Consider the following 72,089-nt stretch of genomic DNA (forward strand, 5'->3'; position numbering starts at 1 on the left):
TTGTTAATATTAGTCAAGACAATCTACAGAATGTATTCCAGCAATTTTTGAGGTAGTATTCTTTCAAATTTTCTTACAGAGGATAATTGTTTCCTGTGAACTTCTGCCCTAAACCTTTCTAAGAAGTTTCAGAGTTCAATAAATATAAAATTTATAATTAATATCTTTAAAATACATATTATGCCAATGTGGCAACCATTGCAAGTTGCTAGCCCAATAGCCAGTCTCCTCATTGTCTTTACTCACAGAATCCAATTTTGTTCTGGCCACAGTGTGGCCAATCAAAATACTGAAGCCAGGCACCTAAAGTCACAAGTACTTGGGAGGCAAAGAGAAGAGGATCTCATGAGCCCAGGAATTCAAATCCAGCCTGGGCAACATAGTGAGTCCTCATCTCAAGAGTAACCAAACAGTCTGCTTGGTGTAGTCATGGCGGAAAGAAAAGGAACAGCCAAAGCAGACTTTTTAAGGAAGGCTGAGAAAGAAATCCAACAGAAATGGGAAACCGAGAAAGTGTTTAGGTCAATGCATCTGACCTGGAGAAGCAGCCCAGCAAGGACAAGTACTTTGTAACCTTCCCATATCTGAATATGAATGGGTGCTTTCGTTTGGGGCACACGTTTTCTCTATCCAAGTGTGAGTTTGCAGTAGGATACCAGAGATTGAAAGGAAAACGTGATCTGTTTCCTTTTGGCTTACACTACACTGGGATGCCTATTAAGGCATGTGCTGATGTGCTGATAAATTGAAGAGAGAAATTGAACTGTATGTTTGCCCCCCTGATTTTCCAGATGAAGAAGAAGAGGAAGAAATCAGTGTTAAAGCAGAAAATATAGTAGTTAAGGATAAAGCTAAAGGAAAAAAGAGTAAAGCTGCTGCTAAAGCTGGATCTTCTAAATACCAGTGGGGCATTATCCAGTCCCTCGGACTGCCTGATGAAGAGATAGTAAAGTTTTCTGAAGCAGAATACTGACTTGATTATTTCCCACCACTGGCTATTCAGGATCTAAAGAGAATAGGTTTGAAGGTAGACTGGCATGGTTCCTTCATTACCACTGATGTTAATCCTTATTATGATTCATTTGTCAGGTGGCAATTTTTAACTTTAAGAGAAAGAAACAAAATTAAATTTGGAAAGTGGTATACTATTTATTCTCCAAATGATGGACAGCCTTGCATGGATCATGACAGACAAACTGAGAGGGTGTTGGACCTTAGGAATATACTTTACTGAAATTAAAAATGCTTGAGCCATATCCATCTAAATTGAGTAGCCTCAAAGGTAAAAATATCTTCTTAGTAGCTGCTACTCTCAGACCTGAGACTATGTTTGGACAGACAAACTGCTGGGTTCGTCCTGATATGAAGTACATTGGATTTGAGATAGTGAATGGTGATATTTTCATCTGCACCCAAAGAGCAGCCAGGAATATGTCATACCAAGGCTTCAACAAAGATAATGGAGTGCTGCCTGTTGTTAAGGAATTAATGGGGGAGGAAATTCTAGGTGCATCCCTTTCTGCGCCTTTAACTTCCTATGATGTGATCTATGTTCTCCCACTGCTCACCATTAAGGAGGATAAAGGCACTGGTGTGGTCACAAACGTTCCTTCTGATGCCCCTGATGATATTGCTGCCCTCAGAGACTTGAAGAAAAAGCAAGCCCTTCAAGCAAAATATGGAATTAGAGATGACATGGTCTTGCCATTTGAGCTGGTGTCAGTCATTGAAATCCCAGGTCTTAGAAGTCTTTCTGCTATAACCATTTGTGATTAGTTGAAAATTTAGAGCCAGAATGACTGAGAAAAACTTGCATAAGCAAAGGAGAAATTATATCTAAAAGGATTTTATGAAGGTGTAATGTTGGTGGATGGATTTAAAGGACAGAAAGTCCAAGATGTAAAGAAGACTATCCAGAAAAAGATGATTGATGCTGGAGATGCATATATTTACATGGAACCAGAGAAACAAGTAATGTCCAGGTCTTCAGATGAATGTGTGGTGGCTCTGTGTGACCAATGGTACTTGGATTATGGAGAAGAGAACTGGAAAAAACAGACATCCCAGTGCTTCAAGAATGGGAGCCATTCTGTGAGGAGACCAGGAGGAATTTTGAAGCTTCCTTAGATTGGATACAAGAACATGCTTGCTCCAGAACTTATGGCTTAGGATGAGCAATATCTCTTGGACTCTATGATTTACATGGCTTTTTACACGGTTGCACACCTGTTACAGGGGGGTGACTTGTGTGGATAGGCAGAGTCCCCACTGGGGATAAGATCACAACAGATGACTAAGGAAGTTTGAGACTATATTTTCTTCAAGGATGCTCCATTTCCTAAGACTCAGATCTCAAAGGAAAAATTAGATCAGTTAAAGCAGGAGTTTGAATTCTGGTATCCAGTGGATCTTCTAGTCTTGGCAAGGATCTTATTCCAAATCATCTTTCATATTATCTTCATAATCTTGTGGCTATGTGGACAAAGTGACAAATGGCCCAAAGCTGTGAGAGCAAATGGACATCTCCTCCTCAACTCTGAGAAGATGTCAAAATCTACAGGCAACTTCCTCACTTTGACCAAGCTGTCGACAAATTTTCAGCCGATGGAATGAGCCTGGCTCTGTGGAAGCCATGGCAGATGCAGGTATTCTCTGTCTGTACACCTGAGTGGAATGGGTGAAAGAAATGGTTGCCAACTGGAACAGCCTAAGAAGTGGTCCTGCCAGCACTTTCAATGATAGAGTTTTTGCCAGTGAAATGAATGCAGGAATTATAAAAACATAGCAAATCTATGAAAAAATGATGTTTAAAGAAGCTTTGAAAACAGGGTTTTTTGAGTTTCAGGCCGTGAAAGATAAGTACCGTGAACTGGCAATAGAAGGGATGCACAGAGAACTCGTGTTTCAATTTATTGAAGTTCAGACCCTTCTCTTGGCTCCATTCTGTCCACACTTATGTGAGCACATCTGGACACTCCTGGGGAAGTCTGACTCAATTATGAATGCTTCATGGCCTGTGGCAGGTCCTGTGGATGAAATCTTGATTTGTTCCTCACAGTACCTCATGGAAGTAGCACATGACCTTAGATTACGACTCAAGAATTATATGATGCCAGATAAAGGGAAGAAGACTGACAAGCAGCCACCTCAGAGGCCCTCACACTGCACCATCTACGTGTCAAAGACTACCCTCCTTGGCAGCACACTACTATGTCAGTTCTGTGTAACCACTTTGAGGCCAACAGTGGAAGATTGCCTGATAACAGTCATTGCTAGTGAACTAGGTAATATGCCAGAATTGAAGAAATGTATGAAGAAAGTGATGCCATTTGTTGCTATGGTTAAGGAAAATGTGGAGAAGATGGGGCCTCGTGTTCTGGATTTGCAATTAGAATTTGATGAACAGGCAATGCTTATGGAAAATATAGTCGACCTGACTAATTCCCTTGAGCTAGAACACATAGAAGTCAAGTTTGCCTCCGAAGCAGAAGATAAAGTCAGGGAAGACTGTTGTCCTGGGAAACCACTTGATGTTTTTAGAATGGAACCTGGTGTGCCAGTTTTCTAGTAAATCCCCAGCCATCCAGTGGTCACTTCTCAACCAAAATTGAAATCAGGCAAGGGGATAACTGTGATTCTATAATCAGGTGTTTAATGAAAGCAAAGTGAGGAATCAAAGACCTTTCCGAAGTGAAACTGATGAGATTTGATGATCCACTGTTGGGGCCTTGGTGAGTTCCTGTCCAGGGAAGAGCACACTGAGAAGACTCCCATTTCTGAACATGCTGTTTTCCACATAGATCTCATGAGCAAGAAAATTCATCTCACAGAAAATGGGCTATGGGCAGACACCACCAATTATCTATCTGGTTCATTAAATCCATGGAAACTGGAGATTTGCAAAGGTCTAAGATATTATTACTCTAAGAACCTACATAGATTTTATTTCTAACCATCAAATTCTGCATGTAATCAAAACCATACCAAGTAATCTTTGATTCTTAGACTTAGTAAAAATTTCCCCCATCTTTAAAATTAAAAAAAGAATAAATAAAGAAGAATTGCACTCCCAGTCTCTCTTAGTTGGGGACCCATATAATATGGTTTTGGCCAATTCTTGACTCTATAAACAGTGGCTTGGGGAGCTTCTGGAAACATGTTCATTATCCTTTTCCTCTTTCTGCCTCCTCATGGACATGATGCTAGACAGTGGAGGATTCACCTTGTACCAGGAAGATGAAAGCAAACAACCTAGCAAAGGTAGAAGAAGCTCAGAGGAATGTGGGTCCCTTGAGCAGCTGCAGCAGCCTGGTTCTCACCTTCGAATGGTTACATGTGGAAGAAAAAAAAATCTCTACTTGGTAAAGATGTTGTGTGGTTAGCTTTCCGTTTACATGCATCCAAATGCAATGTCTATTGATGTATTCAGTATTTCCACTTTTATGTATTTCTTAAAGTGCCAATAAGAAGATAGAGTTAACAGGATCATTCCTGCACAATATCCTCATAGCAAGGAAGCAAAAGAGAAGGATAGGAAGAAGAAGGACTCGAGTCCCACTATCCCTTTAAAGGACGGGAAGCCCTCCCTCTAGGCCCCACCTCCTAAAGTTGCATCACATCCCAATAGTGCCATGAACTAGTGACCAGGCCTTTAATCCATGGGTCTTTGCAGGACAGTCCAGATCCAAGCTATAGCAATGCCAATCATTTAGACCCAGAAGCCTTTGTTTCCTCAGTGAAGATGATCTCTACTCCTCTCATAATATCATCTCAAAAGAGGCAGCATGTGCCAGAGGCTCTGAGGCTGCTAAGACTGACCAGCTGTGAAGGTGGGTGCAGATGCAATGTAGATTCAAAGTGCTAATTTAAAAAATAAGAATCATTATTGTCTGTATTAGTTCTCTTCTTACAGCACTGCATAGAATTTGAGCGGCTTGCTCTAGACCTATTTCCCCAAAATTCAGTTTTTAGTCTGATTTTGCAAAATCCAGGTTTTTTGTGTTTTTTTTTTTAAAGAATGCATATGTTTGTTGAAACAGGATTTCTGATTCTTAAAAACAGATATTAGCCCTTTCCAGGACTGTCATTAATAGACTACGTAGGTCAAAGAATCATCTTACTGGAACTTTGAAAAAATACACTGAGTAATGAAAATAACACTATAACATGAATGGCCTGGCCACAAAGAAAAATCTTGGGCATATGAGTGTTCTTTACATAAAGGTAGTCACTTTTGCAAGAAATCATGTATTCTATTTACTAGTAATTTTGGAAATAAATCCCACAGGGCAAGTATTGTCTAGTTCCCATCAATCTAGCAATCTCTAAACCAAGTGGCTACACAATGGGTTGAGCACTTCCATCAAGATGCAGCAATATTACTCATCTAAAGGCAATGATAGGGCCAGGGATTTAGCTCAGTGGTTTTGCCACCTGCCTTGCAAGTGCAAGGTCCCAAGTTTGATCCCTGGTACCAAAAACCACCCCCCAAACATAAATACATAAAGGCAATGACATTAACAGATTTTGTAAGTCCAATCTCACCTCCTACAAAAAGACAACCTAAAACCACCATTCACATAGAATCAAATATTAGAACATACTAAAAAATTAGAGTTCAAAAGAAAAAGATGAAAAAAGGTAGAAACTAGGTATGGTGGCACACACATGTAATCCCAGCACTCTGGGAGGCTGAGGCAGGAGGATGGCAAATTCAAGCCAAGCCTGGGCATCTTAGTGAGACCCTGTTTCAAAAAGAAAGTAAGAAACAAACAAACAGAAAGAAAAAGAAAGGAAGGGAGGGAGGAAGAAAAGAAAAGAAAGGCAGATTTAAAAAAACCAAAAAGGGGCCGGGGATTTAGCTCAGTGGTTCCGCCGCCTGCCTTGCAAGCACAAGAACCCAAGTTAGACCCCCAGTACCAAAAAAAAACCAACAAAAAACCCAAAAGGACTGGGGATGTGGCTCAGTGTGAAGACCCTGGCTTCAATCCCCAGTTGTTATGGTTTATACTTGGATGACCCCCAAAGCCTCATGTGGTCATGAGGGTGGTGATTGGATCATAGAGGCATGATACTCATCAGTAGATTAGTTCATAGCTAAACGTGATATGGGAGGCAGAGCGTGGTTGGAGGAGGTGAGTATGGCCTGGAAGGGTACCTCTCCTTCCTTTCTCCCTTAATCACCCTCTGCTTCCTGCCTGCCGGGCTCAGGTGGTTTCCATTGGGAACAAGACTGCATTGGGAGTTAGGTGCCAGGCCATGTGTATTATACTTTGCATTTTGCTCATGTCCAAAGACTTTGCAGGACACTGAGATTGAAGGTGGCAGACAATTAATCTAGCAGAGGAAATTTCAAGGCACCCAAACATTCAGGCTGTGGTTGGGTACTGTTGGGGGCTTTTAGTCAGCTCAATATTGTGAATCAAGAGCAAACAGCCCAAGAAAGACTTTTAAAGTTTTGAGTTTGGCCAGAGAAGATGCTGTAGTAAAGTTGGGGCCTGAAAAGATGGAGCAGAGGAGAACTTGGTTGCTGAAAAGATTAGTATTAAAAAGAAGCGGGGGGGGTGGGGGGGGGTGGGGGGGTGGAGGAAGGAAGAAGAAGAAGCCAAGTACTTTGAAATAGGACCATAGGAAAAATACCTTGAGGGAAAGTGAGGAACCAACAAGGCTCTGCTTTGAGAAAAGAGCCCAACAGGGCCATGCTCTAGAATGGCAGCACCCTAGAGAATATGAATTGATTCCCCAGGACACAGTTCACTGTACTCAGCCATCTGGGCACGCAGAGGCTTCTACAACCACCAGCAAGAAACAAAAGGGCTCAGCTACTGTTCCAGCAGTGATGGTTTAAGGTGCACACAGAATGTAAGAGTAGTGGAGTCAAGGAAGCTTACACCCAGATTTCAGAAGGCCTGGGAGGCCAAACAATGTGAGTAAAGCTGTATGGGGGAAGTCAAAGTGCAGTAGAGACCTCAGGATGTTGGAGAGGACAGGAATGGGGAATGTCTACATGTAGAAAGCCACAAGGAGTGAGCAAAGCCAGCCCAAGAGAGGGGCCATGAGGGCTATAACCACGGGCAGTCCCATAGGAGCAGGGCCACCTAAGCCCTTTGGAGTTCACATCTCACTACAATTTGCCCAAGGTGCTGGACATGGAACTATAGGATTTAATGCTTTCCCTGCTATGTTTCAGTCTTTCTTTGGTCCCATTCCTTTCTATCCCTTTATTTCTCCTTTTTGTATTTTAAAAAATTGATGAATTTATTTTTATTATTATTTTTGGTTTGAGACACAGTCTTGCTATGTAGTCCAGGTTGGCTTTGAACTCACTATGTAGCCCAAGCTGGCCTCGAACTCACAGTGATCCTCCTGCCTCATCCTCCCCAAGTGCTGGGATTACAGGTGTGCACCACCAAGCCCGGCTTCCTTTTTGGAATGGAAATGTTTGCCTTGTGCCTTTGCATATTCTAGTGTTCAACTTCTGATTTTTATAGGGGATCACAGTTAAGAGTTTGCTTTAAATCTCAGAAGAGACTCTGTGACAGCCCTCCACCAGGTCAGACCTCCACCCAAGCAGACCAGCTACCCACATCCATGGGACCACAGAGATAACAAGAAGGTAGCAGCCGCCCTGCTGCTCTCACCCTGCACTGTTTACCAGCCAGTCCAGGCCCATCACTCATGGGACTCTAAAATTTTCCACCCTCTTGACCAGTGTCCCTTCCCCTACCTAAAATGCCCCATGTCAACCACAAGCACCCTCCTCTTAATGCCAATGGCCTTCTTGCCCTTGGCCTATCTGTACCCAGATGGCAATAAACTCATCGCATGTTGCTTAGACTTTGCCTGCCTCGGTGGTCTCAATTGTGCCTCACTCTGACTTTTCACTCTGGACTTGAACTTTTCAGCAATGTTGAAATTATTAGGACTTTGGAAATTCTTAGAGATGGACTAAATGCATTTTGCATAAACAGCATGAGTCTTTTGCAGGGCTAGGATGGCACATTATAGTTTCTATCTGTATGCTCCCCTAAAGCCTCAAGCATTCATAAGTGGGGCTTTGGGGAGGTGATTTTTTAAAAATAAGGTAACATTTACAGGTTTCAAGGATATCTTTAGGGGCTATCAATCAGCCCACTTCACTAATGTTCTTATAGCTAGAGGAAAGTTTCTATCAGCAGAATACCAACAGGCATAGTTTATTTTCTGCTTTTGTTTTTTCCCATCCTCAGAAAACATGTTCATTTCTGGGAAACTTAGACAGGAATGCCTTACTCTGTTTGGATTGTTGGAGCAAAAATAATAGACTGGGTGACTTAAACAACAAATTTATTTTCCACAGTTCTGAAGGCTGAGGAGTACAACATCAAGGCACTGGCAGATTTGGTGTCTGAGAGTCCACTTCCTGGTTCATATACAATTTTCTTCTTGTTATGTCCTCAAGAGGAAGAAAGCTCTGTGGACACAAATATCACTCATGAGAACCCTATCCACAGGACCTGATGATTGCCCAACATATTGGAGGGTTAGGATTTCAACCTATGACTTTGGCACAGGGGTTAATGCAGTCTATTGTAAGCAATGGCTCTTATATAACAAAAAATTACATTTTCTATGAAGTTAGTGTAATAGCATTTGTGACTCATTCATAAAAATGTTTGATTGTCTTCCATCAAGAAACACCTACAAAATTAAGTTAATGAGTAGTGGAGGTGGCAAAGCAATACTTGAGAACACATTGCTTTATATCTTGTACCATTAGATTTCATCATAATTTGCAGATAGAATATAAAAATTGTTAGCATTCACCACTTTGAGTCATCACCACCTTACAAAATCAGGCTGTGGCCTTGGGACCTTGCCAAATGCCAGTGAACATAGTGGTATCTACCTTCATAACCCGGCAGCTTTGGTGTGGTTGAGAGGCCCTAGGATGAAGGGACAAATACACCATTAACAGTAAGATCGTTGGGGCACTAGGAAGCCTTTTTGAAATTTGATTCGAAGGTCCAGAATTTAAACTTGCTCTGCTTTTTACCTTCTTAAAAAGAAAAATAAGCATCCTACATTTTATTCAAAAATATTTTTACATCTTCTTTAGTGGAAAGGAATATCATGGATTATTTAAATATGGCCACATTAATCAGTGTAAACTTATGCTTTTAATATTAGTATTTTAGTCTTGGTAAAAAAAAAATCTCATTCTCAAGTAATATATTCTATTTAGGAAATCAGGTCATAGAAAAGAAAAAGTTGAGTAATTCTTATGAATCTTACTTCATTTAAAGTAGACTTGAGGGAATATTTTTATTTTATTTCTCACATTAATAATTTTTTAAAAATCAAATTGGAGTAAAGGGATGCAATGCAGGTGCACAATAAGCATGGAAAGGTCATAGAACCCACTTTTCTCCGGGCCACACCACGCATCACTCCAGTTGCCTCACCTGGAGCAGTTAGGGCGCTTCTTTGAGAGTGATTTGATTTCTTTCCAAAGCTTCGAGGAGGAACAGGTTTGATCTGGCAGCAAGCGTTCAACTGCACTTCTTTTCTTCTCCAGCAGGTGGCAATGAGTAAGCGCCAAAACGCCAGAGAACTATTCATAGCCAAGGCCAGAGGGGCAGGAATATTTATTTAACATTCTTAATTAAGTGCTACCCTTTAAAATATTTAAATTTTGTTTAGACTGGCATAAATGAAAAGCCTACAAAAGGCCCTAGAAATTTCAAACAATTATGACAGAAGCAGGCATTTAAAAAATTTAATAAAAAATAGAACCTTCAATTTAATGACTTTTTAAAAAGACTTAGATAGTGCCCCTGGCCAGGGCCAGTGTGACACAGACAACATTGTCTGCAGATGATGCCAGGAGATAACTCTGGGCTGCCAGGACAACGGACCAGCTGAAATCAGGGCCTTTCTGTTTCTCTTAAATTCAGCTTCCCACGGCACAAGTGGCTTTCTCCCTCACAGTAGGAGTGGCTGCGACTTCCTATGGACATGCGGGGATTCCAGGTTTGGGGCAGCTGGGTTTCTCAAATAACTCCTAACAGCTGGCATTTAAACCCAGACAACCTGATACCAAGTCGTGTGTGTGGAGTCACTGACAAGGATGTTCAAGCTTGAGACTTTGTTCTCTAACAAGAGGGGAGAGGTATCCCTTTGCTGCAATGCTCACTGAAGACATGTCTGACAGGGCCAGCATGTCCCCTGTGCCTTCTCTTGCAGATCGTTGGCTTGTAAGTTTCCCAGCAAAGCCTATCCTTTCTGATGCTGTGAATTTCCTTGAGCCTTGCTGCGCAACAAATGCAAGCTTTGAATCCTTTCTAGACAATGAGTGTTCCTTATGCCTTCCGTGGTCTCTCCACTGTCACCTTTTGGGGGCCAACAAGGTATAGAACGACGCAGCAAGCCTTGTAATTAAGAGAAGACAAAGAAAAACCGTCTGTTTTTCAGTGGAATTTCTTTCAAGAATTTAAAAGGTGACATTTGAATTTGGTATGAAACTTTAAAAATTTATACTGTTTATTTCTCTAGCAATTTGTTTTGTTTTCAAGACAGGGTCTTTCTCTGTTGCCCAGGTTGATCTCAAACTTGATATCCTCCTGCCTTAACCTCCTCAGTAGCTGGGACTACCGGCACATGCTGCCCTCCCTGGTCTCATTTTTCTGTTCTTATCCACATCATCATCATCAGTGTGGTTGGTTGTAAAACTGAATTTGGCATTTTCTGCCCCACATGTTTATGGCAACCTCTAGGATTGCTGAATGCCTCCCCACTAGAGGGAGGCATGGAAACCACTAAAAGAAAAGCAGTCCTCCATTCTGATATCCACTGAGTCTCCCACGCTTCAAAATAAATAAATAAAGACCTTATCAATCATACAACAACAACAGAGTATGATTTCATAACTCCTCCTAATATGCTTATATAAATAAAATCTTTTGGGGCTTTTTTTTTTTTTTTGGTACCAGGGATCAAACTCAGGACCTCATGCTTGCCAGGCAGGCACTATGCTGTGGAGCTAAACCCCCAGCCCCAAACAAAATCTTTTTATCTTTAGCCCACCCAACTGATGACAAAAAAATGAAAAGACAACAGGTCTGCAAGGCTAAATTACAGAAATCCTTGTTATACCATCATGCAAAAATTATTCTCTCTCATAATTTTATATATACATATCTATACATAGATATATGTTGCTGTTAAAACCAAAACATTTAATAAATATGTTGATAAAATGAGCAAAAAAAATAATATGAGTTTATTAGTTTACATTTAAATTACAAAGTAGACAAACTACTGTAGCACAGGTCCATTCACCTAGTATTAGGCTTACAGCTGCTTTGGTTACTGAACAAGAAAGACACAGAAAGCAGGGGAGGGGGTGGTTTTGGGGAAGGGGTTGCCACATGTTAGTTCCCTTAGTGCAGATGCCCTCAGCAATAAGAAAAGAGCCAAGAAGAAAGGAGATACAAAACAAGCCAAGTGTCCTTATGTACAAATCAGTGCTTCTTGTACCCAGCCACCTCCACAGTGAACACAGAGAAAGGACCATTCATCTGGAAGCCAGCCTGTCAGCACATTATGCTCCCACATGATTGAGATAGTGTGTTTGTGAGTAACCTTGGGAGCTTAACTTAGTTTCTAGTTGCACATGTGACTAAATTTCATAAATTGACACTGATAATCTTCCTAGTATATAAAATTATGCAGCGCTTTTATATGTTATTTTTTAACTTTTCAAAACCCATCATATTATATGCTTAGACACTTTTTCAAAATAAGAAATTAGATTTTCAGATGGTACAGTTGTAGAAAACCTGAAAGTATTTCCACAGGTAATTTTCTATTTTAAAAAGATTAATATAATCTTATACTTTAAAAAAAGATCACGTCAGTCTGTCATAGTGGTACACACCCGCAATCCCAGCACTCTGGGGAGATGAGGAAGGATGATTGCAAATTTGAGTTCAGTTGGGGCAATTTAGTGAGACCTTGTCCCAAAATACAATAAAAATGGGTTCGGATGTAGCTCAGTGGAAAGGCGCTGAGTCCAGTCCCCAATTCTATCAGCAAAAAAGAAAAGAAAAAACACCGGTTTTTGTTTGTTTGGTTTTTTTTTTTGGTACCAGGGATCGAACTCAGGCCCTTGGGCTTGCCAGGCAGGTGGCAGAACCACTGAGCTAAATCCCTGCCCCCCCCCCAAATATGCAAACTAAAACAAGTAAACCTGAGAACTTTAGTAATAATTTTAAGAAGTTATCTATATTCATTTTTTCACTTATTAACTTACTATTTGACTTACAAGTGGAATCATACTGTTTTAATTACATACATTAAAAAAAAAATTTAAACATTCACTGTATATTTTGATCATCCTTGGATCACTGCAGTCACTCTATCCAGTGGTTTAGTAGTTCCAATATTTTTCTTTATAGTTTTTTTTTTCTGGTACCAGGGATTGAACTCAGAATCTTGTACTTGCAAGGCAGGCACAGAGCCACTCAGCTAAATCCCTGGCTTTTTCCTTATAGTTTTGTCAGACTTTAACAGGTTTCTCTTTTCCAGGGAAACAAGGAATGGAGACTACCAGGAAAAAATATATGAATGTTCATTAAGGCTACAAGCCATTTGTATCAATAATCTTCAGAAACACAGTAGATTCCCCTTCTAGAACCCACATTCTGGTACTGTGTCAGTGAGATTCCTGAGGCCTCTAGATGTTCTAGGAGAATGCCAGGCTCTGGTCTCTCTCTTTCAGTCTGTCTCTCTCAGTCTCTCACTCTCTCTCTCTCTCTCTCTCTCCCTTACCAGTTTTATTTTATTTTATTGTCAGATTGAAAAGAAATCATACAAAGTTTATTTCAGGATTGCTTCACATAATTAGACTCATTATTTTTAGCCAACCAGGTATTGGCCCTCTTTTGATAATTGCATAATTCTTCTTAGAAGCATCCAGAGATTCTGGCTTTTAAAGACAAGAATGGAACACATTTGACTTAGCCTCAATCAGATGCTTACTGTGAAGGAAAAAAAAAAAAAAGCTGGTAGAAGAACACATGCAAAATGCTAGAATGATTTTATATATTGATTCAGCAGATTATAAATTCCTATAAAGCAATGTGCTTGCTGCTAATGAGGTACAAAATGTATAAATCATGGTCAACACCTTAGTTTATGATCTCACTGGGGAACCTAGGCATACCTACTACATGATAATATAAGACTGCTTATGAATAAAATGTGACAAGTGTTATACAGATTATAGTTGCCACAGAAGTTCCACTCTTTCATATCCTTTGTTCACTAACCCCTTAGTAGTTTCAAATGCCCCACTGCCCTGTGCACACCCAGCAACCACCTTTATATCAGCATCTTAAAATCCTTTGCCTACTTGATCTTTTACATCTGCCTTGTCAATTGTGTCTAGATGTTCCCCCAAAGCCTCATGCAGTTATAGGTGAGAAGTTTCCAAGGTGGCTGGATTAGGGTGTGTGATGTTGGGACTAAGAATGTGATGCTGGGATTAAGAGTGCCCCACCCTGGGTGTGGGTGGGACCACCCAAAAAGTGGGTAGCCTGGAAGGGATAAAGGGGATGGAAAAAAGGCAAGCCTGTTGCTGCTGTTGCTTTCTGGTTTGCTATCTACCGTTTGCTTGCCATGGACTCTTTCTCCTCTGTGATGCCTCTCTGCCATGCCACCCTGCCGTGGAGCCAGCCAACTATATGGACTGAAACCTCTCCATACAGTGAGTTACAATAAATCTTTCCTCCTTTAACTTTGGGTGTTGGATATTTTGTCTCAGTAATGAGAAAAGTAACTAAGATAATTACAGTGGTATCTCAGTTCACAAATGCTTTTGTTTACAAACAATTTGGTTAGCAAACAGAAGTGTTTGGTAAAATTTTGTTTTTGTTTGCAAACTCTGCATCAGGGGACAAACACAACCATGGCCATCTTTCCCATACAAACACAAACGTGGGCATCTTTTCCAAAACTGTAGAACAAATTAAGTTCATGAACCAAGGTACCACTGTACATTCTTTGCTTTACTTGATTATGCAGTCTCTCACAGTAGCTCTTCTATTTTTTCCTACTCTCTGGGGCACCTGATCTCAGCTGATGACTGAATCTCGTCCTTTGCTGGGAAATCAAGAATATCTGACTTGGTTTTACTTTTCATCTTTTCAATCTGAACATTTTTCTAATCCTCACTCTTCCTTTCCAAAAATAACTTCTCCATCCCTTCCCAATGATCCAATCTCCTATAAACTTCTTCCAGAATTTGGCTAACTGTGGTTTCCCCTCTCTGTGGGATCATCACTCTCTTGGTCTCTATTGATTCCTTTTCAACCCATGGATATGCCTAAGATCTTCCTATTCTAAACCACCTGCATTAGTTATCTATTACTACATAACAAGCTGCACCAAAGTTAGGAGATTAAAACAGCAAACACTTATTATTTCAGTCTCTGGAAGTTAGGAATATGAGATCAGGCTCTCTGGTGGTGGTGCTGGCTCTGAGTCTCTGACAAGGCTGCAACTAAGATGCAGTCAGAGCTGTAACCACCAGAAGGGTTGACTGGGGCTGGAGAGTCCACATTTAAGCCTAAGTGTCCTCACAATATGTCCCTAGCAAGTGACCTCAGGAAGCAAGCAAGAAGGAAGCCCCATAGCCTGCCATGACTTTGTCTCAGAAGGGGCTCACCATTACAGCTGCCTTATTCTGTTTGCTAGAAGCAAGCACTATATGCAGCTCACACTGAAAGAAACAGAATTAAAGAAAAGAATTCCTTAAAGAAAGGAATTTCAAAAACTTTGTGGGGAAATTTTAAAACCACTATTTATTTTATTTTATTTTTGAGACAGGGTCTCTCTACGTAGTTCAGGCTGACCTTGAACTCATCGTGTACCCAGGCTGGCCTCAAACTCGGGGCAATACTACTGCTGAGTGCTGGGATTACAGGTGGGTACCACCATGCCCAGTTGAAACCGCCACATTTCTTAAACAAAACATTTTTCAAAGCTGCTGTTCATTCAAGATACTTCTCTGCCTCTTCTCAAAATAGTGATCTACCCCCTTCCCTACTTTCTCATTGCTCAACATTCTACAATTGACAGTTCAAATTATGACCCCTAACTGCACACTACTACTGTTGAACATAGTATCCCAGCTAATGCAGCTCTCAAGACCCTATAAAAACCTAGCCACAGCTACCTTTCATCTTGGCTCCCAGTTTCTGCCAGTTGCTCTTCTCACCATTCCCCGAACATGCCTTCAGCTTTCTCAACTCTGTGCCTTTGCTCCAGGAAAGTCCCTCCTCCTACTTCTTCATTTCTCAAGAAGTTCAAATCCAAGATTCTTTTGATTTCTCACTCTCTGTTTGGCATCCCCAGGGCACACTGACTGCTGACTTTCCTAGAGCCATCCCATCTTTTACCATTATAGCATGGACATAGATCTCTGTGTTCTTTTCAGCACCCCACCTTGCTCAGACTGAGTCCTTAATCTTTTGTGAATGAATGCATTTACCTAAATCATTAAAATTTAATTTTACTCACATCAAAAGGCAAAGTAGAGTCCCTATAATCTCCAGCTATATTAGGTTAACATACTGAACAAGGGAAATTGTGGAATGGCCTCTGCTTAGAGAAAAATACAGCTTTCTTTTCTATTGTTTGAACAATTTTAATAGAATGGCCCAAATTAAATCATGATTATTCACCAAAAAGGTTTGCTTCAAAGATATGTTTGCATATAGTATTTTTACAGTTCCTGGTCAACATGAAATTTCCATGGAAACAGATCACACACACTGGAGAAGAAAGGAATTGAATTATGTTTGAGCTTCATTTTGTCATCTCCATGGAGCTATTTGTGCTCAATATTTGAGTGTTCAGGGGAACTGTAATTTAAAATCACCTAAGTAAAGACGTATTTCATGCTTTTAAAGTAGAAACATCTGCCATCATTTAAAACATTTTATATATGTGGAGATACTATAAAAATAAGTTTTAATATTTCTTGACTTATACTCTAATTTCAGCAAATAAATGCTCCTTTTCCCTCTCTGCTAGTGCAGAAAAGAGAAAGAAATTAAAAGCTCAGCATGGAAAAGGTGGTGTTGCTATTTTTAGTCTACAGATAAAATAATTTGTTCTGTTTACACTAAAAAAGCCTCTAGGGTATGTTTGTTTGTCTCATGAAAAGCTATCTAACAATCTTGATTCCAAATATGACTAATAAAATAAGGACAGTTTAAAATAACATGTCCAGAAACTATACAATGAAAATGTTTTTCAATTACTAAACGGTGCTGTAAATCTTCATGAGTAATGTGCTCTTTTCTTAAGCATTGTAAAAATTTAAGAACTTAAAATGATTATTGTATTGTATTGTATTATGAAAATTATCCTTCTCTGATATGTCTGTGGACTATTTATCTTTGTAAACTGAAATTTGTAGACATCTACTCAAATAGCTCAAAATGGTCAAGACCCATCAGAAACACTAGATATTCTTTAGACTTTCATGTACTTACAGCAATTACGATCTTTCATTTTTACATTTCCATAAATATAATCAGAACCAACATAATGGAGAAAAGGAAAAGAATCACAAAAGCTACTTTACACAAAAGCTAAATATACTTTTCATTTAAAATATGCACATAGAGACTGGGGATTTAGCTCAGTGGTTCCCCTGCCTGCCTCAAAAGCACAAGGTCCCAAGTTTGATCCCTGGTACCTCCCCCCTCAAAAAATGCACATAGCCTAAAAATATAAACAGGGTATATATCTCACTTATATTGCGTTTTACAATCATTAACAACTGTTGAATTTTTTGTTGTTTTTGTTTGAAACAAGGTCTCACTATGTTGTCTAAACTACACTTGATCTTAGCCAAAAGGCTGAGAACCAATTTGTGTTGTCTAAACTATCCTCAAACTCCTACTCCTCCTCTTTCAGCCTCCCAAGGGCTGGGATTACAGGCATGTGCCACCATGCTGGGCTGGAGGTGGGTCCTTTGAAGACAAGTTAGGTTGGATGAGATCATGAGGGAGGGCTCAGTGATAGGATTAGTGGCTTTATAAAGTGCAGGGAAAACTTGACCCCACAGGCTTGCTCTCTCACAGTGTGATGCCTCTTTCCATGTCACGATGCAACAGAAGGCTCTGACCAGTTGCCAGCTCCTTGATATTGGACTTTCCAGCCTCAAGAACAGTAATAAATAAATCTTTGATCTTTATAAATTATTCAATCTGTGGTATTCTGTTATAGTAACAGAAAAACTAAGATGAATACATTCATAGAAGTTTTTTTTTTTGGATAGAACTAGGGACCTTGCACTTGCAAGGCAGGCAGCAGAACCGCTGAGCTAAATCCCCAGCCCTCATAGAAGATAAATGTATCAGGAGAACACTTAGCTTCTTTATAGGCCAACTCACTACGCCAAAATTAATTTTGTACAAAAGAATCACATCACATTTTGCACAAAAGAATTACTCTGCTAGGGGCAAAAACTGCTAAAAAGAAAGAAGGTAAAAATTTTTTTAAAAAGTACCAGAAAACTGCCAATGGAGTGTCCCTCCCGCTTGGTGGATTTTAATCATTTCCTGATGGTTATGCTCAGTGAAAGTTTGAATGAAGCCTTTACTTAGCTCTGCAGAATAAACCAGGTGACAATAACTCCCACATAGTGTCTCAGTCTGCTTTATGCTTCTGGAAAAGAGTACCAGAGACTGGTTAATTTATAATGAACAGAATTTTATTTGGCTTAGGGTTCAGGAAGCTGGGAAGTCCAAGAGTATGGTGCTCTGGTAGGTGATGAGAACCTTCTTGCTGTGTTGTAACATGGCAGAGGCGTACATGAATGACAGTGTATAGACAGCAAGAGAGGGCTGAGCTCACTGTTTTTTTACAAACCCACTCTCTCAATAATGAGCCTACTCCTGAGGTAAGTATATTAATCTGTTCATGAGGGACCTAATTACATTTAAAGGTATTTTTCAACACTGTTTCATTGGTTTCCAACACATGAATATTGGAGGGACCCATTCAACCCAAGGCAGATTTGTTTCATCTTCAGCCACTCTCCCTAGTTGGGGAAGGGCTGCCTCCTATGGCTATGATTTTTCTTGCTGATAGAATATTTTGGACTGCCTAGATCTTCCACTAACTGGCAGCCATGCTTAAAGAGATAAGAACTTCACTTGTATGTTTTGTCCCATGTATACGTTTTTTTTGTCCCAGCTTTCCTTGTGTCTGGCTTTGATTGGAGTAAACAGCTCAGAGATAATTAAACTTTGACCCTCTCAAGTGCGGTGTGACTTGGGGATAGGGGAGCTGTAAAGGGTACCCAGGGCCTTGTTCTTCCTAAGCAGGTGTTCTACCATGAGCTACACCCTCAGACTGCACGTGTGATTTAATAGACAGTAAGCCACAGGCCCAAGAGAAGGTGAGCCTAAAATCCAAGATGTGTAACATAGGCAAAAAATGGGAGAAAAAGCCAAAATATTCAGGACTGGATATTGTTTTTAGCTCACAGTTTTGTTTTGTTTGTTTTTTTGGCACCAGGGATCGAACTCGGGACCTTGTGCTTGCGAGGCAGGCAACAGAACCACTGAGCTAAAACCCCGGCTGGATATTGTTTTTAAAGTTAACGAGAGTACACACACCATTCATATCATCTATCTTTCTTTCAGATTCTTTCTCCAGCCTTCTCTGTCCTTCTCTGGGCCCTAAGTTTAGATCCATATGAACTGCAACCTGGGCTCCCTCTCCCTCTGGTTTCTAGTTGGGTGCAGCAAATGTGGGCCAGTAGTAGTAGTAGGAAACTGGTAAGAGAGTGGGGAGGGGCATTTATTCCTCTGGCTCCCTCTCTGCAACTTACCCTAGGTCAGCTGTTCTTCTCTGTCAAAAGCTAGAGCTTCGGTCAGGTGGTTCTCACAACACATTTCTCCCTCAAGGGCTTAGCTAATATCCCCTCCTTGTGCCCTTTCAAGGTGAAGAGTGTGAATGGCTCCCTCCTTACTGTTACTAGCCCAGAGTTACTACAGTATCCTCATTTTGTGCAAACCTTGCCTTTATGAATAGTAAACTCTCTTCTTCTTTAGGTTGATGGTGCTGTCTTTTCCGAGAGCCTGACTGATATAAATGGTATTGATTTGACACAAGCAATCTCAGAAAGATAATTTTCTACATTTCAATCTGGCCATATAATAACATTCATATTACAGAAGTATTTCTTTGATCATGAAATATTTTACAACTACACCTCTCCTGCTCCCCTATCCTCCAAGCCCATCCAGGGGGTACACTGCTTTCTTGCTCTGCACTGTTGAACAGGATCAGAACAGTCCTTCTTTGCATCCTGAGCACATTCATGAACGATGAGTCTGTCATTTTCCTTCAAGGGCTGTCTGGTTACTGGTTTTCAACTCCAGCTTCCTGCTGGGCCTGGACCCTGATTGTGAATCCCAGGCCTGTTACTCTTACTAGTACTTTCCCCAAGATTTGCTTTCTCCCCATTGTCTTTCAGTGGCTGGTTGCTCCCTGTCACTGTGAACATCCTTGTCACTATTTCTGGCTTGCTCTTAAATGTGAAAACTGTCCCCCAAATCCCTTCTATTAGGCTACCCCTGTCTCTCGGGTTGGAATCATATTCACTGATTCTTCTGGAATTTTCTATGTGGACTGGCAGCCCCTCCTTGGAGACTATGCCTATTGGATGAATTTATCCCCCAGTTTCCATGCCTCTCTACATGAGCTACTGAGGGTAGGATTGTGGAATAGTTAATGGCCAAGGTTACACTCATGATCAGTATAAATGGAAGAGGGATGGACAATATAGTGTTTAAACTAGAGTATGCATTCTAAACAACCAATATGAGCATTCTTTAGATTACTAATAAGTTGGCATTTTGACTTGCAAATTAGGCTCTATAAGTCAATTCAACAAGGTTTTTAATCACCTTCTATAAATTTGAAAATAATATTTTTGGGATTTAAAAGCCTGAAGATTAAGATTCTAAAAAAGGAGGTGATAATCCTTCCCCCCCCATTAAGTTTATTGGTACATTTTCGGTATAAAATACAGTTACATTCATCATTGGGATCTTGTACCATTACATGAGTACCTTGGTTCTTATTTTTTCCCCTTCCCTTGCCCTCCCTTCACCCCCCTCCACCCTTCTCTATTTGCACAGACTTTGTTTCCATTTTTTCCTTTTCTCATATTTTTTCTTTTCCCTTTTTTCCTTTCCCCTACCCCTCCCACTTCCCCTGAACCTTTAGACCTTTTCTTCCTGTTACACAATATCAATTATACATTTTTAAAATTACAATATTGAGATCTAGGAGACATTACCACAGATTTTACAGAATTTAAAAGGATATAGAAAGCATATTTCAAAAATCTGTTTTGAAATAAATTTGACAACTTCTAAGAAGTACCTTGGAAGACAAATTAATGAAACTAACTCTGGAGGAAATATAAAATTTGCATAGCACCTATTTAAGAAAGTATATTCCTAGCTTGAAAACCTACCTATATGACAACAGCAGGCTCATAAACATTTTAACTGATAAATTATATCAAACAATTAAAGCAGGAAAAAGAAGGAACACTTCTCTCCTCATTTTAGGAACTCAACATTGTGCTAATCCTAAAACTGGATAAAGATAATAGAAGAAAAAAGTGTGAACATAGATAGAAATTTGTTTAACAAAACAAACTATTAGAAGTCAGATCTGGCAGTATGTAGAAAGTGGTTTTGGTATAGGGATGGCAGTATTGGTTCAGCATTGGAAGATCCACCCCCAAAAGTCATCATTTTCACAGAGGAAAGGAAAAAGCCATATGATCCTGTCAGTAGTTGGAGAAAAAGTATTGGACTAAATTCTACAGGTGTTCATGGTAAAAGCTACTAGGAGACTAGAAGTAGAACAGGAACTTCTCAACAGATTAAAGACATGTACTCCATACTTCCAGCGAGAATGCCTTATATGAATGGAGAAGATACAATGCTTTCTCCCTAAGGTGGGGAACAAGGGCAGATATGCTTACTCTTTATCTGTCTATTAAACTTTGAGACCTAGGCCCCACCAAAATAGTCTGGTAATAAAATGACACAATTAGGATAGGACTGGAAAGGTAGAAGCAAAATCATTATATGTAGATGAAATGAGCATCTACAGAGAAAATTCTAAGAAATCTCTAGGAGCCCCTAGAACTTGTATTTGAATTTAGCAGGATTAGAAAACACAAGGTATATATAAAAATTTAGGTCTGTGTATACTTGCTATAAATGAAGAATTGGATATTGAAATTTAAAAGTTATGTAGGAGTACAAAGGACCTAGAAAAGTTAACAAACAAAAACAACAACAAGAAAAAAACAGTGTTGTAAGACATTTAGTACCTAATTTTAAGACTTCTTCTAAAGCTACAATAATCAAGGCAGTGTTGGTGTAAGGAAAGACATATAGATCATTGGAATAAAACAGAGAATCTAGAAATAGAACCACACATATATGGTCCACTGAATTTTGAAAGATTATTTAACATTAGCATTTTATAGAATATAAACTCAATTCAAGAGCTGAGGAAGAGATAGTGTTTTCAGCAAATGGAACTAGAACACCTGGTATCCATATATAAAAAATGAACCTCAACCCTTTATTTCCATACATGAAAATAACTTGAAGGGATCTATGAACCTAAATATAAAAGCCTAAAAGTATAAAACTTTAAGAAGAAATTATAAGGGAAAATGTTTATGAATTCAGGGTAGGCAAGAACTACCTAGGATACAAAAAAGATGATGCATAAAAGAAAAAACTTGATAAATGAGATTCCATCAAGATGTAGAACTTTAAATGACATCATTGAAATGAAAAGTAGTCCTTAAACAGACCATATTTCCAATGCATATAACCTATGACCAGAATATATAAAGAATTCTTAGAGCTCATTAATAGACAACCCAATTTAAAAGTAGACATAAGAAGATGGTAAATAGCCAGTATAGCACAAGGAAAGGTGTGCAACTCTAGAATCAGAAAAATACTAATCAGTACAATAATAAGATTGAATTATACACTCATCAGGGAGATGAAGTTAAAAGTTTTTAAAGCCTTGACATGACTTTTTCTTTTTGTTGGAGTCTCCCCCTTTGCGTTTAATTTGTCATGCCCAATGGATTCATTCTGCTGGGTTTCCTGGGGTTGTGATCCTCATTGTCTTTTCTTAGGGTATTGTCTAAAATTTTTTGGAGTGCTGCTTTGGTATTCATGAAGTTCCTGAGGTGCTCTTTATCATCAAAGTATCTTATTTCTCCATCCATTTTGAAAGATAGTTTTGCAGGGAACATTAATCTGGGTTGGCGGCTGTTTTCCTTTAGGGCTTGAAATACATCACTCCAAGCTCTTCTTGCCTTAAGGGTTTGCATTGAAAAGTCTGCTGTGATTCTGATGGGCTTTCCTTTGTATGTGATTTGTTTCTTTTCTCTCACTGCTTGTAGAATTTTGTTCTTCTGTTGGATTTCTGGAATCCTAACTATTATATGCCTATGTGTAGTTTTTTTTTGATCAAGGCTATTTGGAGTCCTATATGCCTCGCTTATCTGTATGTCAAGTTCTTTTCCCCTCCCTGGGAAGTTTTCTGCCATCACTTCTGTGAAGAGTTTTTTTATGTCATCTGCACTCTCTCCTCTTTCTTCATTGACTCCAATCAGTCTTATGTTGTTATACTTTGCATCATCTAGCAGCTAGCTGCTGGATTGATTTCTCATGTTCCTTTACAATTTTAAAGCAATTTTTCTTTTCCTAGTCACTAATTGCAATCTTTTCTTCTATATCTGAAATTCTATCCTCACATTGGTTCTTTCTGCTGAGCAGACTTTCGATGGAGTTTTTAATCTCCTGGAAATCTGTTTGCATCTGTTTTATAGATTCCATTTGTTTCCTATGTTGGGATTCCATCATGTTCCTTAGATCCTCTATTTTTTTTATCTGTGTCCTCTCTAGATTTATTAATCATGTCTTGCACCATGAGCACAATCTTTGGTGTTAACTGAGTAATTATTTCTGATTTCATTTTTCCCAGATCCTCTTTTGTTGCCAGTTCAAAGAGTCCAGGTGGTTGAGTATCAGATTGTTCCATCTCATTTCCCTTTGGGGTTGCTGTAGGTGATCCAGAAGTCTGTTTTTGAGGTTTATTTATGTGTCTTCTCATTTACACGGGGGGGGGGGGGGCGTTGCTTCTGGTGCCAGCGCGGCTCACCTTCTCTGCCCTAGGAGCTTGGGATGGCGGTGGGGGAGCTTCCTTCCGGTGATTCGGTGTTTTCAGCGTGACTCTAGGTTGAACTCTTCGGGTCCGCACCTGCGCCAGCTAGGGTGCGTTCCTTGAGCCTGGCACCCGCCCAGAGCAGGAAGTGATAATCCTTGAACTCCAGCATAAAGAATCTACCAAGAAATGATCTTAGTTGTTCAAAAATAGGATAAAGATTTAAATTAGTGTATTAATAGCTGGTTTTTGAGCACCTACCACGTACCAGACATTTTCCATATATAACATTTATCTCTGAAAAATCTAAAGATTTGGTATTTTACTGATGACTGAGGCTGAAAGAGGTTGACTGCCTCAAGACTCACTGCTAGTATTTGGGAAACTGGAATTTGAATTCAGCCTTGTTTAAAAAGTTCACATTATGCTGATGTATCAGTATGATTGATTATTGGGAAGCCCTTAAAATAAGAATTTTTATGACTATCAATGTAAAGTGTATATTAAAATAATGCAGAAATGTAAAACATAACATTAAATCATCATTTACATAGCAAAACTCAGAAAAAATAGTGGCAATTTAGAGCAGTAAAAGGTTTAGATAAATTTATACCTAAGTATTTTACTTTGTTGCATCTATTATAAATGTCATTACCTTTGCAATTCTGGTGTCAGTTCACTATTAGTGTCTAGAAATACAATTGACTTTTGTGTATTGAACTTGTATCCTGCAGCCTTGCTGAACTCACTCACTTATTAATTCTAGGGTTTTCTCCTTACAGATTTCTTGGGGCTTTCTTGGTAGACATTCATGTCATCCAAAAATGAGAAGTTTTTTTTTCTTCCTTTCCAATCTGTATGACTTTTCTTTGTTTTTCTTGTCTCCACCAGGTTAAGAATATTAGTTGTAGGTTTTTTCGAGATGCAATTTATGATCATGTTTTGGAAAGTCCCTTCTGTCCCATTTGCTGAGTATATTTTTTCCGTGTGTGTCTGTGTGTGTGTGTGTGTGTGTGTGTGTGTGAGATAATCCTTGAACTCCAGCATAATCTGCCAAGAAACAATCTATTACCGAAAGAGGAGTGTGCGTGTGTGTGTGTGTGTGTGTGTGTGTGTGTGTGGTACTGGAGATTAAACCCAGGGCCTCACATGTTAGGCAAGCATTCAGCCACCAGCTATATCCCCCATCCTTTCTTTTGTTTGCTTGTTTTTTTTGTTTTTGTTTTTGTTTTGGTACCAGGGATCGAACTCGGGTCCTTGTGCTTGCGCAGCAGGCAGCAAAACCACTGATCTAAATCCCTGGCCCATTGCCCAGTCCACCTTTATTTTTGTTGTTCGTACTGGGGACTGAACTCAGGTTCTTGTGCTTGTGAGGCAAGAGGCAGAACCACTGAGCTAAATCCCCGGCCCTCCCCAGTCTTTTAAAAAAATAATTTCATATTGAAACAGCATCTCACTAAGTTACTCAGTTTGGCTTGAATATGTGGTCCTGCTACCTTAGCCTCGAGAGAAGCTGGGATTACATATGTGTGCCACCACACCCAGTGAGTTTATTTTTTATCATGAATTGACATTTAATTTTGTTTTTTAATTTTTTGGTGCTGAGGACCAAACCCAGGGCCTCATGCTTGCTAGGCAAGGGCTCTACCGCTGAGCTAAATCCCCAACTCTGACATTTAATTTTCCTGCATCAGTTAACATCATGTGATTTTCCTTTAGACTGTCACAATGATATATTACATTGATTTTCAAATATTGAATTAGTCTTACATTCCTAAAATAAAACCTGGTCTTGATGTGTTCTTTTAAGAGTATGACTAGATTTAATTTGCTAATATTTTGTTGAAGATTTTTCTTATGTTATGAGAAGTATTAATTTGTAGCTTTCTTGTAATGTCTGCTTTTGGCATCATGGTAAATAATGGCTTCAAAAGTCTTGAGGTGGCTTGTTCTTTTTTCGTTCCTATTCTATTTTGAATAAGTTTGGAGTAAGTTGTAGTCTGTAAGAAATTGATCCCTTCCATCTAAGTTGTTGAGCTTAAGTATGTATAGTTTTTCACATCAGGTCATGTTTTTTGGGGGGGGCCTATTTTTAGTTAGGGTGTTGTGGTCATTTACACTTAATGATATTAATATTTGGGGGATTTGTGTCAACCATTATTTGTTTTTCTTTTTGATACCTGTGGTATTCATTCCTTTGTTCTTCCTGTCCTGTCCTTTTCTTTATTTAAACATTTAAAAAACACTTTGTTGAGATTTTTACTGTATCTGTTTTTAGTAGCTGCTCTAGAGAATACAATATGCATAACTGTTATGGCTTGTATCTAGATATCCCCCCAAAGCCTCATTTGGTCATAGATGGGGCTTTTCAAAGATGGCTAGATCTAGGGTTTATGTCACTAGGATCAAGAACATGATGCTGGGATTGATTCATGCTGCGATGCTAGGATTAAGGGTGTGTGATTATTAAATTAGTCCACTTATTGGGTTGGCACCTGCCCTAAGCAGGGTAGCCTAGATGGAATATAAAAGGGGCAGAAAGAAGCTGCTATGCTTGCTTGTCTCTTGTTGCTTGTAGCTTCTGCTTTCTGACTGCCAAGAACTGCTTCTCCTCTGTGATGTCCCTCTGTCATGCTACTTGGCCTTGGAGCCAGTCGACTACGGACTGAAAACTACAAACTGTGAGCCAAATAAACCTTTCCTCTTTTAATTTGGGGTATTGAATATTTTTGTCTCAGCAACTAGAAAAGTAACTAAGACAATAACTTTCACTGTCTATTTAGAATCAGTGTATTACCACTACTAGTGAAATGTAAAAATATTATTGTTCCATAGTACTTCCAAGTATGTAATATCTCTAATCACTGAAAAACCTGCTGGGGATTAGCTCAGTGGTGCTGCCACCTGCTTCACAAGTGCAAGGTTCTGAGTTTGATCCCCAGTACCCCCCCAAAAAGAAAAGAAAAACCTCATCAGAATTATTATATAACTTTTGCTCTCGACCATCAAACATCTTTTAAACACAAAAGGAAAAAAATTATTAAAATTATCCATATATTTACCATTTCTATTACTCTTCCTTCTTTCCTGATCATTCAAGTTTCCTTTTAGTAAAAGCCGATTTATATGATCTGAAGAAAAACCATAGTAGCTTTCCTTTTAGTATCATTTCTCTTTTACCTGAAAACTTTTTTCTTTTCCTTTCCTTTCCCTTCTCTTCCCCCCTTCCCTTTTCCTTTCATTTTTCCTTCTTTTCTTTTTTGCAGTATTAGGGATTGAACCCAAGGTTTTCATAATCAGCTACATTCCTAGCTTTTTTTTTTTTTTTTAACTTTGATACATGATCTTACTAAGTTGACCAGGCTGGGTTCAAATGTAAGATCTTGCCTCAGCTCCCCAGAATGCTGAGATTACAGGTATGTACCACCATACCTGGCTACTTTCAGGAACTCTTTTATAGCAGGTCTGCTAGCAACAAATTCTGTAATTTTCAGTCATCTGAGAATGTTTTACTTCATCTCTTACAATTATGTTTCTGGTCCAATATGTTCAGGGGTCTCCCTTGTCACTTGTGCTCCAATCTACATACAAGTCATAGATCACCCTCAAATACTCAGCCTACGAACAGTGTTACTTGTTCTTTTTTTCCCCCAGTACCACAGATTGAACTCAGAACCTTGCACTTGCCAGGCAGGTGTGGCGCCACTGAGCTACATCCCGGCCCTCACTTGTAATTTTACTTACATTTTAGACCAGTGATGGTGAACCTTTTAGAGACCATGTGCCCAAACTGTAACCCAAAGCCCATTTATTTATCACAAAGTACCAACACAATTACACTTTAATACTGATGTTTTCATTTAGAAAAAGCAACTCACACATTAACATCTTTGTTTTAAAAGAAAAACACAGTAACAGAGCTTTCAATGATACAAACAGCTTTTTATTGAAAGGTAAAAGTTTGCATTTGGCATGCCTTCGCACAAGTAAGTGATCTTTGCTGGTGTATGCATCCTGATAATTTGTCAAATCTTGGCTGAGGCAATTTGGCTCATGGGCCCTTGGCACAAATGCCATAGGTTCACCATCTCTGTCTTAGACCATAAAAAGCCTGGAGGCTACATTCTTCTCCAATATAATGGCTTCTCTGAACAAATCCAAGTCTCTGCCTTTCCACTTCAACACTCCCACTCAACGTGGAGGATGAAGATTTTTGCTTCTGTCAGAGAAGACTACCCCCTTCCCAAGTTCCTGATCTCACTCCCTGGATAACTTTTGTTGGTTTACTCCAGCCACTCATAGCCAATACATCTCTCCCTTGTCAACCATGGACACTTGATTTTTCCTTGACTCACAAAGACATTACCCATTTCAAGAAAACAAGACCAACATGCATCTCAGCCACAACTTTCCTCTTTTCAACCATTGACAGCAATGGCATTTGCCACTCAACATTTCTTCAGGGGAGCCATCAGAACTTTCACAACTGATACACAATATCTCCTTTTCTATCTTCATATTACTACTTGTTTTACTATCCCAGGTGTGTTCTTTGTGGAAGTAAAGCCTTCCTTCATTCCACTGTGTTTGTTTAATAGCTTATCTTGCCTCTGGTATAGAGATTGCTCCAACAACAGCCTTTTCCCAATTCTCCTTTCCACCTCCATCCAACCAAAAAAGGTGATTACTCTAATCCCCTTCTTGGTGAGCTTGGAAATTGCCAAGAAGATGTGATAGGAGCTACAGACCTTGGAGTAGCCTTATACACCTTTTACAGCCTCTCCTTCAGGCCTTGAGAAATTGGATGGATTCCCTGGCCGCAGTGGCCCTGTGGGATCAGAGAGATCTGGATGTGCTGACTGCAGCACAGGGAGGTCTCTGCGTGGCTTTGGGAGAGTGCTGCTGTCACTGTGTTAGCCACTCAGGTGTTGTACAGCAGACTGAATGCCCTCCTGGATCAGGCATCCTGATTGGGAGAGCAAGGGTTGAATGGTTGGTTGTCATGGAATTGGGGATGGCTTTCCTGGTTACTACCCCTTCTTGGCCCACTAACAGGAATTTTTCTCTTACTTTTGTTTGGAATCTGTCTACTTGTCTCACAGAGCTTATCTTTTTCAGAATCCAACAAATCTATCTGCAAATGATGTTTCAACAGGAATTCTACCTCTCTCAACTGCTGGAGACTCCAACTATGCCCCTTCTAACTCAACCCTTAAAAAGGCATAGTGGCACATTCTGTAATCCCAGCACTCGGGAGGCTGGAGGATCTTATGAGTTTGAGGCCAGCCTGGACTATATAGTGAGACCGTGTCCCATTTAAAAAAAAAAAAAAAAAGAAGAAGAAGCTCAATCTTTCAACCTTATAGCCAGTTGCAAATCACCCAATCCACCCACAGCCAAACTCTATCCTAGATCATTAAATCCAATCGGTTTTCTCCAGCCCTTAAATTAGGATGAGAGTTCCATAATTCCCTATAAGCAGGAATGATGGCAACTCTCAGGAAGCAGCCTCAGAAGAACAGACCACCAGCCCTCAACATCCCATGAAGATTTTTTATGGAAATTATGTCTCTCAGGAGGAAGTCAAAGCAGGAGATGGCTGAGGAGGGGGCTGGAGGAGGAGGGGACAGCCTGCTTTGAACCCCACTTTCTGAGGCTAGGTCTACCTTCTGAGTTAAATGTTGTCCCAGGAACAGGACACCCAGGTCTGGATACAGTGGGAAAGAGTAACCAGGTAAGTTAGCTTGTGCAGAGTGAGTCCGTGGATATGCACCAGGTGGTCTGGCTGTCCTAACCCTAGTTGCCATGTCAATGACTTTGCATATTTTACCCCTGCTCCTTGGGCTTGAGACACTGTAATTCCTCAGGGGCCCTGAAGGGTCTGGAACTCCATAACCTGATGGAGGGGCTCAGTTGAACCGCTCATTGGTGGGAATCACACCTCTGACTGCTCCTCAACCCCACGCCAAACCCTGAGACTGCGAGCCTTCTAACCTGGGCCCCCCTCATGGCCATGGGCTCTTCTTGCTGGCCCTCTCCTGTCCTGTGGAGTGTATCTTTTCTATCTCTCTTTTGGATGAATCTTTGATCTTGCTCCTCAGAAAGAGAGAGGAGGGAGGGAGGGAGAGAGAGATCATCTCTTGGAGAAATGGAAGGAGGGAGGAATTCTTATATTAGTATCAGAATCTAAACTCAAACTAACACAAAAAATAAGGGAGATATATTGGCTTATTTAGCTGGAAAGACCAAAGGTAAAGGGAGCTTTAGAGGTGGTTTATTTAGGGGATTTGTTATCATGATGAATCCAATTCCTTTCCATTTTTCTGATAGCCTGCTGCTCTTCAACTTCATTATAAGGTTAGCTTCCTTTTTTGTAGCAAAAATCTCGTTCCTCACATAGTCACATCATATTGCCCAGAAGGAAAGAAAGCACTGACTTCTGGTGGTTTTGCTAACTATTCCAGTTTGTCCAGGACTGTCCTGAATTTATCACTGAAAGTTCTATGTGGAGGGAAACCAAGTGAATAGTTATCTACCACATAGATGTCTCCAAATAATTCAGGACCTTTTTTTTGTTTTGATAGGGTCTCACTATGTAGCCCAAGTTGGCCTCAAATTCATAGCAATCCTCCTGCCTCAGCCTCCCAAGTGCTGGGATTACAGGCATGCACCACCATGCCCAGCAGGACCTTTGTCTTCAGAACCCCTCAGTTAACTTCTTACATCTCACTGGCTCAAATTAGAGCTTATTGCCCTTTAGATAGGAACTTACTGCCCTTTAGAGCTGACCCTTATTGTGGCAACAGGGATACAATTTCCTAATTGGGTAAGTAAAGCAGAGGTAACTTTTGGAAATAGGTAGAACTCAGTCTCTCAAACCCCATAATCATATGGTTGCTATAAAACTGACACACTCAGGATGTCCACTATAAGATTCAACTAATACAACACAAGAAACAGTTAGCATTTATAAAGTTAAAGCCCCAAATGAATCAGATGACTTTGTTATCCAAAAGTAAAAGATAAAAATTCTATTAAGACCAAACTTTTCTAGCTATAGGAAAATGTGTTAACAGATGTTTTCGCTAACAGATATTTTTGCTGATTTGTATAAGCAACAGTGCCTAGTGTTTCTTTTCACTGAAGGAGAATATGCCCCAATATTACCCATGAGATACAAGACGATATCATAAGTACAGGCTAGCACAAAACTACACTCTTGGATTCACACAACAATGTGTGTTAATTGACATTATTTTATTTTATTTGGTCAAATGCTGAAACTGGGGACAGCAAATACTGTGGGTTGTTTGGTTTTTGGTTTTTGGTTTTTTTGAGACAGGGTCTCACTGCGTAATTCAGGCTGGCCATGAACTGACTATGTAGCCCAGGTTTACACTGAACTCACAATTCTCCTGCCTCTGCCTCCCAAGTGCTGGGATTACAGGTGCATGCCACCATTCCTGGCTAATGTGACTTGTTTTGGCCAGTGAGATTGGAATGAACAGGATGTATGTCAACTTCCTGGCAGAAATTTTGAAACCCAGGGGTTCACTATGTTCTCTTTTCTCTCTGTCTTGATGACCAATTGATCCACTGTAGCATGACAGAAATAAATGTCCATGGTTCTAAGTCCTCAGGATTTGGGGGGGGGGGTGCATTTCTTACTACATAATAATTAGCCTATCCTATTGCTTCACCACAATTCTGTCCTCAAAAATTTAAGTCAAGAAGAGCAGAGAAACAGTTTACTGGCCTGGAGCCTTGGAAGATATTGTTCCACAAAGGCCAGAGATTTTCCAAAAGAATCTTGGCCATACCAACTCCTAGACAGAAAATTAGAAACCTGAGCATTGAACAAATGTTTACACTTAATTAGCATTATAAATGCTTAATTTAGTTAGCTTTTAATAATTGACTTTATTTTTATTTTTTTTACTTTTATTTCCATTTATTTTATGCCTAATTTATTCCCGTGCCATAAGTTTTTGTTTCTTCAGTTTCTTCTGGGATATCTTTTTCTTCTGTGCAACTTCCTCCTCTGGTTTAGGAACAGTTTGTTCCTTTTCAGTAAGGATCATCTCAATATGGCAGGGGGAGCTCATGTACGGGTTAATTCAGCCATGAGCTCTGTAAGCACGGCGGCACACCTTGGGTGCTTTGTTCATCTGGATATGTTCAATGACCAGAGAATTGACATCTAAACCCTTAAGCTCAGCATTACTCTCTGCATTTTTAAGCATGTGCAGCAAAAATTCAGCACTCTTTTTGGGCCACCGGCCTGTGTCCAGCCCCACTGTTTGGCCTGGGCACACCTACCAACTCCACCATTGTAACGCCGGAATGGCACACATTGTTTCTTTAATGTGACATCCTTCAGATACTTGGTGGCCTTTCGGATATGCACACCCTTGATGGCCTGGGCAGTTTCACGGGTGTTCTTAAAGTGAACACAAAGATTTGAGCCTCTTGATTTGCATGATTTTGTGGGGTTTTCTGGGTCAAGAGAGTATTGAACCATTTTCACAGGTCACCTCTGGGCGCTTACAGGAAGAGAATAATTGACTTTATAATAAATACTTCATGCAAATGTATACATTTTGAAATGAAATTATAAATTATAATTCCATTATACATAATGATAAATTCCATTATCTATAAAAATAATACTAACAATATTTGAAATGAAGTCTTTTATGTGACTCTGGTCACTTCAAAGAGAATGTCAACCCAAAAACACCAAACAAACACAAGGTCACAAGGAAAATGATTTTATCACTTCATGAGTTTACTTAGAAATTCCTACTTACTTGCCCTAGAGACTCTGATTAATAGGTACTTTGGAAACCACTGTTTAACTGAATCTCTAGTTCAGCAGATACAGAAATGATTAGTCCTCAACTCTTGAGCTGTAGTTGTCCCTTTCAAATATTAGTCAAGAAATGTTGGAATGCCTGCCATACCCACAACTCTATGGAAACCACTTTGGCCATACTTTCAGACAAAGAAACTGGCTGGGCTATTCTTCAAGTACTTGTCTTCTATTTCATATTTCCTTGTAATCTCTTCCAGTTTGTACTTGACCAAGGGGCAGTTAAGCTGACCAAGTGGATGGCAAATGGTTACTAAGACAATCGTATTCTTTATAATTCTGGCAATTGGAACTGAGAAATATGACGTTAGTTTGCAGTGAGAAAAGTAGGGGGAAATGCCTAAAGGGAAGCAGAGATGAAGAGAAAACCTGAATTGTGTTAGGGGAATACTACCCAAAGGAGCCTCCAACCTCTGCAGCTGAAGGATTATCAAAATAGCCTGGTTTTAGAGTTGTATCCTATGACTTCTGTCTTCATGAGGCTTAGCTGTTCCAAGATTTCTGCAGGATTTTTTACCTCTCTCCTTGGCTCATGCAGCATGTAACCAATTGTCACTACTTGGGAGGGCTTGAATAAGTCTTTATTGCTAACACACACATATACATACATGTATCTATGGGGGACATGGTCCATGACTCCCCAGTTGATGCCTGACACCAGTATGTTTTTTCCTATACACATACCAGTGATAAAGATTATCTATTATTTTAAAAGATCATCTGTTAGGCACAGTGAGAGACTAACAATAATAGAACACTTATAATATGCTATAAAAAAGTTAGTGAATGTGGTCTCTCAAAATACTATACTGTTCTCACCCTTCTTGTGATGTGAGATGATTTACAATGCCTATGTGATGATGAAGTGAGTGGATGACTAAGCACTTGTCACACCTTGTGACTGTAACTTGCAGTACGAGGTGTGACAGCAAAATTAGCATGAATTTTTCCTTTATAATTTCATGGAGAGAAAATCTGTCCTCACTGTAGATCTCAGCAACTGCAGCATATGATATTTTTCTTTCCTTACTAACCAAGAACTTTCATCTTTTTACTTACAGGAAACACTTTATGGCTACTTATAAGCATCTCTAAATTGTCACCATCCCTATTTTTGTGCTTTACAGCCATTTATTTATTTATCATTTATTTATTTTGAGACAGGGTCCTACTAGTATTCTAGGCCAGCCTTGAACTCACTATGTAGCCCAGGCTGGCTGCAAACTAACAATGATCCTCCTGCCTCAGCCTCCCAAGTGCTGGGATTACAAGTGTGCATCACCACACCCAGTTTAGGGCCATTATTAAGTAAAAGAAAGCCCAAGCTTTCTGTGATACCAGAGCAGTTAATCTCATATTGAGACAGCTGCTTAAACTGAGGAAAAAGCTGAACAAAACCTCTATCTTCACTCGCTCTTAGTTACTTGCTTTAGTTGACTTTAAAAATCACTAACTTTGGAAGTCATGCAGTTGACCAACATATGTACTCCTACTAAGTATGCCGCAGTCATGTGGGTTATGATGACAACCATTGCCTAGGTTACATTTCAGGGATTTGGAGGCTGTTTTTGTCTGGACCACTGACTCACTCTTTACTAGGGACTTTGCAGGTGTTGAATGGGTCACCCTTTCACCTTAGAAGGCCAAAACTACTCTGATTGTGCTGACACTGCCATCTTCCAGACATGCACTTGTGCAGAGCTAGGAAGTTTGATTACTCATGTGCAGACTGATTGCTTCACCTCCGATCAATTTCCCCCATCCCTAAAATTGTCCTGCTTCTTTATTCCATAAAAGACCCTTAAACTCCACCCTTGAGCAGGTGTGGGAGGGTGGATTGCAGACATGGGTTTTCCCCTTTAAACTTTGCTGCCTTTGGACAAACTCTCTTCCATAAAACTGTTCCTTCAGTGATTGGCATACTGTGTGACAAGCAGAACAAATCTGGTTTGGTGACACAGCTAAGTGACAAAGGGCAGGTAGCATATGCTGGACAAGGGGATGACTCATGTCCTGGGCAGGATGGAGCAGGAAAGTGTGATTTTTGCTATGCTATTCAGAATGATGCACGATCTAAAACTGGTGAATCCTTTATTTCTGGAATTTTCAACTTAACATTTTTAGACCTAGGTTAAACATGGGTAAATGCAACTCTGGAAAGTAACCACAGATCATGAAATTGGGTGAGAGCAGACTATTACATTCAGCTTTGAACACTGACCTGCCAGAAAAAGGAAGAATGACCTCAAAAGCCACTTATCAACTTTCAGGGCTGTCACTCCTTCCACAGGTGTGGGGCAGGCTTCTCCCTTCTGGGTTTCAGAGGGCAGGGCCTACAGGGAGCTGCAGAGGCAGCGGAACATAAACTATCTGTTTATGTGGAGAGTTTACCATTGAGAGAAGGTGTCACAAAATGGGGGTGCAGGGACCCAGCCATTTCATTGGGGGTACTCCAAAACACCATTGTGAGGTTTTTCACCTGAGACCTTTCCGTTGTTTTTGAGACAGGGTCACACTTTATGGTCCAGGGTGGCCTTGAATTCATGATCTTCTTGCCTCAGCCTCCCAAGTGCTGGGATTACAGGTGTACGCCTCCATGCTCAGCTTTACGTGAGGCATGCTGCAGGGTGTACTTCTTTTCCTACTTTTACTTGGTCCAAACTTGCTCTGCAGAGCCTGTTTCTTTTCCTAACTGTAATAAAACTTTCCTACTGTTTGTTCTTATCTTGACCAATTCTTTGCTCAGGACAGAAAGAATCTAAAAACCACCTCCAGAAGGAGACCACAGTCACTCAAAATCTAGTAACATACTGAAACTTATACAGACTGTGACCAAATAAACTTCTCTCCTTTCATTTTCAAGTGCTGGGTATTTGGTCCCAGCACAGAGGGAAATAACTAAGACAGTATCTTTGGTTTTTCTGATTAGAAAAGTGATGCATGCTCATTTTATAATCCAAGTGATAAAGACATATCTTATAATCCCAAACACCAGATAAAACCACAGGTTGGTTTGTGTTCTTCTACCAAATAGACTGGTGAGCCTACATTTATAAGATATATGATAGGGCCGGGGATTTAGCTTAGTGGTTCTGCCACCTGCCTTGCAAGCCAAGGACCCGAGTTTGATCCCAGTACCAAAAAAAAAAAAGATACATGATAAATAGAAGCAACAGAAAGATAACACTAAGTTGTTAACAGCAATTAACTCTGGACAGTGCGATTAGTGATTTTCTTCTTTCTTGTTTACCTGTATTTTCTAGTGTTTCTAGATAATTATTTTTGAACTTGTTTAATTATTTATCTGGGTTTTTTGAGATAGGGTCTCCTTATGCAGTTCAGGCTGGCCTTGAACTCACTATGCAGCCCAAGCTGTCCTCAAACTCAAAGTGATCTTCCTGCCTCAGCCTCCTGAGTACTCGGATTACAGGCATTCGCCACCATAACTGCCTGGCTTATTTTTGAACTTTTAAAGAAAAAACTGGCAATTTTTAAACTTATATGTCTTCCTTATATAACTATATGTAACTATCTTCAAATTTGCCTTCTTTCTGTAATTTTTCATCACTGAAAACAAAATTCCCTCTAAGAATATAATAATAAAAAGCTCTTTGATATCTACAAATAAGAAATCCAAAAAAAAAAAAAAAGGATCCAGGGGCCAGGGATTTAGCTCAGTGGTTCCACCGCTTGCCTTGCAAGAGCAAGGACCCGACTTTGATCCCCGGTACCAAAAAAAAAAAAAAAGGGATCCAATGAGTCAATATATACTACCCTAAGTTTCCATCACTTATGTAATTTGTGTTAAACCAAACAGGACCTAAGCCTTAGGAATTTCATGGACAAACATACTCTTTAATTTTTCCTTTGAGCATCACTTACCAGTTGGTCTGGAACTCTCTGGAAGTGTTAACTCTCCCAAACTTTGTGATTCTTGTCCACTCTCTGAGATTCTAAACCACGGGTGTCCAACCTTTTGGTTTGCCTAGGTCGCATTGAGCAATACACTTTCATCTATAATCTTTGGCATTTACTCACCAAGTCACACAAGCGCATGTAAGGTGTGATTACAAAGGTGGTCATTAGATTGTGACTGGTCCAAGAGGAAGTTAGCACCGAACCGTCCCGTTTGGTTGTCACCTACGCAGTCCACACGCGGGCACCACACAATCAAGTCATGAAAAATAATAATGTTAAATTTACAGTCTTGTGGCCACATTACTAGCTGTGGGCCGTGGGGTGGATGCACCTACTCTAAACGTTACTAATCTAATCTAACAAAGTTACCAATCATCGGCTATGAAGTGATATAATTAGATGTAAGGAACAGAATGAATTTACATTTGTTTACCGATTGTTTTTCTTTGTATTATGTGGATATGTGCTGGGGATTAAATCGGGAGCCTCGGTCAACGCTAAGCACCCATGCTACTACTGAACCAAGTCTCCAGACCCCAAATGTTTTAACCCCCTAAAATAACAAATCAAGAATCCGTATTTCACAAAGACTGCCTCTTTAAATGATCTCACATCAACACTTTTACCCTACTGATATCTCAAAGCCAAAGCCAACACATTTTGAATGACAATCACTCAAAAGCTGGTTATCAAGCTTAGTCAGGTCTATGCTCTTAACGAGGGCGATGACTCCCAGGAGAAAAAGGGAGGGTGTTGGCCTGTTGGACCCCAGAGTCTCTCCAGCTCCTAAAAGTCTCAGCGCTTCCGCTGTCCACCCGATCTTCAGTCCGGAAAATTTGGAACAGTGGGTCCCTCTGCACCCTTAGCGACCTGACTGCGGCTGACCCTTTCTGTCTGACACTCGCCTTCCGAGGGTCTGGCCTCCGGGGAAAGCCTCGCTATAACCCTGTGGCCGTTGACCTCAACGTGCAAGACTTACACGCACACTTCCTTCTTCAGGCCTTGGTCACTCCCCTAGCTCCGCCCAGTCCCGCGTTCCTGGCCAGGGAGTGGGCGTGAGGCGCCAGCGGCGGGATAGCTTTTGCGCATGCGCACAGCCCCTCCCTACCCGAGCAGGCCGGAAAACCGAGGCCCAATCCGAATGCCCCTAGCTCCGCGCCCCCGGGCCCTGGTGATCCCTTTGGGCAAGGGCTTGGGAACACAATAGCTCGTGAGCCAAATAGGCCCGTAGGAATTACCTTCCCGGGGACAGCCTCGTGTCTTCTCCTGTATGAGGAAGAAGTGGGAAACGCTGTGTGTTTGTTTTTAAACCCCTGGGTCTCCCCTATCTGTCTCAGGATAGAAACGGCCCTAGATTGCGCTTGGATTAATGGAAATGTGTAATTCGGCTTTCTTTATTTTTTGGTAATGGGGATCGAACTCACGTTTTTATTTTTTAAAAGACTGTTTCCTCCTCGTGCGGTCACAAGCCCTCCCGCCGTGGCCCAGAATTCCCCGGCGGCGTGGCGGGTTGGGCTTGTTTCCGGTCGCAGGGGGCCCGGGATCGGCGGGGCGAGGCGCGAGCTCCCGGAAGCCCCTTCTTCACCTTGCGTCCGCCTCGGTGGAGACTTCATCTGTAAGACCCAGGGCCTTACCAAGCGCTCCGAGGAGCTGACTAGTGAAGCACACCCAGGAATCCCAGCGGTGCCTTCAGAATGTAAGACCAAGAGCCTTACCAAATGCTCCGAGGGGCTGACTACAGCGATGAACAGCCGGGAAGGAACACACTGGACAAGTTGGAAAATAAAACAGACCTTTATTAGTCTGGCCAAACGGCACTCCCAAAGCAAAATAGCTTAGAGAGGCAGCTGGCTCAGAGCCCGAGGCTGTTTTTATAGGGGGTTGAGGGGGAAGTTAACATAGAATTAAAGAAAAGGGGACAAAGGTTAGTGGTCGACTGTCACGTATTGATGGTCAGCAGACATTTGCAGCTTGTTCTAAAAATTGTGGTGTCCGGAACATCAGTTCCGGGCAAACAAGGAGTTGAGTAGTTTACTTTGGGACTTTAGGTCTGTTACAGATTTTTATCTAGTGTCCCAAAACTAACAAGCATCTTTATCCATTAACTCACATTTAATCACAATGGGGCTGGAGAGAAGGAACAAAGGTTATGCAGTCCCACACATCCAGTGCACAATTTTTCCTCCGCAAATTAATAGTAACCAGTAGTTCCTTGGTATCTCCTGTTTGTAGAATATTGCTTTTCAAACATTCCTGTTTCTTGTCATAAAAGCAGTACAATAGCACATATAAGAGTATGCCGAAGAAATCCACAATTTTGCCCCCCAGGAATTACTTTATAAATTGTAGCGTTTTCATATATCCAAAGGTTTTGGTTGAAGCCGTTATCTCCCAGTAATACCTGTGTCTTTCCAGGTAAATTAGGTTATATATATTTTAAATTTTTTGTTAGGTATAGTTGATCAAATCATATACTTAAGGTGTTCAACATTCTTTGTTTTTTTAGAGGGCAAAGGGTTTATTTAGCTTACAGTTTGTAGGGGTTTCAGTCCATAGTTGGCTGGCTCCAAGGCGGGTGGCAGAGGGGCAATAGTTCGTGGCAGCAGCAGCAGACAGGAAAATAAACGAGAAGAAACTTTTTTTTTGGTACGGGGATCGAACTGGGGACCTTGCGCTTGGGAAGCAGGTGGTACCACTGAGCTAAATCCCTTGCCCAATGTTCAACATGTTTTGAGATACGTATACCTTGTGAAATGATTATTACAATAAAGCTAATTAACCTTATACATTTATAGCGATTCTTAATGTCCTTTGCTCAGAAACATTTCATTTCATCTCATTAGGTTTTTTGAGACAGGGTCTCCTTATGTAGTCTAGGCTGGCCTTGAATTTACTATGTAGCCCAGGCTGGCCTCGAATTCTCAGCCTCCTGAGTCCTGGGAGTACAGGCATGGGCCTCCATGCCCAGCTTTAGAAACATTTTATAATAGCGCAAGTCAAAAAATAATTTTAATGGCTGTATAGTTATAGTAATTTGTTCAGCCAATCCCTAATTAGTAGACTTTTGTTTATTACTTTTACAAGCAATGCCAGTTATATATTCCAACATATACTTTCCCATATTATTTTCTTACAATAAATTCACGAAAATATAATTACTAGATCAAAGGAAATGTATGTTTGTAAGATTCTGAATGTTAACGGACTCCCTAGAAATGTTAACAGATTCTCCCTAGAAATATATTTATTTTTTCCACCAACAAGAGCATGAGATTGTGGTATCTGTATTCCCTTGCTATCTTGGGTATTAGCAGTTTTCGTGATCATCTCTTTAAAAGGATCTGGTGGCATTTTCTCCCCATTTCTTGTTTAGTTCACTCCTAAATATATTTTAGCTGTTTCTCTTTTATGTTTTTCTTTTTACAATGTTAATATGTTTCTTTGTCCCCTTTACATTTTAATCTCCAAAAATTCTGCTTTCAGCTACTGAGACTGCCAAATGTCACTGACTTGTAAATGTGATACCAGTCTTCAAAATGCATTCCAAAATAACGTTTCCCACTAGACATATTTTTTTAGTCTATAACTTTAGTTGTTTTGGTGATGACTCATATGAGGATGACAGTGATTCATCTGATTTCAGTGAACCACAAGGATCCCAAAGAAGTATAGAATTTCCTATAACTTGATGTTTAAAAAAGTTGTCTTATATATGAGTAGGAACATGTGGTTTTCAACACATTTAGCTGATATTAAAAGATAGGATGAAGAAAACCACTTTCAATAAAACTAATTTTTGGATAAAAGACAATAAAACAATAGGGGGCAGAATTTGAATAAATATTAGGAATACAGTAGACAAAAATAGAGACTAAAGGAAACTGATGATTCACTCAGTGTAGGCACATAATTCGTTATCCAGCTCCTTTCTTGCCAGATGTGTTAAAGAACTCAGAACTGCTGCAATTTTAGACAAGAATATATGCCATGTATTCTAACACCCCAGCAGGATCCAGAGCACTACTTGTAATCAAATATATTAAGATTTAGTAAGATTAAATAAAGGCTAGAAATAATCATAAATGGCCAGTGATACAATCATTAGGTCAGATTTTGCCATGAACTTGTAATGAACTTAGGAAAAACTTGTAAGTTTCTAGAGCTATGGGGGATTTGGGGATTGTAGATACAGTAATGGTCTGTAGACCTGTGCAGGCAAATTATGTTTGGATTTCAACATCTAGCCAGCTCTGGGAATTGAATGAAGAGTATTTCGAAGTCTTGGCTGTGTTAAATAGTCTAGTGGTTTGGGGTGTTTAGTCTGAAGGCAGAGAGTACAATTTTAGAATAACAAAATACAGACTTTGAAGTATTTATTGAAAAGATAATGGGTTAAGTTTCTTATCAACTTACATTCTTGACCTTTGTAGTCAGTCATTAGTTCAGTGTGGAGTTTTGGTTGAAAAGAATCGCAATAAACACTGAAACTTCCTAACAAGTCTGAATATAAAAAAAACTTTGCTGTATTTTCCCATAAACCTTGCCTGTATGTCTCCACTCTATTTCAAGCACGCAGAAGCATGTCTTTCTAAATGTCCTTTGGCTGTACAGATGTTGTTTCATTTAAGTCTTTTAAAGTGTCAAAATTAGGGAACTTAGTCATATAAATAGGGTGGCTACTCTGGGTCAGATTCTGAGTGCAAGGTGTTGAAGATAAAGCCTGGTGGGTGAAAAACACAAACAAAAGATTGCAATACCCTGTAATGAGTGATGCAATGGGGTAAGTATAGTGTGCCATGGAACACCATGATCTGGCGAGAGGAAAGAACTGAAAGTCTAACTCAGGCAGGTGAAGGCAGCAGGATTTAACATTATTTTAAGATAGTAATTTGCAAAGTGTGGTCCATGGACCAATAGCAGCAGTATCATCAGAGAACTAATCAGATATGTAGATCCTGAGGCCCTTCCCTAGCACCACTGAATCAAAAGGTCTGGGGTTAGAGCTCCACAATCTGTGTTGTTTTTTGGGTTTTTTTGGTAACAAAATGTATTTAATGAAAGGAAGTTCATAAATGAGCACAAGGCAAAAATAGTCATGAGCCATATAGAAAACAAACTGGTGGACATAAATCCAACATCAAGAATAACATTAAATGAGAATGGATTAAGCAATTCAAGGAAAGGAAAAGAATTTTAGACTAAATAAAAAATAAGATACAAATATCTGCTCTGCATATGTGACACTTTAGATTCAAGATGCAAATATACTGAAAGTAAAACAATGGATAAAACATATAGGAAATCAAACGTAAGAAAAATGGAATGACTTTTAATATCAGACAAATTGATAACTTTTTCTAGAAAATGTTATTAAATGTTTATGAGAATAAATACAGTCAACTGATCACAAAGACATAAAAATTATAAACTGATATATACTAACAACAGAGCTCAAAATACTTCAAGCAAAATTTAACCAAATTAAGAGGAAAAAAGACAATACAAACATAATATTTGGAAACTTCAATAAGTCACTTTATAACATTTCTATCCAGTGTTATTGGGGTATAATTGACAAATAAATTTGCATATATTTAAAGTGTACAACATTTGATATTTCCATGCACTGTGAGATGATTACACACCAATCATCTCACATAGCTATCACACTTTCAAAAAGGGATAAAACATCTAGGCAGAAACTTTTAAAACACCCAAGATATGAACATTATAAATCAAGTAGACCTAGCAGACCTCCACAGAATATTTCACCCAATAACTGTAGAAAATACATTCTTTGAAGGTATACCTAGAACATTTCCAGCATAAACCACATACTAGGCCATGGAAGAGATTTCAATAGGTTAAACAAAATGAAATAAAACGAAGTATGTTCCTTGACACAGCAAACTGAAATTAGAAATCAAAAACAGAGAATTTAGAAAAATTTTTAAATGTGGAAATCAAACCACATAGTACTATGTAAAAAGTATGTCAAGGAAAAATTCAAGTGAACATTAAAAGAACATTAAAAGACAACTGAAAAAAAAAAAAGACAACTGACAGCCAGCTGTGGTGGTGAATGCTTATAATTCCAGCACTCTGGGAGGCTGAGGCAGGAAGATGGCAAATTCTAGCCAAGCCTAGGCAATTTAGTGAGACTTTAACTCAAAAACAATATAAGAGGGCCAGAGAAATGGGTCAGTGTGAAGGCCTGAGTTTCACCCCATACCGGACACACACAAAATGCATAAAAACTGACATTTGTAATTAAAATTGCTTAATATTTCATATATAAAACCTGACTTGCAAAATCACTCACATTCAACTATATACAATTGTCTTACTAAATATTAAAGGTACAAATGAATTCTCAATATAAAATTCTCAATAAAATGCCTATATTATATATAGGACAAAAAGACTACAAAAAAAAGGAAATGGAATTTTCTTCTTGTGAAGTTGCATTTACATAAATTGATATTTTCTTAACTCTAAGGAGACCAAAAAAATAAAGGATTTATATGCCAATCACTAGAGCAAGGAGTAATCATAACACAAAGAGATATAAGCAATATTTTAGTTACTAATATGGCTTATTTATTTTTGTGGGTTTTTTTGTTTTTGTTTTTGTTTTTGTACCAGGGATCGAACTCCAGTCCTTGAGCTTGTGAGGCAGGCCCAGGAACCACTGAGCTAAATCCCCAGCCCTAGCTCATTTATTTTGTACTAGGGATTGAACACAGGACTGTCACACTGAGCTTCATTCCCAGTCTTTTTGTTTGTTTGTTTGGTACCAGGGATTGAACTCAGGACCTTGCACTTGCCAGGCAGGCGCTGTGCTGCTGAGCTAAATCCCTGGCCCCAGTCCTTTTTTATTGTTATTTTGAAACAAGGTCTCACTAAATTCCCCAGGTGGGACTTGAATTTGTGACCGTCCTGCTTCAGCCTCCCTGTGCTGGGATTATAAATGTGTGCTACCATGCCCAGCTACTACTGTACCTTTAAAAATTACTACAAAACTTCAATGCTATAGCATATGCCATATTTACTTGTTTGTTTTCCACTAGGCTCTACCTCAGTAATGTACCTCCACCACATAATCCATAACTAGTACATACTGGGAACTGGGCAATCAATGAAAACATGTAACAGAAATACGTTAAACAAAGAAAAATGAATATGATCCACTCTTCAGAAGATTATTTGCCTTTAAAGAAAATTTTATATCTTAAAAAGTTAGGGGTAGGAAGACAACTATCCAAGATGAATGCTTACTTCAAACACAGAAGGGCGAGGGATACAGCTCAGTGGTAGAGCACTTGTCCACCACACATGAGGCCCTGGCTTCATTGACATATGTGAGGTATTTATATACATACACATACATGTGAAATAAAATGTTTTTCTTCATCAGTAATATTAATCGAACATAGGTTTTGCAAGTATGTTAGAGCTATATTCTCACTGTATGAACACAATACAATTTACTGAAAAATAGACCTTTCATCTGGGCATAGTGCCTGAAGCTTATCATCCTAGAACTGGGGAGGCTGAGGCAGGAGGATTGACATGAATTTGAGGCCAGTGTGAGCTACACAGTGAGTTCAAGTCCAGCCTGCACTGCAAAGCAAGATCCTGTCTCAAACAAACAAACAAACAAGCAAAAATCCCCAAAACAAAAGATAGACTTTTCACCATTTATTAACCAAAACTTTATGCATATTTGTGAGTAGCTTTGTTGACGATAACCCTAGAAGGAAAATTACTATTTATAATTGGTAGGAAAAATTTAAAATTTGCTTAAAGACACCAATTTAATTTCCCCAAACCCAGTACCATTTTTTTTCTCAGTAATTTGGTATCATAATAAACAGAAAAGCTTACTATTTATTTAAAATGTTATATTTATCAATCACATTAAATGTATTAATTTTCTATATACATTTTTGTATCTACTGTAAGAAACAATATAGAAACTGAGAATCAACAAACCATAAATAACAAAGGCTTATGCAGTAAGAAGCCAGTGAAGCCAAACCACAAATTCTACAGTAACCAGGCTCAGACAGCGAGGACCAACACTCTTCATTGTGGCCCCTGTTTTTAACTTAGGACCAAGTGGAGGGGACCAAATATGCTCCCCTAGACAGTCATATAAAATGTTCCACCTCTAGCTGGGCTAGGACTAGCTTCACCATGCCAAAAACATACTACCAGGGTACCTTCAAAGCCTTCCATTTTTTCTGCTACAGTTTTCCAACTTCCTTGAATATTATTGCATCCCTGACAAACATAGAAGATAGTGGCCATATCCCTTGCTATATAAAACCAGAAATATATTGTTCAAGTTTTCACTTATTTTCAGAATTGTTTGATGTATGATTGGTTAAATATTCTATCATTTTGTAAATATCTAAAATACCAAAACTGTCACATATACTAAGCTTATACATATACATATATTTCTATTTTCACATGAATATATACATATTGCCTAATAACAATTATTAAAATATGTACTATTTAGATAAATCAGTTCAAATTAGGATGTATTTGCCACATTTGAGTGCTAATGAATATTATATAATTACTGTAGATATAAAATATTTTGCTTTTAGCACGCATTCCTTCATTTTGTTTGGCCATAATTTTATCTGTTCTCATACAGTTTCTCATGCATGTCAAAATTTGCATCAAATTAACAATTGAAATAAACTATTTTGCTGGGGAAAATACATCACTTATTTTATTCATGTATGAAGACATTTGTGGAGCCAGGCGTGGTGGCTCATTCCTGTAACCCCAGCACTGGGGAGGCTGAGGCAGGAGGATCACCATAAGTTCGAGGCCAGCCTGGGCTACAAGTTCAAGGGCAGCCTGAAATACATAGTGAGACCTGACAGTTACATTTCCAACCAATCCATGGTGAAATGTGCAAATGGATCAGCAACTTTCCAATACTGTCTGGGAACAGTTCTTCCACTATGGCCACCTTCCCCACAGAGTCCAGGAAACCGTTAATAATGGAGAAGGATCCTGAGACAGTTTGTAGCTGGATTACCGTTATTTCTCACAATCTGTGTTTTAATCAGCTCAGTCTTCCAGGTGGTTCTGATGTACACCAAAGTTTATGAACCACTGCTCTAAATAGCCAATCTGAAAAAAATCACACAGTAGGCAATGTTGCCATAAAAGGCAGGATGGTCTGTGTATATGAATGACAGTAAGGGAATGGAGTGGTGGGTTGTGAAAGTGAAAGAGAAGGTTAGAAAGGCAAGCATGTTTCATTTGGGGTCTTACAGATCATGTTAAAGACTTTAAACTTTATTTAACAAATATTTGTTCCTGTCTCATAAGACAGGAATCCTTGGTACAGAAGAGAATCCTTGCTTTCATGGAATTTGGCCTAATAAGCAAATACATGTGTATATGTATATGTGTATGTGTATATATATATATATATATATATAAAACTATGATGAAACAACTTGGATGACAGCAAAAGAAATTACACTGAATGAAAAAAGACAATACTAAGAGGTTAACTTTATATGATTCAATTTACGTAACATTCTTGAAATAATAAAACTAGAAATGGAAAATGAATGGTTGCTGGGGGTTAAGGAAAAGAGTGGGTGTTGGAGGGAAATGAGTGTGGTAATAAAGGGCAGCACTATAATCTGGATCTTGGGCGTCTCCCAAATGCTCATGTGTTAAAGGTTTAAACCCTAGCTTGGTGTAATTGGAAGGTGGCAGAAATTTGAAGAGCTGGGCTTGGTGAGAGGTCTGCTGGCCATTGTGGGAACCTTGTCTCTTCTCATCACTGTGTCTTTTCTAGTGCTGCCTCACCACAGGCCCAAAGCTGTAGGGTCAGCCAGGTGTGATGGCACACCTGTAGTCTCAGGTACTCATGAGGCTGAGGCAGGAGGGTCACTTGAGCCCAGGAGTTTAGACTAGACTAGGCAAAATAGTGAGACCCTGTCTCAGAAGGAGGAGGAGGAGGAAAAGAAGGGGGAGGGAGAAGGGGAAGGGGAAGAAGAAGGAGAAGAAATAAGAAGTCCATCATCCACACCCAGAACTAGAACTATGCTAAACCCATCAGTGGACTAATCTGGCATCACACACCCATGATCCAGTCACTCCCAAAAGCCCTTCCTATGAGTGAGTGCGTGAGACTCTGGGAGACATCTAGGTATAAGCCGTAAGAAGGAAGAAGGAAGAGGAGGAGAAGAAGAGGAGAAGGAGTGGGGGGAGACAGAGATAGGAGAAAGAAGAGCAATGGGACCAACCAATCATGGGCTGAAATCTTCAAAACTATATATCAAAATAACCCTTTTCTAAACTTTTTAAGCATGAAGGATCCTGTGGTGGTGAAACTGGAAATGTTCTGTATCTTGACTATATTGATGTTAAACTCTAGCTATGACATTTTACTGAGTTTTGTAAAATGTAACTATTGGAGGAGACTGAGTATAGGGTACATAGGATGTCTATTATTTCTTACAATTTCATATGAATTGACAATTATTTCAGAATAAAGACTTCTTTATTTATTTATTTATTTATTTTAAAGACAACATCTTTTTGAAGTTTATTAACAGTACTATTAAACCCCTTATTTTTTCAGTTCATATGAAGTTTTTGTTTTCAAAGATTGAATTTATTTCAGAAGTACTTATAAACCAGTGAGACATGACTAAAGCATTTACAGTAAAGTTTTCAAATTTTAATACCTACCTTATTATGGGATAAAAATAGCATTACCATTGTAGTATTTTTTGTTTTTATTAAAATTAGTTCTTTTCAAGTTTGATTATTACTAACAAATCCTGAGTTTTAGTACAGGCAGAGTATCCCTTATCCCAAATACTTGGGACCAGCCAGGTGCCGTGGTACTCTCCTTCTAATCCTGAGGCTGAAGCAGGAGGATCGCCTTAAATTTGAAGCTCGCCTGAGTTACTGCATAGCGAGTTCAAGGCCAGCCTGAACTACATAGGAAGACCCTGTCTCATAACCAAACCAAACAAAAAGATTCATACCAGAACTATTTTGGAATATGTACATATACAGAACATGATATGTTTTGGATGGAACCTCAGTCTAAGCATGAATTTCACTTATGCTTCATAAATGCCTTCCAGACATAACCTGAAGGCAATTGGATACAGTAGTTTTCATGTTGCCTGTGAATCACAGTTGCATGGTGTGGAATTTTCCACTTGAGCATTCTGGATTTTTGGATTAAAGATGTTAAGTCTATAGTATACCAAGGCAAGATAGAAATATGATCTTTTTTCTACATGGGGAATTGAATCCAAGGCCTTCACACTGAGCTATATCCTCAGTGTAACTTTTAAAATTATCTTTTATTTTGAGGCAGGGTCTGGCTCACTAGCTAAATTGCCCAGGCTGGGCTTGAACCTGCAGTCCTCTTGCCTCAGCCTCCCAGAGTGCTGGGATTACAGGAGTATGTCACCACTCCTAGCTCGAAACATGATAATTTAAAAAATTATTTCTCATCTTCTAAGCACTATTTTATGGTAAAAAATTACTATTTGGTCCTAAGTGTTCTTACATGCAAATAATTTGTACTGCGGATGGTTTTTATTTTCCTGACATTTACATTATACAACTCTAATCACTAGATTCTTCCTCATCACTAAAGTTTGTGCTCTTTATCCTCGGGCGCCGTGAATCCTCTGACATCGAGGGGCCTGCTGCACTGGGTTTCCATTTGTTTTGTTCTTTAATCTTGGCTTGCTGGGAGGCGATGGCTTGGCTGAGACTGTCGAGAGCGGGGTCTTTGCTTCGTCTTCACTTTCTGCTACGTCCTCAATTTCTTCCAGTTAAGCACTTTTCTTTTTCTTCGTTTTTTTTTCTTTCTTTTTTGGAGGCTTACATTCTCCGAGCATGTTTACGGACAGGCATAACTTAAGTGTCCACTTTCCCCACATTCATAACACTTCGATTTATCAAAGTAGTTTCGCCTTCGGATGAATTCAGCTGCTCTCCCATTGTGAATAGCAATGCTTGCCTTTATCACTCTACCAAACAACTGTTTGTTATTTATGGCTGTGGTGCAGTGTCTTTATCCAAAAATAATATAAATGCAACTCCTTTGCTCTTCCGCGTATCTTTATCTTTCATTATAGTAACCTTTACAACTTTGCCATACTTGGAAAATATCCAGTGTAAGTCGCTGTTTGTCAGGGAGAAAGGCAAGTTGGACACATACGCTGTGCTCTTACTTGGAGCCAAGCCACCACTCATTTCTTCAGGGACGGCGGCCCCGGCGCAGCAGGAATTCAACCCCAACTTTTCCTCGCCCCTTGCAGCGGCCTGAGGATCCCGTGCCCGGGTGGGGTCGGCGCAGAGCCCTGGGGTCGCGGCAGCGGAGGGGCCCTGCACGGCTCCTTCGCTCGGGCCGCACTGGCCAAAATAAAGAATTTTAAATTAAAGCTCTGGAGAATAATCAAAATAAGAACACAGAGAGCGATGAGGGGATATCTTTTTATGGGATAGTTAGGGAAGGGCTAGCTATAAAGGAATTAGGGCTTTACCTGTGACTATCTGGAGAATATTACAAGTACAAAGACCCTGAGATGGAGTGTATCTAAAGAATGGCAGAGACACCATCGCAGCTAAAGTAGTGTGAGCAAGGGGAAGAGCAATAGGAAATGAAGTTAGAGCCCAGTCCCACAGTTTAAGGGCTCAGACCCCCACCCTCAGCCACCAATTGCAGTTAGTTGGTTGTCACCTATATTTCCGTTAATTTGGGTTCCCAGGGCCCTCTCCTTGGATCTGATTAATTGGTTAGGACAGCTCTCAGAACTCAGGGAAGCTCATTTGCTGGATTATTATGTTAATAAAAGGTAATGAAGGACACAGATGAACAGCTAGATGAAGAAAGATATGGGGAAAGAGGGCTTCTATAACCTCTCCAGATGTGCCTTTCTCCAGCTACCCGCACATGTTCAGCAGTCTGCAAGCTCTCCCAGCCCCGTCCTTTTGGGGTTTTATGGAGACTTGTTATGTAGGCATGATTGATTGTATTACTGGCCATTTGTGATCAATTTAACCTTTAGTTCCTTTCCCTTCCCCGGAGGTCAGGGAAGGAAATGGAAGTTCCAGCCCTCTTATCACATGGTTGGTTCTCCTGGCAGCCAGTCCCCACTCTGAGACTGTCTGGGAGCCCGTTGACAGTCACTGTCCTAGAAGAAAAGATGTTCCTATTGCCCAGAAATGTCAAGAATTTAGGACCTGTGTGTCAGACGATCACATCACTCAGGAAGGGAAGAAGGTCTTAGCTCTGTGTCAGGAACCAGGTCAAAGACCAAATATTCGAAGAAGAGATCTGGTGCCCCTGTCTACACAGATTTCAGGCGCACTATGCTAGGAGACAGGGGCAGAGACTGGTACCTACATTTCTTATTATTTGACAGTCATTTATACCATGGAAGCTGTTTAAGAGGTTTATAGAGTGACCGCAAGGTTGCAGGCACTGAGCTAGGCTTGCAGGTCACAAACAGGACATAGTACAACCTTGGTCCTCAAGGGTTTCCATTCAGGGGCCACATAGCACAGAGACAAGTGCTGTTGGGACCTAAGGAAGTCTGGCCCTGAGGCAGTCACCGTCCCTCTATTTTTTTTTTTTTTAAACAGGGTCTTGCTATGTAGTTTAAGGTTGACCTTGAATTCATGGCAATCCTCCTGTTTCAGACTCCCAAGTGCTAGGATTACAGGCCTGCCCCACCACACTGGGAAAGTCACTGTCCCTCTAGTGCCTCAATTTCCTTTTCTATAATATCTGTCTTCCTTTCTCAGAGGATGTGGTAGAGATCCAGTGAGAATACTTTGTGAGAAACAACATGTAAACATTAAGTGGTTGTTTTCAAAACAAAATGGTTACTGTTAAGTATTCTGCTTAGAGTTCTGCTGAGCTGTCTAATTTCAGATAATGCTGATATAAAATAATTATTGATTAAAGATGTTTTATATATATATACAAAATGGTGAAAAATTGTCAGACTTGTGTTTGAGTTTATTAAAAAGCAGTAACAAAAGGAACATGTGATTTGAATTTTTTAAAGCAAAGATACTGCCAGGTGTAGTGGTGCATGCCTGTTGTCCTAGCACTCAGAAGGCTGAGGCAGGAGGATCACTGCAAGTTTGAAGCCATCCTGGGCTACATAGTGTGTTCAAGACCACCCTGAACTACATAGCAAGACCTTGTCTTAGAAAACAAAACAAAACAAAAATTAAAGCAAAGATACTTAGCCAGGTGTGGTGGCGCATGCGTGTAATCCCAGCAATTGGGAGGCTGAGGCAGGAAGGTTGCTGCAAGTCTGAGGCTGGCCTGTGGTATATGGTGGGCTCAAGGCCAACCTGAACTACAAAGTGAGAAAGGGGATGGGGTTGTGGCTCAGTGGCGCTGCACCTGCCTGGCAAGCACAAGGTCCTGAGCTCAGTTCCCAGAACCAAAAGAAAAAAGAAAGAGAGAGAGAGAGAGAGAGAGAGAGAGAGAGAGAGAGAGAGAGAGAGAGAAAGACACTTAATTCCTTTTGAACTAAGTAGCTCTTTTTTTTTTTTTTTTTTTTTTTGGTGCCGGAGATCGAACTCGGGTCCTTGCACTTGTGCAGCGGGGGGTGAAACCACTGAGCTAAAACCCCAGCCCTGTGCTCATGTTTTATTGTAGTTAGGATTTTAGGTTGTGGCTTGGAGGAAGGAAAGTGAAGAGGTGGATAAAGGTGGTTGTTATTCTGTAGTCTTACAGTAATTCAGTCTGCTTTTATCCATTTTGATGGCCCCAAATCGTTCAGGGATAATAGTTTTACCTACTATGTAGGTGCTTTATTTGTTCTTCTTGTTGCCTTTGGTAGTGGAAAAAATACACACAGGGTCAATAGGAATGAAGGAAAAAGTGTATACTCAACCTATGCTAGTTACTTCTTCCTACTGCAGTGGCTGATTATAGACCCATAATCTGAGGTAGGAAATGTAATTTTAGGATAGTCATAGGTTAGTTAAGTGGGTGATTCTACAGAGAGCCTCTAAAGATAATTAAAGAGAGAGTTGTGATTATTTCTTCAGTCTAAACACTGAGGATCTTTATTTTACTAGTACATGTTTGTAGAACATTAATGTTTACACTCCTTGTGTGGAGCTGGTACATGTACATAACACATCTTAATTCCTTTTTCATCCCTTTTTCTCCCTTTCCTCCCCCTCCCTCCAACTCTCAATCCTTTTCCCATTTGAGAAAAGTCTATCTCTTTACTTCCTGTTATCTATCTGTTATTTTGTTCTTTATTTATAATTTTGGTTTCATATATAAAAGAATCCCTGAGAACCAGGTGTGATGATGCATACCTGCAATCTCAGCACACAGGAGGCTGAGTCAGGAGGATCACTGTAAGTTCAAGGCCAGCCTGGATTATATAGCAAGACCCTGTCTCAAACAGACAAACAAACAAGCAAATCCAAAAAACAAAAACAGAGAGAGAAACCATGCAGTATTTAAGCTTGTATGTCTGATTTCTTTCTTTCTCTCTTTTTTTTTGGTACCAGGGATTGAACTTGTCCTTGCACTTGCAAGGCAGGCATCGGAACCACTGAGCTAAATCTTCGACCTTGATTTCTTTCACTTAGCATTATGGTCTCAAGGACCATCCATGTTCCTACAAATGACTCTAGTTTATCTTTCTTTGTGTCAGAGTAGTACTGTACTCCATTGTGTGTAAATGTCACACTTTCTTTATCCATTCATCTGTTGATGGATGTATAGGCTTGCATCCAAGATTTAACTATTATGAATTGTGTGGCTATAGGCATGGGTGTGCATGTATCACTGTATTATGATGTCTTTAACTCGTTCAGGAAGATACCTAGGAGAATAGCTGAGTCAAAAGGAATTTTTAATTTTAGTTTTTAAGGACTGTCCATACTGGTTTCCTTAGTAGTTGTACTAAAAGGGTTCCCTTTTTCCCCAAAGTCTCTCCAGAATTTGTTATTATTTGATTTCTTGATGATGGCCATTCTTTCTGGGATAAGATGGAATCGCGGTGCTGTTTTAATTTTCATTTCTCTAATGGCCAGCTATGTTGAGCATTTATTCATGTATTTTTTGGCCACTTGTACTTCTGTGAAGTGTCTTTTCATTACACTTGTCCATTTTTTGATTGGGCCTCCTGCTTCTCCTCCTCATTGTTCTTCTCCTGTTTGTAAAGAATAGGGGTTTACTCAGCTCATGGTTCTGGAGTCTGGAAGCCTAGAGCAAGGTGCTGGCATCTGGTGAGGCCTTCTTGCTATATCCTAACATGGCACAGGTCCTCATCTTCTTTTTTGCTTGTGATAGAAAGCTGTTTAAATCTATGGAGAACACTGCTTACTTCTCCAGTGCTGGTGTCAATTAACAAAGAAATTTTAGAATTTCCCAGAAAAAAGTTTTGAGTTTTATTTCCATTTAAGGCCTACCAAGAACTATGCCAATGTGTCTGGAGTTTCATCATGGACACCTTCATGATCCTTCCCTTGCCAACTTTAGTCATCAAAGCCATGGAAATATAATGTCCTGCTTGGTGGATATATTTCTATCTAGTTACTTTCACTGCATTTTTCCAGCTGAAAAAGTCTCAATTGAAAGGTTTTTCTTTCTCATAAAGGTCTAAAAAAAGGACTAAAAAAATTGAAACATATAGAAAAGTGGCCTGTGAAATCAGACAAATTTAGATTTAAATGATGACTCTAATTTAATCTTGAGCAAAATATTAACCTCTCTGATCCTTGGTTTATTTATATATGTGGATAGTAAGAACTGCTTCTCAGGCTTGTATAATGATTTAAGAAGTTAAAGCCAGGACCAGTGGTGGACACCTATATTTCCAGCTACTTGGGAGGCTGAGGCAGGAGGATCACAGTTTGAGACCAGCATGGGCAACTTAATGAGACCTGGTCTCAAAACAAAAAGTGAAAAAAGTACTGGGGATGTAGTTCAGTGCACAGCCCTGGGTTCAATCTCTAGTACTTCAAAACAAACAGACAAAAATAAAAGGTTCCCAGGTGATTTTAATGTATTGACAAGATTGAGAAAAATTGAATGCCCAAATGTGGCTAGCATAAAGCAAGCATTCAATAAATAGTAATTTCAGAAAACTAAGGAATAATTACATAGAAGGCTTCCAGACAGAGACAGATTTAACTGGAAGCAAATGAGGCATAAGCTGCAGAATCCCTCATTTACACAGGCTCTTTTCAAGTCCCCATGATTCTCCTCTGGCCTGAGAAGAGGTCCCTTGATTATACCTGGTCTGTCTGTCTGTCTCTCTCTGTCTCTCTCTCTAATGATCTTGCTGTCTTGCCAAGGCTGGCCTTGACCTCTGGGCAGCAATCTTTTTGCCTCAACCTACCAACTAGGACAGGTGTATGACACCATAGATGGCTATTTCTTCTGATCACAAAGAGGACTTTGGATAATGGAAGAGATCATTCAGATTTCAGAACAAGGATCAAAATTATTTCCATGGGAAGATCTCAGTGCTACCTAGAGATAGATAATCCTTGTTATTTTCATTTTACTAATGTTGAAATCAACACCCAGAGATTAAATGATCTACCTTAAGTCACAAATCAGCAAACAGTAGCAGCCACAGCACAGTAATAGAATCCACACATCTTGTCTTACACTTCCTGCCTAAGTACATGATTCCATCTCCTAAGCAATCAGGCAGATCTGCATTGGGTGATTAAACATAAACTCCAGAGGATGGAGCCACAACCTTTCCAAACTTGCCAATTCCTCCTGTATTTGATATGTCCTCAGGCCTTACAAGCTGTGACCTCAGAACAAGGGCATGCAGCTTGATATCCAAACTACAGCCCTGAGCCCAGGGATCTGGAAAGTCAACTCCTCCAGTGGACCTGCCTCCTTCCCTCCTCTCCCAAACTCAAGGAAGGCCCAGGAGCTGCCTGTTGTCTCCATCTGTCCATCAGACCTCCTTCCATGGCCTGGGAGAAGCCCTGGAGGTGTATTCAAATAGGCATATGTGTTTTTGAAATTCATAAATATTTAAATTACCAACAGTTAAGACCTCTACTACTTCTACTCCTTCTCACCCTTCGTATCTAGGGTGGTATTTGAGTAGCCATGGGCCTTTTTCTAGGATCTGGTTAAGAGGAAACTGATGGGAGTGGGGTAAAGGAATAAAAAATGATCAAAGTATGGTATATACTGTACTAATCCCCCCAAACAAGGGTAACCATGATGTATTACAAACATACACTAATAAAAAATTAAAAAGAGGAAAGTGAATACCATATATGCTAGACCTCAAAAAAATTTAAGTTTGAGATAAGATATTTTTAAGAGCTTTATTCAAGTAGTGTTGTTAACATACAAAAATCCCCCACATATTTAAAGTGTATATGGTATGGTTCTGTATTGAACCTAGAGCCTTCACACTGAGCTACATTCCCAGTCCTTATTTCTTTATTCATCCATTCATTTGTTTAATTTTGAGACAGTTGCCAAGTCACTAAATTGCCCAAGGTGGGCTTGAACTTGCAACTCTCCTGCCTTAGTCTCCCAGAATATATAATGTGATGAATTTTAATTTATGAATATCTTAAGCAACCATCACCCAATCAAAATAATGAATGTATCCAAACATTTCCTCATACCTCTTTGAAAATCTCAAAAATTCTTCATTCATCTTTGTAATTTCTCCTTCTTGCCTTCACCCCCATCCCCAGGAAACTGTTGATCTGGTTTTTGCTGGTACAAATTAGTTTGGAACCAAAGAGCATGTGAACTTTTTTGTTTGTTTGTTTTTTGGAGGGTGTTGAAACAGGATCTCACTTTATAGTTCAGGCTGGTCTTCAACTCACTATGTAGGCCAGGCTGACCTTGAACTCGCAGTGATCCTCCTGCCTCAGTCTCCCAAGTGCTGAGATTACAGGAGTACGCCACCACACCTGGCTTGTTTGGCTTTTTTCAAAATAATTATGTTATTGGTTTATCCATGTTGATTTATTCATGTTGTTGTATGTATCAACAGTTCATTCCTTTTTATTGCTAAATATTTGGTTTCTTGGATATGCTAATTTGCTTATCGATTCAACTGTTGAGAGACATTTGTATTTTTTTCTAATTTGGGGCCTTTACAAACAAAGCTGCTATGAACATCTGTGTACAAATATGTATGCATGTATTTTGTTAGCCATATGCTTTCTTGGATAAATACTTAGAAGTAGAATGGCTAAGTCACGTGATAGAGGTATATTTCATTTTTAATAAAATGCCAAGTTAAAATGATTGTGCTACATTTCTTTTAGTAATGTATAAAAGTTCCACTTTATCCATCTCTTTGACAGTAATTAGTATGGTTAGTCTTTTATTTTAGCCATTCTAATAAATGCAGTAGAATATCATTACGATTTTAATTTACATTTTCCTAATTGCTAATGATATTGATTATCTTTTTATGTGCTTATTTTCCATGCTTACAACTTCTCTATGAAGTATTTTTTCAAATCTTTTGCTCATTTTTAAAATTTGGGTTGGGTTATGGTGGCACATACTGGTAATCTCAGCTACCAGACGGGCTAAGGCAGGAGGATTGTGAGTTTGAGACTGCCCTGGACAATTTAGCACAATCTTGTTTCAAAATAAAGAAATAAAAATGCTGGAAATGTACTTCAGTGGTGGAGCACTCTCCTAGCATGTGTGAGGCCCTGGTTTCAATTCCCAGTATTGTAAAGGAAAAAATGGGCTGTTTGTGTTCTTGGTAGTTCATCTTGAGAGTTCTCTGTATTTTGAGGGCACTCCCAGCCATGGTCTGGCTCCACAGGGTCAAGGTGGTGCAATCACCTTGCAGAATATTTCTGAAGCTGACTACTGAGTGCTACAATGCCACCTGTGGGACATCCAGCCCTGTGTGGCCCACAGAGCCCTGGGCCAAAGTGGTCTAATTTCTTCTCAGGGCTTTTTTCTAGCATGATGGGTGGAGGAAAGTAGCTCAGACCTGAAAACATAATCTTGCCTATGGTTCTGTCTCACAATCTCCCATGAGCAAATACTTTAACAAAAGTATACCTCCATCTTTTAGGAACTCCCTTTTTTTTGGTACTGGGGATCGAACTCAGGTCCTTGTGCTTGCGCAGCAGGCGGCAAAACCACTGAGCTAAATCCCTAGCCCTAGGAACTCCCATTTTCAAGAACACTCCAGTCCAGATTCACAATCAGAAAAGCAAAAACAAAAAACGTCTTCCTTATTTGGAAAGTGCATAGTCCTGCTCCCAATTGATATCTCCAAATGGAAGGCTTAATATTTTAAGCTTTAACATTTGAAGCCTTCAGATGCTTTACAACTGCCTGCAGTTGTCTTCACAATTGGTTCCAAAAACAATTGATGGATTCCTGCTTGTTGTTTGCATTTTGCAGGTCCTATTTTGGCAACTCCCAAAGCAGAACATTAGTAGTAAATTCATTTCTTCAGTTTATCCAAACACTAAACTTATTATTTATCCAGTGTATAATAATATACATATATAAAGTACTTATTAAATATAAAGTATATATTTATTAGGTTATATTTACTATATGATATATCATATATATTTATATTCCTCAACTCTCCTTTCTAAAAACCTTCTGGTTGAAGGAAGGCTGGGGGGAGGGACTTGAAAAAATCTAGATCAATGAAGAAACGTTCTGAAGCTTGATTTTAAGCCTAACATCGGGCCATTTCCAAACACTGATGCAACTCTGATAGAGTAGTGAGAGAGCCACTCTACAGAACCAAGAAGTGGGTGGCAGAATGTTCTTCTCCTTCTAAACTTTTCCTGCTCTTATAACCTACAGTGTGCAAAAACAAAGAAAGGTATTACAAAAAAAAAAAAAAAGAAAGAAAGGCATTACAGAGGGGCACACAGTAGGAAAAGTCATGGAAATTAGAGCTAATGTGATACAAAGGACTCTTGCTTATATGAGATGGATACAAGGTTACAGAGCACATAGGGAGGTAAGGGAAGTCATCACTCTTAGAATCAACTGATATGGATATTATCTCTTGGCCCTGGAAATATGCAAATATTTCCTGAACTTTTGCCATTTCTTCTGCCCTAACCTCCTCCTGTTTGTTTGTGCTAATTTTCTGCTCAGGTTAGAAAATTTTCAAGCCATTTTCCACCAGATTTTTATTGCAGAATTTTGAAAAAAGTTTGGACACTAAAACTAAGTCACTCAAAAGTCATAGTTGTTTGGGAACATTTGTCATATGATTGTACAGTCTGGACACAGTTTGAGCGTGTTCCCCGAAGGTTCATGTGCTTGAAGTGTGACTCCAATGCTGTGGTACTGACAGGTGAGAGAGCTTCTCAGAGATGGGGCCTAGTGGAAGCTGATTAGGTCATGGGTGTATCACTCTCAGATAGGATTCACATATGTAGTTCTTGAAGTACAAGTGCTCACAAGAGTAGGATGTTATAAATTGAAGCTGCCCCACATGTTTGGCCCCTTCTGTACATACCATTTCCCTTCCTACTTCTTGGCCTTGTTGTAACAGCCATGGAGGCCCTTGCCAGATGCCAGCACCATTTTTGGGCTTTCCAGCCAGCAGAATTGTGAGCCAAATAACCCTCTTTCCTTATAAACTATCTAGCCTCAGCTATTTTGTCATAGCAACACAAAGTGGATTAAAATAAGAATCAAAATTTATTATATCCCTTAAAGCCCCTGAGTGCTTACCATATCAATATATCATTGTTATGAACATCAACTTTTTCTTCACTAAGTATTCCTCCCATTTTTAGCATTAACCATGTACCAGACACCAAACTATGCGCATTATACATTATCTTTTTCAGCTCGCAGCAGCCCTACATGTTAATTATTAGTCCTTTTTCAAAGATTGAAAAATTGAAGCACAGAGAAATTAAACAATTTGCTCAAAGCCAAAAATTAGTAAATGGTGGAGTTAAATGTCAAGCGCCATTCTATATAATTTTGGGGAAAAATCATTTCATAATTAAATTATGATTAGGGCTGTCTGAGGCCCAGTGTCACCCTGTCCGTGAACTGGCTATGTATATGGTATGTGGAAACAACTCCATGTACTTCTGGTCACAAGCTGAGGCCTCAATGGTCCCGTGATGCCGTGATGCTCAAGGGCAAGATTACATCAGCTGAAGACATCCTGGTTCTTTGAGAACTGAGTAATAATAAAAAAAAAGAGAGAAAAGTTTCACCTAGGGGAAGGACAAATTCCTTCTTAGCCTGTTATCTCATCCCACCTGTCTTTCTCATCATCCTCATCAACATAAGATTACCACTGCCCTCTGAGTCACCCGATACTCCCTCCAATTATTGTGTATACCCAATAAATAGTGGCTCACTTGGAGTATCTTTCTTTGTCCACTCTGGCACTGACTTCCCAGCCCTCCATGTTCTTTGAAATTATGTCTTTATTGCCTTTCTTTCTTTAACCCTCACAATGTCCCCTGCCCCAGGCAGATTGGAGGATTGACTGTCCTCTGATATTTAGTCCCCACACCTGGAGCTTGGAGGCCTAGAAGGGAAGATTCCACTCAAGTGGAGGAAAGGACACATGGTGTGTAAGGCGGTGAGAGGACTCTGCAAGACAAGTCTAGAAGGTGTCCAAAGAGAAAGTGAAAAGTAAAGCACTTGGCGCAGTGGAAAGTTTCTGTAGCTGGGAAAATGGGGAAGAATCTATAGAACAGCTGATTTACATCCAACTCTTGCGTAAGCTTCTTAAACAAGCTGGAGCTCAAGTTAGTACTGGCAACTTAACTAAAATGGTGCATAAGATTGTTAAATTCAATCCTTGGTTTCCACAGGTAGAAACCTTAGATTTAGAAGATTGGGACAGGGTTAGTGACAGTTTAAAAAGATCTCATGGCAGAGGTGAAACAGTATCACCAGAAACATTCTCATTCCAGGGATTAGTAAATTCTGTTTTAAGACCCTTAAACATCTCACTGTCTAGAATGCCAATGCTAGAGCAAATGGGGATGATAGAGAAGAAGAAAAATTGGATGGAAAAGGGAGCCAAAAATTACAACATGAAGGATCGATACAATAAAAGATAAAAACTCCAAGTGCTCCCCCTATAACTGAGGAAGAACTAATGGTAGATATGGCTAATGGAGAAATTCCAGGGCTGGTGCATTCAGGCTATATAGGTCCAAAATACCCTGCATGTTGCATGTCTAGTTATCAGGCAGCAGTTTGAGAAGCAGCCAGGCAGGGAGAAATTCTTGGACCTTGTTGCTTTCCAGTGGTCTATAGACCTGACCCAGCTGATCAAAATCAGCTAACAGCAGAATGTCAGGCTTTTGACTTTAAGTTGTTAAAGGAACTAAAACAGAGTGTAATGAATAATGGAGCCCAAGGGCCATTTACTTTGGGGATCTTAGATTCTATTGTGGAGACTTATCGGTTAATACCTCATGATGTGAAACATCTTACCTGCTCCTGTCTGTCAATACTTATATTTCAATGTTCAATTACAAGATCAATCTATAGATCAGGGTGACAGAAATAGATGGCATGATAGGGCTAATATAACTGCAGAAATGCTACTGGAAACGGGACAATTTGCAAACATAGCCCAAAGAGTTGCAGTATACTATTGAGACTTTTGAATAAATAGGACATATAATGAAAAGAGCTTAGCTTACTGTGCCCCAGGACGGGGCTCCTGTCCAGTCTTTTCTTAGGGCATTGACCTCCCAGCACCACACCTTCTGTGAAATTATGTCTCTATTGTCTTTCTTTCTTTAGCCTTCGCTGCCCTCCTCTCTAGGCAGATCAGAGGATTGATTGACCTCCCATAGTTAAAAATCTGTTTGATTCCTTTAATCCCAGAGTCATGCTCATAACTTCTTACCATTTTCTTTCTTTTTATTTTGTACCAGGGATTGAAGTTCAGGACCTTCTGCTTGCGAGGCAGGCAAGGCACCACTGAGCTAAATCCCCAGGCCACTTCTCACCATTTTCATTCCATTCAATAACCAATACTCATAGAAATAGATTTCCCAGGAAGCTAGTGAGATCTAAGCACCAGGCTCTTGACTTGTCCAACCCCCTTCCAAAGGTTGGGAGCGGAGTTTCCTAATAATGTGTTCACATCATCTTGTGTCTTTGAAAAATAGGCAGTCAACTAAGATTCTTCATTCCTCTTCTATCTTATGTATCTGCTCATCAAGGGCCATTAGAATGTGGAAATCTGGGGAATTACACTGAATTGGAAATCTGGGAATACCTTTAATCTGGGGTTTGTATGATATTTTATGTTGTCCACAATTGCTTTTGTGTACAGTGAAGCTCTTACTACTTACATTGTATAGGCATAGCTTTTAGTAATACTCTTACCTCTCACTGTGCCAACTCAAAGAGTTAAGATTTTTAAAATAGTTTAAAAGAAGTTCAGGAGAAAAGAAAATAGAGGCAATTAGAGAAAAAATTACATTTGGGATATTTTAAATTAAACTTGTATAAAAATTCATCAAATTTAAATGAAATTAAGCTTTACATTATTAGAATTAATTCATTAAATCATCATGAAATTAGGTATAGTATGGTCTCTAAATATTTTAGATTTTTATTTTGGTACACAGGATCGAACTCAGGACCTTGTGCCTGCAAGGCAGCAGTAGAACCACTGAGCTAAATCCCCGGCCAGTATTTTACTAAGTGATTTATACAGATGAGCATATTTTTCTGGGTAATGTGCTTTTAAGAAGCAGCTCAATTCCCTGTGGTGGCTAAGGAGCATGAATGTGATGGAAAATGAACCCTGACATATGATCACATGTAATACATGATATATTTATAACTTTGGCCCTCCCAGCTTGAGTTGTTGGATGAACAGTGAGAGTCTCTACCTGCCTGGCACTACTTAATGAAGCATTTGTCTAATGAATGAACAAATGAATGAGTGAATGAATGATCAAATTTATATATCATTTTCTAGATCAAGATCCCTTGGTTCAGACAGGCTGAGTGACTGACCTCCCAATGGTCAGTGACAAGATGAGACAAGGACTCAAAGTGCCTGACTTTCAGTCTTAAGTTCTTTCATAAAATTTCTAATTGTGAATATTTTCTAGAAGACTTCAAACAAATCTCTACCATTTCCCAAAACAATAGTACTGAAAGTACACCTTTATATTCTAGGTTCTATTGTCCTTCTAAGGATTCTTCCTTAGGAAATCCAGGAAACAAGACAATAATTGTTTTAAATATGACTTCATATTGTCTGACTTGGTTCAAATAAATGAGATCCCAAAGCATCTTGGGGAGACAGGGGACTCTCTAGATCAATATGGGTCTCTTTAGATAAACGTTTTTCAAACTAAAGTTCTTAGGCTGGAGGTGTAGCTTAGTAGTATGACAATTGCCAGGCTGCATGAGGCCCTGGATTTAATCCCCAACTCTGAAAACAATAAAACAAAAACTGAAGGTCTTGACTCATTAATGATTCTTAGAATAAAATTAGTGGCTAAGGGTTTTTAAAAATAGAATAAAAAATATCAGGTTACATTGCCACATGGTGAGGGACTAAGTATCTAGGGGAAACCTTTATGCACCTTGTCACAATGTAAAATGTTATTATTATGTTGTTATTATTATTTTTACTGTGGATCATGATAAAAATTTTTAAAAACTGAATCTGGTGACCAAGTGCTTGGCACAAATAAAAGTGTAACTTAATTCAATGTAATATGTATTTAGAGGGAGCAACGCTGGGGTAGTGATGTGATTGCTTTGGACTGAGGAGAAAAGGAGGGAAGAGGATGACCACAGTTGGGCTGGCCCTCAACAATCCTCAGAGGAGGAGCCCAGGTCCCAGAGGGTGAGGCCAGAGTGTGAGGCCTGGAGGTCGCCACAGCACAGGTTGGAGAACCATGATCCTGAGAATCCTTTCAAGGATGGAGATTCAGCCTGCTCTTGGGCCTGTGATGGAATTCAACTGGAGGTGATGTGGACACACTTGCAAGGGGGCAAGATGGAACAAAGATATCCTTGGGTGAAGATTGGGGTGTGGACTTTAAATTTCAGTGAGTAGTTGGTTTTATTCAGTGTTAGATTTTGAAGGAGACATTTGAGGACAGCTGTCTAGAGCCCATTGAAAATGGATATAAAAATACTGGGGAAACTGGACCTGGGAATCTACTGAGCAGTGGGGGATCCCATAAGTGGTGGGGTGAGTGCAGCCAAAGATGGTACAATGGGGTTAGGAAATCATCTCTCTCACTTGTTTTTCCTCAGAAGACTCAGTCTGCCAGACAGTCATGGTATATATTTATAGTACTACAATGCTATACTAAATAATATCCAAGCAGAATTAGTGTAAAAGTGCTATATCTGCATCCTTTTAAACACTTTTTGCACTGAATCTTACTTCCTCCTTTCCTTTTCATTTATTTTGTAGTACTGAGAAGTGAACCAAGGGTCCTCACACTGAGCTACATCCCCAGCCCTTTTTATATTTTATATTTTTAAAACAGGTCTTGCTAAATCACTGAATTGCCCAAACTGGACTCGAACTTGTGATCCTCCTGCCTTAGCCTTCCAGAGTGCTGGAATTACAGACATCTGCTACCACACCTGGGTTCATTCCTTTATTTTACTTTATTTTCATTCTTTTTTTTTCATTCCTTTATTTTTAACTTTTTCTTTGACATTTAGTTTCATGCCTCTTGTAAACAGGATATAAGATTTTTAAAAATTTCATTGAAAGTATATCAAAATGTTGTTTTGTTTTGTTTTGTGGAGTCAGGGTTTTGCTCTGTGGTTCAGGCTGGCCTCAAATGTTTGGTGATCATCTTGCCTCAGCCTCCTGAGTGCTGGGATCACATATGTGTGTCACCATGTCCGGCTATCAGAATGTTAACAGGTATTTTGATTAGGAAGATGAATAACTGTCAAGGCTCAAATATCCTGAAGAAGTGATTATAAAGAAATATTAAAAATGCTAATTATATAACTAGGTGGGTCAAAACAAATGATTTTCCAGTTGGCTCAAAATATAACTCAGTAGATCTGAATCTATGAAATTATAATTAGTGAAAATAACCACAACAAGGAGTGAGAGAGGAAATAGTGCTATCAGATCACGTCAAACTAATTCCAGATTACTGGAAATTTGACATTTGCCGCCTATAACCAAGAGAAAAAAATGACAGAATTATATGTGATCTATTTTATTTTATTTTGGGGGAGAGTTTGAGACAGGGTCTCACTATATAGTTCAGCAGGTCAGCCTTGAACTCACTACGTAGCCCAGGCTGCCTTCAATCCTCCTGCCTCAGCCTCTTGAATGATGAATTATGAGCATATAGCACTAGGCTCAGTGGTCTGTCTATTTTAAAAGTCATTTGAGACATTTGGAAAGGATCAGAAGTTAGCTTGATTTTTTTTTTTTCCTTGTGTTAGGGATCGAACCCAGGGCCTCGTGCATGCTGGAGAAGCACTCTATCACTGAACTGAACTTTTTATATATGACAAATTTCCTAAGAAATTTACATCATAATAAATGAAGTATTGTTTTCTAGCTATATAGAGGAAATCTCATTAAAAGTATTCCAGAAAATCAGGGTGTGGTGATGCATGCCTGTAATTCCAGCACTTGAGAGGCTGAGGCAGGAGGATTGCTGCAAGTTTGAGGCCAGTCTGGGCTACAGAGTGCGTTCAAGCCCAGCCCTAACTCATAGTGAGATCCTGTCTGAAAAAACAAAACAAAACAAAAAAATCCTGAAAGAAAATCTTGAACTACAGTTATTATATTTGTTTTTGGGGGGGGGGTTGGTACCAGGGATCAAACTCAGGTCCTTGTGCTTACGCAGCAGGCAGCGAAACCACTGAGCTAAATCCCCGGCCCCAGTTATTATATTTGTATAGAAGTACAATATTTTTATAGATTCATTCTCAAGAATGTAAGGACCAGAGTGACATTTTGTTCCTGTAATTGTTTTTATTTGTTTTATTCAGTAGGATAGATTCTGGTTTTAATATTCAGGCCATCTTACTCTGCCCACGTTGTCAGGTCTTGAAGAAGGCTGCCTGAGGGTGGTATAGCTGTGGCCACTGAACTGGAAAGATCCTCTAGCCTATCCCTGAAACTAATGAGTGGGATTGTGGGCAGCACATAATTCTCCAAGAGGATCTACTACAAATGTTGTGGATTCAGTCTGCGTGCTCACTGTCATTCCTTAGGCAGCTGAATCGTGAGCGCGCGCGCGCGTGTGTGTGTGTGTGTGTGTGTGTGTGTGTGTTACTGAGGATCAGACTCAGGGGCACTGATATAGCACTGAGCTATATCTCAGGCTCTTTTTATTTTTTATTTTGAGGCAAGATCTTTCTAACTTGCCCAGGCTGGGTTTAACGTGAGATCCTCCTGCTTCAGCTTCCTGAATTGTTAGAATTACAGGTGTGTGTCACCACAGGAACTGAATCTTTGCAGACGATAAACTTTTATTCAGTTTCTGTGTAACAGAAAGGGGATTAAGGTTGGGTTAAAAAACAAAGACAAAAAGATTTGTGTGGTAAAACATTTACCAACCCAAAGCAACAGATACCAAAGAGATTCATTTTCAAACCCAAGCTAAATCAAAACATAAAACTCAAAACACTCATGTTCCCAGTTAAAACAGAAATACTTTGTGAGCTATGGTGAGCTAAGTCCAAAAACATCATTTAATAATATACTAAATGTCCCCTCTATCAGCCATGCTTAAGTAAAATAAGGCAGTAATTATATCATTGATGTGGAAATGCCAAGATACTATCTGAATGAAGTAGCAATTATATCAGAAAGGGCTGGAGAGTGAACTTGACCAGAGAACATGTCATCAAGTTTCCTGGAAGAGTCATCACTGTTGCAGCTAAATGATACTTGGAGATTCATTATTTTATTCTTTTGCCTTTTGTGTATGCTTGAAATTGTCCATTAAAGGAAATGACTAAAAAGTAAATACATAAAAAGATAGAAAAACTCACATAAAAGGGTGATGCCTTTTTACTTCTCTAGAAGAAAAATCACATTATTAAACGGCAAGTTACAGAACAAATGAATATATTTACAATCAGTACAACTAGCCTTTATTACAAACTGAATTCATATTCTTGAAAATTTTTGCATTATTGTTTGTGTGTATATGTGTAGGCTGCAGTGCTTAACCAAATGTGGTGGTACTAGAGAAACAGATTTTATATATGATAAGATGTATTTAAGGATTTACAAGGTAGGCCTACAATGGCAGCCTGCAGAGTTAGTGTGGAAGAGCACACAGGGCCGTCTACGAACTGGAGATCTGAAGGATCTGTCAAAAGTCAAAGACTTGAAGCTCACCATTGAATCTGAATCAGGAAGCCAAAGGGTCTGCACTGCAAAACTGAAGAGTCAGCGCTGGAAGCCAGAAGATGGATGTCCAAGGAGAAGATGGAGACTGGAGGTCCTCCAAAGAAACATAAGCTAGCCTTCCTTCTTTCCCTTTTTTATTCCATTCAGGCTACAGACCTATGGGTTGGTGCCACGCATACCCAGGGTCTTCTGTCTTCAGTAAATCCTCTCAGTTACACCCAGCATTTGCTAAGCCAGTCAGTTGGTGTTTCTTTCTCTAGCTGACACAGCAGCTATCACATGTGTGAATCTGACAAAATGTTTTTGGAAGTATGTATCACAATATAAACGCAGATGTTCTTATTTATACTGAAAATAGCTAGTGACCAGTGTCACTGAAGCTGATAGGAGCAGCATGGCCTTGTCATTCTGGCAACAGAATCCAGTAAATGGACTGTGATTCTAGTTTTGCTTACTAAGGAAACAGACTGATTCAGTGACTTGAGTAGCATTCATTAAGAGTTGAACACTTTGCTGGGACAGTATGAACACAATGGCTACGATCATGGTTTACCCATTTACCAGCCAAGGAATCTTGGGCAAATTAATTAATCTACTAACAAATTAATTAAATTTACAAGCCCAGGTTCAGTTGCATCTTCTGTAAATGGGAACAATAATAACTAAGTTGGAGGGCTACTGTGAGGATAGAATAAGCACCACCTAAAACAGTGTGTGGCATGTAGTATATTCACAATGAATGGTGGTGTTAGTTCTCTCTCCAAGTGAGTATGATGATACTCTCTATGAAGTCACAAGGTGCTTTGTTAGCATAAATACTTGAAAAGTTTTCAGACCTATCATTTGACAAAATGTAGGGAATACAGGGACCAACTAATGAAAGACATACTAGAGAGGCCTCTGACCTTTTGAATTCTGTGAAATGTAATCAGAAGTAGAATTTTCTCTAATGTTGCAAATGAAACCTCTCCTAATGCTGGACTGGCCAGAATTACAAATGAAATCTAGATGAAACTCTATTTCTAGGAAAATAAGAGAATGTGTTCATATCAGATGCAACAAATAAATTTGGTGAAGGAAAAATTTAAAGTCAGAGATTTTAAAAGTCAAGTTTCATGGACTGGATTCCAAATGGATACTGATATTTTAGGTGGTACAAATTCTCACCAAATTGGGAAGGAGACAGGACTTTTGTAGACAAAACATTTAGATGTCAGAATAAAAACTCATTTAAAAATTCTGTTGTAACAAGCCTTTTCTCTTCTGATTTTCCATGTTGCTTGGTTTGATCTATGTTGCTTTTTCTCACTAATTTCTCCTGCATCTCCCATTTGGCAGTGGGGAGCAGTTAGTCCTGTTTGTTTGTCTGTTTTTATTTTGTTTTGTTTTGGGTACTCAGGTCCTTACACTTGCAGGGCAGGTGGCAGCACCACTGAGCTAAATCCCCGGCCCTGTTTTGTTTTGTTTTTAGGCTCTGGGGATCAGTCCCAGGGCCTCGTGGATGCTGGGCAAGCATTTCACCACTGGCTACGCCACCTATCCTACATTAAAATTTAAAAATTATTTTTAAAAAACTCTCAAAAATACAATTTAATTGTATTGATATCTACTTTTCTGACAGATACAAGAAGTTTATAACTTCTGTAGTTAAAATGGCATAAGATTTCTTCTAAAAAATATAAATAGCTGGGTTCAGTGATGCACACTTGTCATCCAGCTACTCAGTAGGCTAAGGCCAGAGGATCACAAGCTCTAGGGGAGCCTGGGCAACTTAGTGAGACCCTGCCTCAAGATGAAAAATAAAAAGGGGTGTAGCTCAGTAGTAGAGCACCCCTTGGGTTCAATTTCCAGTACCACACACACACACACACACACACACACACACACACAGAGATGAAATAAATAAAACAAGTTCATTCTTTTTTTTGTATTTTGTGAGTAAAGACTAAAATTTCTTTTTTTCCCTTAACCCACTCCTATTTTGATACCACTCATTTAAAGCAACTAGGCAATTGGATTTCTCAATTTAAGAAGCATATAGACTTTGTCAAGGGAATGTGATAACTCTCCACAAACTCAAATGATGTATCTCCCAAGAATCAGTTATATACTCCACGATTGTTAATTATGAGCCACTTTCAGACTTTCCATTTCTAGTCCAGGTTGAAGTGCAATTTGTTAGACTGTAAGAAGATGCAGTCATTTATATACATATCTGCCAATTTTGAAATTCCATATTCTTTATGGACAAAAAAAGCACACTGATAGAGAATCATGGCTTTATAAAAGCTTTATAGGATTTTTTGTTTGTTTGTTTGTTTTTTGGTACCGGGGATCGAACTTGGGTCCTTGCGCTTGCGCAGCAGGCAGCGAAACCACTGAGGTAAATCCTCGGCCCTATAGAATTTTTTATTATTATGGTTTCACTCTATTCCAATTTGTCTTTATATTTGTACCCTTCACATACAAATATATACTTCAACATTTTTTCCATATTTGGAAATCCAAGGATTCTGCATGAGGTATAGCTTATCCTTGTATTTTCTGAGTTTTTCATTTTTGCATGATACTTTAGTCCCCATGAAGACACTTCTCTAGTAATTAAGGGTCACTAAATTTTCATTCCCTGATCAATAAAACACTTCCATTTAACAGAATAGACAGAGCATGGAAAACTCACTATGTTCAATAAATGTCTGATTTTATCAATTAGGTACTTTAAGACAGTTGCCTTTTGTGATAGTCACTGATCTACTTGGGAAAAATGACAGATCATATAATTATCATCATAGAAATGTTTCCTGCCAAATTTCTGAGACCAGATGACTCTGTCAATTCTGCAAAAGTGATTTCAAACTAATTTCTCAAATCTCTGACTACTCCCTCCTACCCTCTCACTGGCAAGAGCTAACTTTACCTCCTACAATACAGAGCAAAGAGAAGTCCCATCTTCTCAATATTAAATGCATAATCCTACTTTTGCTACTTTATGTTACAATAAAGGGCTTATCTTTATTGCTTTTTAATGTTAATCCCTCTTTTCTAATTTAGATTCATTTTCCCTTTCTTCCTTCTAAGGAACATTACAGTATCAATTATCCTTTTGGGGGCCTGGGATTTAGCTCAGTGGTTTCGCTGCCTGCTGTGCAGGCACAAGGACCCAAGTTCAATCCCCGGTACAAAAAAAAAAAATTATCCTTTTTGTTTTTTATATATTCAATCTCTTGCTCTCTCTCATTAGGTCTTTTCATCAAGTTCTAAATACATTCCATCATTCCCAGTTTTTACAAGTCACTCAATCCCACAACCCCCTCCATCATCTTATCTCTCTCATATTCTTTATGGACATATTTTTCATATGTATTGTTTGTATGTGTCATGTAGCTGCTGTAGTTGCCTTTCCAAGTTCTATCTCCATTTCTTTCTTTTCTTTTTTTTTTTTTTGGTACTGGGAATCGAACTCAGGACCTTGTGCTTGTGAGGCAGGTGGTGGAACCACTGAGCTAAATCCCCAGCTTTCTATCTCCATTTCTTTCCAACAGAAAGCACATATCTTATTTTTTAGAGCAGCAATGGGTCCAGATAAAGAACTGCATTTCCTAGCCTATCTTGCAACTAGGAGTGGCCATGTGACACAGTTCTGATCAATAATGTATAAGCTGTGGCTGAAATTAGCAGCCAATTTCTGTATTCTTTTTTTTTTTTTATAGAATCTCACTCTAATTCAGGCTGCCCTTGAACTCACTATGTTGCCCAGGCTGGCCTCAGACTTGTGGGGGATTCTCTTGCCTCAGCCTAAAGAGTGCTGGGATTACAGATACGTGCCACCACACCTGGGTCTGCATTCTTTTTTTGTGTGTGTGTATCAGAGATCAGACTCAGGACCTTGAGCTTGCAAGGCAGGTGCAACACCACTGAGCTAAATCCCCGGCCCTAGGTAAGCTTCTGTCATCAGATTCTGTTACACCTGTCCCAGTGCAATTTCTAATCAATGTTCTTGCACCCTCTATTTCTTCACCTTCCACTCACTCTCCAACTGTTTCATTCTGGCTGGTGGCCTTCATTCCATTGCATTCACCAATGACCTACTTGTTGTGACATCCAGGGGACATTTTTTAGTTCTCATGTTACTTAACCTCTCAGTAGCGTGACTCAGTCATCCTCACTCTCCTTTTTCGAAACACTCCTTCCGAAGCTTCCACGATCAGTACTCTCTGGATTTTCTCCTTCACCTCCTGCTGCTCCCTTTTGGCCCGCTGTGTGTGTTCATCTTCCTCTCTAGCCACACTTGCAGCCTGTAGGACAGAGATGCCTTTGCCATGTGCTGTTCCCTCTAGCCTGGCATGCTGTCTTTTCCCTCCATTTGTTGAGGTAACTCTTCCACACCTTCAATTCTCCATCCATTCTCACTTTCTGAGGGAAGCCTCCTTTTGAGAACAAATTTCCCTCCTGTACATTGTGTCACAGCTCTTAGCACACCTGTAACTTCCCTTCTATAGTGGGACTCTGAGTAAGCTGCCTATCTCTTCAAACAGGAAGCCCCACAAAGAGAGATACCCATCTATCTTTGCTTTTCATTGTATTCCCAAATCTTACCATATTCCCACTATAGTACTCAATAGTTATTTTTGAATGCACAAAAGGGTGAATGCATAATTATATGATTTTTTTTTTGGTACTGGGGATTGAACTTGGATATTTGAGCTTGCCGAGTGGCGGCGGAGCCACTGAGCTAAATCTCTGGCCCTATAATTATGTGATTTATTTGCTTTCCTTCTTGTTGTCTGTTTTCTCCCAGCTCCACAAGAGTAGAACACATAATTTTTTTGGTTCACTACTGTGTATGTAGTTCCTGACACATAGTGCATAGCCTACAGTAAGAAATGTAATAAACTGATTTTTAAATTAATAAAAGAATAAATGAATAAGTAGAGTTCCAAAGAGTTAGTTCTGGTAGTTTTACCCTTATCAGCATTGTGCTTGGCAATTTTTTTTTTTTACTACTGTGTGTGTGTGTGTGTGTGTGTGTGTGTGTGTGTGTGTGTTGCTGGGAATCAAATCCAGGGCCTTGCACATGCTAGGCAAACACTCTACCACTGAACTATATCTCCAGACCCATTTCATTGTCTTTTGATATAGTTTGTGGTTACAACAGAACACCTTATACCTTTGTTGTCTGCAGAGAAGAGGCTTTTAGGAAATGTTGCTTACTAATTCTCTTTACAGTCATGTCTAAAATAGTCTGGCTAAAAAAAGAAAAAATAGTCCGGCTAAGCTACTATGGAAGTTTCTCAAGAACTAAAAATAGAACTACCAGGCCGGGGATTTGGCTCAGTGGTTTTGTTGCCTGCTGTGCAAGCGCAAGGACCCGAGTTCGATCCCCGGTACCAAAAAAAAAAAAATAGAACTACCATATGATTCAGCTAGTCAGTCCTTGGCATATACCCAAAGGAATCAAAGCCAGCAAACTATAGAGATGCCTGCATTCCCATGTTTATTGTCACACCATTCACAATAGCCAAGTTACAGAATCAGCTTAGGTATCTGCAAATGAATATGGTAAAGAAAATGAGGTGCACATACACAGTAGAGTATTATTCAGCCATAAAGAAGAATGAAATAATGTCATTTACAGAAAAATGGATGGAAGTGGAGATCATTATATTAAGCAAAATAAACCAGACTCAGTTTTCCCTAATATATGGAATCTAGAAAAAAAAAAGATGACATGAAAGTAAAAGAAACTATTAGAAAAGAGGAAGTGAGCTTACATGGTGGCACTTGCCTGTGATCCCAGCACTTGGAAGGCTGAGGCAGAAGGATCACCTTGAGTTCAAGGCCAGCCTGGACTACATAGCAAGAGCCTGTCTTAAAAACAAACAAACAAACAAATAAACAAAAAATAGAGAAGAGGAAGGGGATCAGAGGGAGAGGAGAGAGGAGGGGAAGAGAGGTTAATAGGAGGGATGATATGATCAAAGCATGTCATATTTGTGTATGAAAAGAGCACAATGAAACCCAATAAAAAATAAAATAAAATAGGCTGCCCATGAAGATCTTGCAGCTATACCCTTCTCTTTATTGCCACTACCCTGGTAGAAATCACTATCATATTTCCCCTGGACTAAATCGGACCACAACTTCCCTTAGGTATGACTTGTTAACCTATATATAAACTTGGATTGTACAGAGTTTTGTTTGAGTCATAAGACCAAGGATCACATCTGTTTATGTCATTCCCAAAGACAGCTAGGCATATATAGGTACATAAGTAGCTTTTTATTTTGCTGTGACTCTGATCTGCATTTGACAAAGTACTTAGTTTAGTTAAGAAAAAGAAGTGGTTTTAAACTACCAACAAATTTTTTTTTCAAATAACCAAACTGAAAATACTCTGTTAAAAAAAAAACCAAGCAATGATTTCTTTTTTTTTTTTTTGTAAGAGGGATTGAACTCAGAACCTTGGATTTGCAAGGCAGGCAGTGGCACCACTGAGCTAAATCCCTGGTCCTTAAGCAATGACTTCTTTCTAAATTCTCCCCCTACTGCCCTGTCCCATGAATTTTAAATCAGGAAGGTACCTGAGAAATTCAACAGCATTGATGAAAAAGGTCATTTATGTACTGTGA

The 72,089-nt window shown here is 39.5% G+C and overlaps 1 long non-coding RNA gene and 1 pseudogene across 2 annotated transcripts; one reads left to right on the forward strand and one right to left on the reverse strand.

The window, feature by feature from the left end:
- The first annotated feature begins 414 nt into the window (after positions 1–414).
- On the forward strand, positions 415–3,893 carry LOC147826935 (leucine--tRNA ligase, cytoplasmic pseudogene; annotated as a pseudogene).
- A 4,415-nt stretch (positions 3,894–8,308) lies between these two features.
- On the reverse strand, positions 8,309–38,851 carry LOC147826936 (uncharacterized). 2 transcript variants are annotated; one of them, XR_015453086.1, is made up of 3 exons: positions 36,197–38,851; positions 9,444–9,592; positions 8,309–8,452 (listed from the first exon to the last, which is right to left on the reverse strand). It is a non-coding gene; the product is annotated as an uncharacterized LOC147826936 (long non-coding RNA). The 2 variants fall into 2 exon arrangements; XR_015453085.1 differs by lacking the exon at positions 36,197–38,851 and adding an exon at positions 15,218–15,588.
- Positions 38,852–72,089: the final 33,238 nt, after the last annotated feature.

Source organism: Heterocephalus glaber, unplaced genomic scaffold (assembly GCF_053883595.1).
Source record: "Heterocephalus glaber isolate CG9 unplaced genomic scaffold, H.glaber_assembly_v1.0 deba00001457, whole genome shotgun sequence".
Lineage (NCBI taxonomy): Eukaryota > Metazoa > Chordata > Mammalia > Rodentia > Bathyergidae > Heterocephalus > Heterocephalus glaber.